Raw genomic sequence first — 72,089 nt, 5'->3', positions numbered from 1 at the left:
CTTCTCTTCTTGTCTTTGTTCTTCCAACATCAGTGCTGCCATTTCTTGTCTTTATTATCTAATTTCTTAATTGAAGAAACCTACCTAATCACCATATTTTATTATAAGAACTGCTATAAACAAAACATATATATACATATGTACTATTATATATATACATATGTATATATATATATATGTACTATTTTTGTAAAATATTCATTTTGAAAGAGTTATAGAGGCAGACGAACTCAGCAAGGCCTTGTGTCTGCTGGTTCACTCTCCAGATGGCCACAGTGGCTGCTGCTGGGCCAGGCCTCTAGCAGGTTCCCATCATTCCCTCTGAGTCTGTCATTTGGGTGGCAGGGCCTGAGCATTCATTCCATCTTCTTCTGCTTCTCCAGGTGCATTAGCAGAGAGTAGCTTGGAAGTGGAGCTGCCAGGACTGGAACTGGCACCCATAGGGGATGTTGGTGTCATGGTCTGTGGCTTCACCTGCAGGCCCCTTGAAGGCCCTCTTGATGCAAAGGTGTGTTTTTTGATCAGAGAGTTTCTTTAGTTGGTTTTTTCAGGAGCATGAGTTTCCTGAAGCAAGCAGTTAAGTTGTTTTGGTTTGATGGTAATAGGATTTAACACCAACACAGGAACTTTGCCAGCTGTTGCTGGGTAGCAGAAAGGGGAGAGCTTTGGGGAGGGAGGATCCATTCCACAAGGGGAAGGCATCCATATGGGATCCTGGAGAGGAGTTTAGCCACTAGGCTTCTTCAACGGAGCCCATGGGGATACCTAACTGGCTAGGTCTTGTGCTCACCCCAGCGTGCCTATACTGATGAAACTGAGCTACCCACATTCAAACAATTGACTACTCTAGGCCTGATAAGCTAAAGGCTACTACAAGACTGCAGCCTTCTGGGAACAGTGGGGCCACCACACCCACACAGGACACACAAGGACAGCACTGGCTTTGGGGGGAGTGGACTCAGCAAAGGCAGGGACACTCACAAGTTTGTCCAGACCTGACCCTGAGCTGACTCCAGTCTGGTTCTGAAGCTGCTGGGCAGTTGGGTGTGTTATTGGAAAGATGCTTTTGTGTAAATCAGAAATTCAAAATTTGACCTGTTCATGCTATAATATTTTGTTTCCTGTATCTCTTTCAATCTGAAGTTGAGCTTTCTTCTAACCAATATGAACTCTATTTTTCTTTTAATTAGAAAGGCAAATGACAAATGTCATAAAACCTAAAGTTACCTTCTAGTTACTCTTCTTCCCGGTCTGTCCCTTAAGATGAAATGTGGATGCCACACATCTGAAAGATGGATTACATTTTCGCAGGTGCCAGTGGCTTCCCAGAGAGCTATTTCCTTTTCCCAGGGTGTTGAAACTTCAATACATGTTCTACCTTATTCCATTAACCTAGGACTGTGACCATTCACCTGATTTTTACAAGGGAAGAAATTATACAGATGAGAAAACTGATGCTCATGGAGGGTGAGATTCCATTTGGTGAAGCCCATAACAACAGGAGCAAGACATAGAAGTCAGGCATTGAGGGATGAGTTTTCAAAGAAAGCAAACCTGGGCCCAGCAGCACAGTAGCCTAGCAGCTAAAGTCCTCGCTGTGTGCACCCCAGGATCCCATATGGGTGCTGGGTCTAATCCTGGAAGCACCGCTTCCCATCCAGCTCCGTGCTTGTGGCCTGGGAAGGCAATAGAGGACAACCCAAAGCCTTGGGAGCCTGCACCCACGTGGGAGACCCGGAAGAAGCTCCTGGTTCCTGACTTTGGATCAGCTCAGTTACGACCATTACAACCACCTGGGGGAGTGAATCATCAGAAGGAAGATCTTCCTCTCTGTCTCTCCTCCTCTCTGTATATCTGACTTTGCAAGAAAAGTAAGTAAATCTTAAAAAAAAAATAAAAAGAAAGCTAGTCATTTACCTTCTTTCCTTGGGTTTTGATCCAAGCTTTCCATCATCTCTAGTTTTTTAGTTTATTCTTAGGGGACATCTTTGCTCTGGCCAGAGAGGCTGGAGGAGTCACCCCTGCTGTTAGGGGAAGGGTGCCCTCCAAGCCCGGCAAGCTAAGGCAGCCACCCATTGGTGTCCTAGTTCTACAAATCCCATCTGGGTGAAAGGCAAAGAGGAATTTTGGCCTCATGCTACACTAGCTCTCCAGACCTGGGAAAGGGACAGGTGGGAGCCACAAGGAGGAAGTGATTAAAACCTGTGCCCCGTCAGCTCATGGTAGACTGTCACTGTCACACCCCTAGGATCTCATGTGGTGGCACCAGCCTTGGCTGCTTATTCTCCTGACTCATCTTCCTGCTTACGCACCTGAGAAAGCAGCAGAAGATGCCAGCAATACTTGGGTCCCTGCCACCCATGAGGGAGACCGGGATGCTGTTCCAGGTTCCTGGCTCTTCAGCCTGGCCAAGCCTAGGCAGTTGCAGCTACTTGGGGAGGGAACCAATGCAGCTACTTGGGGAGGGAATCAGTGGTTGGGAGTTCTCTGTCTGTCTGTGTCTTTGCCTTTCAAGTACACAATAAAAAAATTTAAATGAGTACAAGTTGACATTACCAGAGCCAAGAACCAATTGCAAGGCAAGTATTTCACAAAAGTGCCGTATGCCCAGGCCTGTTTTAGTCTGCCAGATGGAGCAGTGTAAAAAGAAAAATCCCAAATCCCTGTGTCCATAAAGCTCTATATCTTGGAGAAAAACAGACAATATAAATTAGTAGTAAAGTATATAGTGCTGCGATTACGGTGCTGGCTAAGCGCCTGCAGCCCATATTCCATCTGATGCCTGGTTCCAGCTCCTGATTTCAGTTATGCATCATAGCAGCAGGGGATGGCTCAAGCAGGGAGACAGAGTGAGCGTCCAGCACTGGCCTTGTGCAGCACTGGCCATTGCAGACACTTGGGAGTGTGGGGGAGATCTCTGTATCATGGTTTCAATTTGATATTGTGAGAAATCAAAGCACGGAAGGGGAACAGAGAATGCACGTGAGTGTGGTGGGGAGCAATGCGGCTAAAACTTAATGTGGATTGATTAGAGAAGACCTTGGGAACAAGAGGAGCCCAGGCGGGAAGAAATGAGGACTACCAGCATGGGCAGAGTGCCCTTGCCCTGAGGAGGCTGATGAAGCACAAGGAGGTGGCCAGAATGGAGATGAGAAACGGGTGGAGCTGTCAGCGAAGAGAGCGGAGTAATGGAAGTCAGTGATGGGAGTGGTGTGACTGACCACGTGGCCTCCTGGAGGGACCCTGCAGTGTATTCCTCAGGGCTGCACACGGAACCCACCCAGCCACCACAGGAATCTCCTAACGGCCTAGCACACGTGAATGTCATGGCAATGGATTACAACAGGTGGAAGCCCAGCTGGTTGCTGTGTACCTGGGGAGCCCTGGGGTGCTCCCCAGGTCAGTCCCATTGCCTTCTACCGTGAACTTAGCCAGGTGACACAGGTACTGTTACTACTGAGTGGGTCAAACCTTCCGCATTTTGCAAGTTCACAGCCTTACGTATTTCAAAGTAACAGTCGCAGCTACAGATCAGTATTTTGGTCATTTATCACCTCTGAACATACTAGAATTCCCCAAGTATTTGCTTTTGTTTTGCCTGTAGAGATTATAGTCCTATCTACTTTGAGTGAAGTTTGAATCTTCAATCTTGAAAGTACTCCAGGGCTACAACTGTGGACAGTACCTCATTCCTGACAGCCTTTTGGTTTCTCTGCGTGATCAGATGTGTCTGCATAAGCACCCAGTTATCAACTAGTTAGTCTGAGAAAATGGTCTTGTCTGTACTCAGGTCAGGGGCTCCTGGAAGCTGATGAATTTGTGGCTTGCCTGTGATAATGTGCCATGCCGCCGCGGGCTTCCAGTTCCCAGAAGAGGGCAGTCACGCTCCACGTTTCAGCTGCAGCCACCTCCAGAGCAGGCAAGCCTTCTCCCATTTTTATTGTAAACTTTCAAAAAGTCTTCACGTGAAGGGCGGAGAGACATACGGAAGCAGAGTTCTCACCTGTCGGTTCAGTCCCCAAGTGCCCACCACAGTGAGGGCCAGGGCTGAGACCGGGAGCTGAGAGTTCAGGTCTCCCCGCTAGGTTACCAGGACCCAACTCCTGCAGCCCTGATCTGCTGCCTCCTACGAAGTGCATCAGCAGGAATATGATTGGGAGTGGACCAAGCACTTAATATCCAAGCCTTCTGACATGGAATGCTGGAGTCTAAGCTGCTGCCTCAAATGTCTACCCCTGTGGTACTGACTCGTTGGCTAAGATGATGATGAGGAACATGGTCAGTTATCTCTGAGGAGGTTGACCAAGGCAGTGTGCACCTGGCCTGCCCCTGGACAGGACCAGCGCTCTCACTTATGAGACATGGGACTAGGGCCAATAGAAGAGGTCCGGCTGTGCCATTTGAAGGTGGCATCCCCAGTCACTTCACATTGGTCCTGGACTTGGGGCTCCTTGACAAGCACCCCAAATGTGGAGGCCATGTTCAGGGTACACATGGGCTCTCCCCACTCAGCTTCTTGCTTGGCTGGGGTAGTGCCTGGGGCCCAAGCTCCCTGCTGTTGGGATTGTTTCTACCTTGCTGTCAGTACAGCAGTCTTTATGCATAAGCCCTGACCTTGAATTATGCAGGGGCTCAACTTCTCAGTGGCCTCTGAGCAGTGTACCATGTCCTACAATATATGTGAAATTACTGTGAATGATCAAATATTAAGCACTGGGGAGTGAACCGGTAGATGGAAGATCTTTGTCTCTTCTTTCTATAAAATTTGACTTTCCAATGAAAATAAATCTTTTAAAAAAATGCCTTTTGAAAATCAGTAACTTTTTTTTTATTAATATTTAGCATTATGTGACAGTTTCATAGGCTTTGGGAATCCCCCTCCCCCTCCCCCTCCCCTCCCCCCTGGTGGATTCCTCCACCTTGATGCAGTATTACAATTCAAATTCAATCAAGATTCTTTCCTTGCAAACATATATTAAGCATGGAGTCCAGCTACTTATTGTCCAGATGGGTTGAACAGTTTCTTGGGGAGACCATTTCTGGTCCGAAGTCAGAGCTGGTATAATATCATCACAGTCAATTAAGAGTCCCAATATAACATCAACAGCAATTTGCAATATTATGGAATTGACATGGTTTTGAGTAACCAGTATGTTAAAAAAAACCCAAAAAACAAAAAACAAAAAACAAGAAAACAAAAAACAAGTCCTAACCACAACCTATGATTAGCTCATTGACATCTCAATTTTAGTTTATATACAGGACCAGACCGGCTGCTATATACCTTGAAAAGGCTATAGGGTACCATTCAGCTGTCGCATGTCTATTTCATTTTAGTATTTAGCCATTTGTTGTGTTGAAGTATAATTTTGTTGATCTTGGCAGATTTTGGGATAATCTAGACTGGCTTGTAACTCTAACAAGATATTTGTCAACATTTAAGGTGCAGAACATTTTTTTTTGGGGGGGTGTGCAGGAAAATCCTCAACACCATGGTGAGGAGTGACTAATCTTTGTGTCCCACCCAGCAAGGCATGAGCCAATCCACGCCAGCTCTTTCCTGTCAGATTTCAAGCTCTACTTTCTGTTGTTTGTCTATTTATTTTAGGGTTTTTTTTTTTTTTTTTTTTTTTTTTTAGTTTGTATGATTGTTTGTTTGCTATGAGGGGTTTTCTAAGCAATCCCGATGGTCACTGCGAGGGAGGGCGGGGGTCCAGAGGTGGAGCCAGGCTCGGACCAGAGAAAGCTCTCCTCCCTGGTCCCGAAGGACATTTATTGTTCTTCTGTGTCTGCTGACCGCTCAGGGCTTCTGGTTGTCTTTCCGATGACGTTGGTTTCTGCACGGTAGTGTTTGGACTTCTTCCATCCCCTGCGGAAGCTCCGGTTGGGGGTGGGTGACCTCAGAGTACTCAGCCTCCGAGGGCATCCAATTCCCTGTGGCCTCCTTGGCAATTGGGATATAGTCCTTGTTGCTCCTATTAGTAGTTTGTGGTGAAGGTCTGGGAGTCTTCGTGGTTGGGATCCAAGCTTCCTCCTTACCACCTGCTTCACTCTGGAGTGCCCCCCTGCTCCACGCACATGACCTCCTGTTAAGAGGTTGTCAGGATCGCACCCGATTCCCTCCTCATGCATTGGTATAGTAGTTTTATTGTTGTTTAGTGCCGCTTTGAGTCTGTTGTCTATGAATTACCAGATTTGACCTTGATAAGCTATATTGTACTTTTTTTCTCTCACTCTTTTTATGGTCCTGAAAGATTTCTCTGCACTCCCTCCCCATTACCGGTTAACATAGCATATTGAGGGTATAGTAGGTTTTACAGTTTTACGATGTAGATCTTAAATATTCTGACATTAATTGTTGGTTTATAGATTATATCACGTTATCTTATTGCATTGGATACAGGTTGTTAGAGATTGCACTAATATTACAATATACAGGTTCTATCTTTCAAGTTGTCATCTTTTCATCTCAGATTAAGGCGAACATGTGGTATTTAACCTTTTGGGATTGGTTCATTTCTCTTAGCATGATGGTTTCTAGTCGGGCCCATTTGATCACAAAGAACTGCATTTCGTTTTTTTTTAATAGCTGAGTAGTATTCCATAGAGTAGATGAACCATAGCTTTCTTATCCAGTCTTCTATTGATGGGCATTTTGGCTGCTTCCAGGTTTTTGCGATTGTAGATTGTGCTGCTATGAACATAGGCGTGCATGTTGGTTTCTTGTGTAGGAGATGTTTTGGATATATCCCTAGGAGTGCTATTGCTGGATCATATGGAATGTTGATTTTCAGTTGTTTGAGTATTCGCCAAACTGATTCCCATAGAGGCTGTACAAGTCTGCAGTCCCACCAGCAGTGGAGAAGGGTTCCCTTTTCCCCACAACCTCGCCAGCAAGTGTTGGTGGTATTATGTATGTGTGTCATCCTTACTGGAGTTAGGTGGTACCTCATTGTTGTCTTCATTTGGATTTCCCTTATTGCCAAGGAACTTGAGCATTTTTTCATATGCTTGTTTGCCATTTGGGTTTGTTCTTTTGTGAAATGTCTGCCCATTTCCCGTGCCCATTTCTTGAGCAGTTTGTTTGTTCTGGTTGTTTTGGTTTCTCGAAAATCAGTAACTTTTAAATTAACCCATTAAAGACAACTTATGAATGAATGGTTAAGTTAATTTCTTCCGACAAAGACATTGGAGTTCAAATCGAACTCGCCCGGGTCTGTTGAAGTGGCTGGAGATTGGCCACACGAGTTACACAGCTGCAGTATTGCCAGCCTCGCAGTGAAGAAAAGCAAATTTGTTCATCCAGGATCATTTTTGGGAAGCACACTGGCACATATTTAAATGATCTAATAATTATTGTAGCTCTATAAACACTGGCATTTTTAAAAATGTGTATGATGAAAAAAGATCCTCAATATCAGTTACTGAAAATGTCTTCAAACATTACAACAGTCAAGATATTTTGTAGCTTTTACTTTGTGCTTTGAAAACTGTTGCTAGCTTCCTCTGGGAAAAGCTCAAATAACTTTACATTGTAGAAAAACATAAAGTTTTTGCACACATTATTGACACAGATGCACACACATCAACATCAAAGAAAGGACAACCACACTTAGACAACTATTTTTAAATTTCCCAGTAACAACAACAAAGTTTTGCAGGGAAAGGTGTTTCCAGAGTCATTTGCTAAAGTGATGCTCTCACAACTACACAGGAGTGCCCCTTCTTGGTTGGCAACAAGAGTGAATCCTAGACATCTACGAACACAAACGTGTGTATCTATTTACATACACACCTATTGAGAGGGCAGCTACAGCCTCACACACGCACTCGGTCAGACATCCCAGGGACAATGCTCAGGCCCTGGTTAGCAAGCCTGTAGACTTTCCAGCATTCAGGGTAAGCAGAGAAGAAAAGCTGAGCATGACTGAGAGAGGCCCACTGCATACCCTTAACAGAAAATCGGACTAGAGGGTCAGGGGTGGCCTGTTAAAAAGATGCCTGTCTCAACCACATCTCTTGCTACTGAATGTAAGTACGACTGTAACTTTTTAAAGGAAATTCAACAGTTACACTGGCTGTTGACACACTGTGGTCACTCCTTGTTTTTTCTAAGTAGAGCAAAAACATTGTGGATTATTTAAAACTTAATTGGACTGGGATAAGCCTTACTGTTCCCAGCTCTAGGTGAAGCAAGGATAAAATATGCACTTATATGCCAAATGGGAATCCAACTGGATAAGCAGTTCTCCCAAGTGAACCGCCAGATTGGTCAGACAGACTGTCACAGCTCTTCCTCTGCCCAGATTAAATAATCAGTTGGGGATGACCCCTTGGGGAAGATGTGCAGTGGGAGAGGACAGACTACGTGGAATACCCAAGACTATTAAAGCATTGCCCAGTGTGGGATGCCTGGAGAACTGAAGATGGGAAAAGTCAGTAAGCAGTTTCTGTTTGGTTAACTCTTGTAGGTTTCTCATTGTACGCTAATGATGAATGCTTCTATTTAAGTATAGTCCAGTTATTGGTTGGTAAAAAATCTTTTTCAATACTCCCATCCCAGTTTTGAAGGCACACAAGGTTGCAAATATGGAGTTTATAATATCAAAACGATAATCATAATTTTGAGTTGTGATCGGGCGAGAGTGGAGCATTTGGGGTCAGGGTCTGCTGATACTGCTGTAATTCTCTTCCACTCCCACGGTTTTCCATTCTGTTAGATGGGTGTACAACAGAACTTAGCTCATATGCCTTTAATGGAATGAGGTCTATTTCATGCAGTTTTCTTTGGAAATTTTAATAATGGTGTTTTAAATCCAAATACACATGTAGGAGATGTGATAATTATTTGTTGCAACATAATTTCTAATGGAAGCATTCTTTTTTTTTAAGATTAATTTTATTTTTATCGCACAGATATACAGAGAGGAGGAGAGACAGAGAGGAAGATCTTCTGTCCGTTGATTCACTCCCTAAGCGGCCACAATGACCGGAGCTGCACCGATTCAAAGCCAGGAGCCAGGAGCTTCTTCTAGGTCTCCTATGTGGGTGCAGGCTCCCAAGGACCTGGGTTGTCCTCAGCTGCTTTCCCAGACCACATGCAGGGAGCTGGATGGGAAGCGGGGCTGCTGGGATTAGAACCGATGCCCATATGGGATCCTGAGGGCTCTCAAGGTGAGGATTTTAGCTGTTAGGCCACTGCACCTGACCTGGAAACATTGTTTAAAACAGCAGACTGTAGAACAGATAAAAACGGTGAAATTGTAGATAAGGTTGAAGCATAACTCAGAGTTGACTCAAGGCCCGAATGTCATCTAAAGGAGCTTGTGATGTATTCTATGCAACACACTTTCTTTTCTGAAATGCGTTTCACAGAGGTTGCTGATCTGTTTAGGGTAAGATCAGTTAAAGTAAGTGTAGGTTTAATAAAGGGTGGTCCTTAAATGTGCCAGTTTGAATTGTGATGTCTTGGGTATTGCTTTCCTATTTTTCTTGTTTTCTGTTTCTTTTGAAAAATGAGGACTGCTCCAACTTGGCACTTAGTAGGTCAGCCAATTCTAACATTCCAGGTACACGCGAGGTCACAGACATCCCTCGCTTTGCTACAGATGCATCTGACACACTTCGGGGCCCCATGAGCCCATGCAATGAGGAAAATATCCAAAGAGCCTTCACGTACAATATGGGAAACATCTGTGACATTCAAGGGCTTGAGGGGGAAAAGTCATCACAGAGCTGTTGTTTTTTTCTGATCAAGAACTTGCTGTCTTATTCAAATCAAACTACAATAGACCTGCACATGGAATAAATATATATAAGGGGCAAACGCAAGGACCAACATCTGCACAAACCGGGTGCTCACAGCTCATCTTTAGGGGATATCCTCCCCTGCCAAGCTTAGCTTTAAGTCATACTTTCCTGTTTTCTCTGGATATTCTTTTCTGTGGCCAATAATACACACATTCATTAATAATCCTAGCTCATTTACATTCGCATTACTTTCTCTCTGGATCACTTCCAATTTTTACCCAACTGATAATTACAGAGCCATTCTTGGCATCTAGAATTGGAGGCAAATAGAAAAACAAATCGGAAATTGAAATGAACTCTGTCCTGCAGAGGTTGGTGTGGTGAGAAAGGAGGACCAGGGACCGGCGTGGTAGCCCAGAGGCTAAAATCCTTGCCTATGCATGTGTCAGGATCCCATATGGGTGCCAGTTCTAATCCCAGCAGCCCTGCTTCCCATCCAGCTCCCTGCTTTTGACCTGGGAAAGCAGTTGAGGATGGCCTAAAGCCTTGGGAGCCTGCACTCACATGGGAGACCTGGAAGAGCTCCTGGCTCCTGGCTTTGAATCAGTGCAGCTCCGGCCATTGTGGCCGCTTAGGGAGTGAATCAACGGACAGATCTTCCTCTCTGTCTCTCCTCTGTATATCTGACTTTCCAAAAGATTTATTTATTTTCAATTGAAAGGGAGATTTTCACTTGAAAGAGAGAAGGAGAGAAGGAGAGACAGAAAAATATCTTCCATCTACTGATGTGACATGCTGTGAGGTGTTTGTGTAGATAGCTTTCTGGCTAGTGTGACATGCTGTGGTCACTTTTGCCCTGTGGTAACAAGGAAACATTAATGGCTTCAACATACCAAGGCATGCCTGCCACCATCCCTGCAATTTGAAGGCATCCTATGGTGTTGCTAATGTGCTTTCCCCCAAATCATTTGTCTACTTACACGGAGTTCCTTTGGCAGGCCAGCGAGGCATCAGTAAGCCAGCAAAACTTGTTATATGAAAGAGAATCTTCCATCAGGTCTGGGATCATCTCAGATGAAGTTTCTTTGGAGATCCCTCCAACTGAACTGCTGATCTTAGAACCCCAACCATGAAGGGACTGTCAGCCAGTGGACTCTGAATATGTTTCATTGTGATTGGAACTGCGAGATTGGCAGCAATCCAGAACCGATGAACTAACAAAACTGAGCAGGACCCTCGGAGCGTGCCTCCCATTGGGGATCTGGGATGGCTGGGAGGTTGGGTGGGACTTTTCCCTTTGTTACTCCCCTAACCCCAGATACAGGGAAAAATTATAATATTAGTGTGGAAACAATGGTATTACCCTCTTTCACCCTGTAGCCCTTGACCCTTTATACCCTAATCAACTAAGTAAGATTATTAAAAAATAATTAAAAAAAAAAAGAAAAAAAAAGAAAGAGAATCTTCATCTACTGGTGCACTCTCCAAATGCTTTCAATAACCAGAGTGGGGTCAAGCTAAAGCCAGGAGTTAGGAACTCCATCCAGGTCTCCGATGTGGGCTGTTAGGGTCCAAGGACTTGAGCTGTCAATCACTGCTTTTGAAGGTGTGCGTTAACACCTGGGTCAGAGGTGGAGATGGCCTCACCTCCAACATGGAGTGCAGGCACTGCAGAAAAACATCTGCCCCACAAAGGTTATTAAAGACACCCTATAACCCCCACGCCCTCCCCTCTTGCCTCAGCAGTGGCACTCTCAGTTGATGCCAGTAAGTGAAAGGGAAAGAACCAGAAAGATACTGGTTGGTCCAGGGTTAACAATGAGATTTTTGAGTTATTTTAAACAGACAAGTAACCTCTACAACCAAGCGGTAAAACTAAGTGGCCACACATCAATTATCTACATTTATATGTGTTTGTGACTCATACTTCCTTTTGAGGACAATTCTAAAGACAAGTGGGGTTTTTTTAAAGGATCAAGAAATTTATGTCTGTTTTGCTCTTTTGTGGTTTTCTTCTAAATCCAAAGGCAACAGGAAAATAATGAGTGTTTTTCACACACACACACCCCAAAGATTTTCCCAAAGAGGTTATCAACTGTTAGTATTTGTATACAAAATAATGTCTGAATGCATAGAATTCTTGTGTTCACCATGTGAAAACAATAAATCACGATTTTATCTACTGCTGACTCCAAAAGAATAAAAATATTTCTCCCCCAAGAAGTACTCCAGATAACCCTTTTTACACAGTGGAGTGTATGTGTATAAAGAGTTTGTTCACATGGGCTTGTTTAAAACCTATGCCAGTATAGTGCAATAAACTGAGTTCCACAAAATGAGCTGTAAGTGGTAGGCTCCTACTAGCAAGAGATGATTGTTGGAAGAAATCTAGGGGCAATGCTGGGATTACAGAATTGATGACAACAGCTCTAAATAGGAAATGTTCATTTATAACCATGTGGCTGTCAGGGTCTCCTTGTAACACTTTTAACTCTAATTTTTTTTTCTTTTGTCAAGAATATCAGGCAGGTTTTGGTGGTTAGTGTTCAATCTTAAGACAAGGAAGAGACACTAAATTAATGTTTAATTTATACCCAGTGTGTATATCTGTTTCCACTATTCCCCTAATAAAACATGTGCATCAAACAATATAAATTGTCTCCTTATCACTGGATGACCATATCCATCAAACTCCAATGATGCGATCTTAATTTGAAGCCCAAACAGAATTACAGACATCAATAATTATCAGTCACATTTTTGAAAAGAATCAACGTTTCTTCAAAAGCAGCATTGTTATTTTAATAATACAATCACTGAGGGAAGGAAACTTCGAAACAAATGAAATCCATTACTGATTTAGTGGCAACATTAAAATAAAAATTCTTTTCTTCTGGGATCTCTGGTCCATAAAATGGCTTTGGTCATATGTTAATTTTCTCCTCTCTAAAGGTTCTGTTTGTGACCACATGCATGGGTTAGCTCACTTTCAGATAGGCACAGGGACTATACAATACCAATTCATTCATTTTTCTAAAAGGGGGCAGAAATTCTACCTTTAGTCAATTTGAAGGGGAAGTTGATTTTGGATACATTTCTAATATCAGGAGCACTCAATAAAATAAAGTGCCAGATTATTTTTAGAAATCCACGCAGGCCCAGTCATACTGACGTAAGTTCACTAGTTAACACAGGAAATAATTTTAACTTTCTTGTCTCTCTGCAGCCTTACTTCTATGAAGGCTTAAAAAAAGCAGCAAAGTCCTGGACACAAAATAGTTCATCCTAAGTTCAACATCCATCGGCCCAGTGGGACAAGCACACCGGTCATTTGCACAGGGGTCGTCTGCACTAACAGCAAGAAAACACCCCTGTTCTCTATAAAAACACTACTGTAAAGGCATATTTACCACCAAAGTCTTTTAAAAGTCAATACATAATACTGAAAAGCCATATTAAGGTAATCTAACCAGCATTTCATTTTGAAGTGAATGTTCTTTTGCTTCATTAGGTTTTTGATACTGACGCCGTGCTTCAGCTCACGTGCTGTGTCCAGTATTTTAGATGCCAGGCTCTATGCTCTCCGCAAATATTATTCAAAAGAGGATCAATTCACAGTCCCTTACAGACCAAAGTATAAACTGGTTAGAAAATAAAAGTGCTGCAAACTCAGGAAACCACAGTAAACCTGATGGAGAAAGGCCGGTTCGGCATCTTTTGAAGGAGTTGCCTGCAAGGCTGCAGTCAGTCCCAGCTTCCCTTCTTTTCGGCGATGATGCACCAGTTGCCGTGGTCATTCCCAGAGCTGAGAATGCGCAGCTCCGACACATGCTCCGTCAGCAGGCTGCAGAGCTCACCCTCGCGGAACACGTGGTAGTAGCGCATGAAGGCTTTGGGATCCGAAGGCTGCTGTTCCGGGAGGGAAATCGTGTCCTCCGAGTTAGAATCTGCAGAACCCAGTGCAGGAATCCTGCTCAGTAGTGTACTGGCAGGAGGGTCACCTTCCTCTAAATCAGCTGCGTGCGAACAACTGTCCCCGGAGTTAGTGCTCTCCAGAAAATCCCCGCCTCCATGTCGCCTCCCACCTCGATGAGGGCCTCCATCCAGATGCTTCAACGAGCCTGGTACTCCCAGCCACTCCAGAGGCTTCTGAGAAGACACGTCCTCAAACACGTCCTCCTCGAGGTTTTGCTCCACTGTGAAAAATGGCTCTTGGGGTTCGAAGTCGCAGCTGGAGAGCCTGGAGGGTTGGACGGACACGGTGCCGTTGGCCCATTCTTCCGTGTTCCTCAAGGGTTTCACTCTCTCGGTTTGCTTCCTCAGAGTGGATTCATCCAAAGATCTGGATGAAAACCAGGAACGGAACGACTTGCCTAGCGTGTTATAGAACCCATTGTCCTCCTTAGAAACAGGCGCACAGCAGCTTGCCGCCATGACAGGTGCGTAGTCCATGCTGTGGGACCGCCTTGATGTACATGGCTTCTTGAAACAAACGGAGCAGCCGCAGTTGGAGCAGGGAGAGTTGTGGGGCCGGCTTGTCTCCCCGTGTCCACACAGCCTCCTTCTGCCCCACTGGCCGCACTCTGAGAGGGGCTGGGAGCACAAGGTCCTGTCCCAAGGAATGAGCACATCTTGCTTCTCGAAGTGTCGGTTCTTCTGTTCCATTGCCCAGACATAGATCATCAGCCGGCCACCCGGGGCCAAGACCCGGGCCAGCTCTTTTATTGCTCTGATTCTCCTCTGTTTTGTGGAAAAGTGATGTATGACTGAAAAAAAGAAGAAACTGTATCTCAATATGTATACATACATCAACATCCATACTTGTAAATTTATGCTTTCAATATAACAATAAGGACACAGGGACACAGAGTATAATCTGATTTCCTGGAAGGCCAGGTGGTAGTAGAGACAGCATGGGCCTGGCAGTAGCAGATCGCTTCTCCTGGACTCATTGGTCTCCTGATCTTGAGAAGTTTTTCAGGTTCTATAGGTTTTAAGCATCTTTGTCTTTAACAAGAAGGCTAGGTATAAATTATCCACAAGGTCTCTTTTAGTGTAACTTCCGTTAATGAGCAGGGTGACCCAAAAGGGACATTACGTTGGGCAAATGTTCCCTGAAAGAACTCTTTGACACAATTCATTGCTTAAATGAATACTGACACTTCTAAAACCATGACGGGTGAACATCACTAATCAGCGTTAATAAAATTAATCCAGCCCACAGAAAATGTTTCAGATTATTTTTCTGAAATGACTGCTTAAAATTTACTAAAATGTTCATATTATCTTAATTGTGTCTCTCTCTCAAAAAAAATCGATGGTAGGCCATCCTTTTACTGCTAGACATGCATGAGATTCAAGCAAGACCACCTGTATGCAATCATGTGTCCTAGGTATATTCTTGTGCAACTATGTAGAGAAAAGTACTGGCCTGTTAGTTCCTGGGGAGTTGGAGCACAGTGTTCTGCAGACAATAGCAAATGGTTTTCCTACACACAGGCCTACCACATATCCCAGGGAAAAATGCAGCCCCAAGCAAAGAGGGGGGACCTCCTCCTCTGACGGAAATGGGAGGGCAGAGATGGAGCAGGCTGACAATGCACCTCTAATGCTCATCACACCTCCTCTATTGGTGGTGATTTTCAGCAAATTAATCTCAGTTGGTTACCTGCCTCTAGGACACATTCACTATCTAAAGTGAGATTCTCTACGGATAAAAGGGCCGGAGGAGGATCAGTCAACAGGCACCCCTCTATTGTTTTTCCATCAGTTGCAGCAGCAGGCTCCACTGTGCAGCAGCGTGAGACAGCTTCAGGTGTGAGCATAAGGTGAGTTTGGAGGCTAAGACCTCATGTCCCTCCTCGTAATCCATCAGAAAAGAGCCAATGATTTCTGACCAGTCCTTGCCTTGCTAAGCCTCACAACACTCCCCAGAGAAGAAGCCTTTATCATGATTCACAGGAAGGCATATATTTCTAGAAATAATGTCTTGGGCAGTGAGCTAAAAGGAAGCTTAGCATTCAGGACTGAGAAAAACTCTACAAATCTCTCATGTTCACATCCACACACGTCGCCATGGTGTTGCTGTATGTTCAATGACTTGCATCTCATTCACTCCAGAACTTTTATAAATGTAGTGTATTTTAATTGTGAATTGTGTATTTGCCAATATGCCCATTTACTATAATTTATCTAATTCCCCAAAGTTAATACTCCCAAGATTTTGTGGTCATTCAATTACTTGGTGGCTATTTACACATCCCAGCGCTTGTGTTCTCAGCTGAGATTTGGAATAATCTCTACTTTCTTTTCATTCAAATACAGTTAACAAGTGTTCTCTTCATGGACTATTTTTAGTGCTCTGCTTTCTGCACCTTGGCACTTTTTGGTGACAATTTTACTAACTGAAAAATGACTGGAACAGAGTGGGATGTGCTATCTGGTGTCCTAACAAGAAAGAACCCTCTTCTAGGCTTTGCAGAGGAAACACACGAGCCAGATAAGCTTTACTCAGTCCTGAGTTCCAGTGTTGTTGGCATGAGTTTGAAATGAATGTGTCCTTGACATAAAAACACACAGAGCAGGGTTAGGCGATAAGCAGTCAACAAAGATGCTAAGACCAGAGCCTTGCTCGCAGGGTCCTGAGACCCTGCCTTCCCTGAGTGCACTCACTCAGTGTCAGCAATGACAACTGATCATAAAGATGAGGAAATTGATACAGGACTGTTTCATTACAATTTTGAAAATATAGACTCATACACTATTGGGCTTCAAAGCATCCGTTTTTTTTTAAAGGAGGAAAGTCCCCACTCATTCGTTAATGAGTAAGGGGTCACTCATTTCCATTCATTTGAGAATACCATCATTTCAACCAAGGAATATCCCAATCTTTTGTAGCATACTTTATATTTAACAGAAATTAACACATAAAATGCATTTAAACATGCTATATTTTGCATGTAATAACTAACAATTTTGAGCCAAATGATTTTTTGGCAAAAGATGTTTACAAGTGAAGATTTTTAAATTACATGTAAAACGTGTTATATACACATATGCATTAATAAGAAACATTGTAAATAATTAAAAAAGGAATATAAAGATATGTTTATCTGAAATATCACTGTCAGGAAAGTCAATGAATTTTTTTAATTTTTAAAAGACAAAATTGTGGCATTTTGTGTCTAAAAAGCATAAATATAACTTGAAAGCAAAGGTAGCATTCAGTATATGCTTCCTATGGCAGCATGTTCTTATTGAAAATCCACAAAACAGATTGTAATTTATAATTGCCTTTCAGAATCAGACAGAAAGTTACAAAAGGTCACCTGTGAAATCCTGTTACCTCTTGGTGTTAAATGATTTATTGTTATTTACCTTTTTTAGTATATATATCTCCTCTGTAACTATAAACATTCAGGATTCTCGGGTTTACCATCAAGCAGGTCTTTCAACCTTAGCACTATTGACTTGTGGACCAGATCATTCTTTCTTGGGTGGACACTTGCCAGTGACATGAGCATACATGCATACACCCAGTGGTGAGAACTAAAAATCCCTCTGGGTGTTGTCAAATGTTTTTGAGAAGGGGAGCTGGGCAGAAAGCAACACAGGTCCCAACTAAGGACCCCAAACTAAAGCTGAAGTTGATTGACACTTATCTGATATGTTGCCAAATTTTCCTAGAATTTTCTTCAGAGTATTTTCTAATCTGTTGGTAAGACACTGAATGGGTAACTAGATGTGATGTGTCAATCTATTGCATTATTATTAAGGCATATAGAAAAGAAAAAAGTTTTTTTATGTTAAGATAAAGAAGAAGTGCTTACAGAAAATTCTAGACATTGCAGTAAACATGCATGAATAGAATGGAGCTAGTCTACTGAAGTTTCCCATAACATTGTTTGAAATATGAACCTGAACTGATGGTGATCACATTCTGTGAATTCATAGTTTCAGTTCATAGACTCCTATGCTATTTTTTCCACCTAAGGAGGTATTTTTAACTAGAATATGGGAACCAGGCTTCTCAGGCCGTTTTCTGCTGTTGCAACAGAACACAATAGACTGGGGAACTTATTACCAACAGAGCCTTGTTCTGTGCATGGTTCTGCAGGCTGGAAAGCTCAAGGTCAAGGGGCTGCTGACTGCTGGTGAGGGCTGGTTATGTACTGAATGCTTGTATCCTCCCAAGATACAACCCTCAGTGTGATGGGAAAGATGGAATGATTGGGAGGTAATCTAACTTAGATCAGGTTGTGACGCAGGGTGGGTGAGACTTGTGTGTGCCCTTATTGGAACAAACCAGAGAGATTTCACTCTCCCTTCCCCCCACACACCCTAGGATGGCCTCCTCCACGTGAAGGTGCAGTGAGAGAGAAGGCAGCCATCTGCCAGGAAGACAGCTGTCACTGGAATCCAGTCTTTGGGCTGGCACTGTGGTGCAGCATGCTAAGCCATCACTTGTGACACCTGCTTCCATATCAGAAGGCCAGTTCCAGTGCTGGTCACTCTGCTTCCAATCCAGCTCCCTGATAATACATCTGCAAAGGCAACAAAGATGGCCCAGCTACCTGGGTCCCTGCCATCCGTGTAGCAGACCAGAATGGAGTCGCTGGCTTCCAGCTTGCTGCAGCCTGGGTCAGACCTGGCTATTGCAGCCATCTAGTGAGTAAAGAGTGGATAGGACAGCCCTCTTCTCTGTGTTGCTCTGCCTTTCAAACAAAAATACATGAATTTCTAATAAGCTAAACATTCAAAAGCAAAGCAAACAAAAAACTAGAAGCAACCTGGTTCTGCTGGTACCCTGATCTAAGAAACTGTACCATAAACAGAGCCTATTCCAGCCACCGAGTCCAGGGGTGCTTGTTACAGTAGCCTGAGCTGCCTCACACACTCCCTTTAATGCTTACATCCACAATGGACTCAATCATTTCAAGTGCAAAAACATAAGACAATCATGGAACAGGTTCTCATGGTAAGTGTCTCCTGCTAGTCCTAACCTGGTCCAAGGTGACGGCACCCAGACCTACATCCTGTTATTGTGCAAAGAAAGTGCCCCAGCAAATACTGAATCAATCCTTGGCTATCTTAAGAGGAAGCAAGCAGTCTTTACTTGCATTTTGGTCATGAATGGCAGTTTTGCTTTGCTAACACTTTGCTTTGCTAAAACTAGCTGTGAACAAATAGAGTATTATTTCAAATTGTTTTGGAGCACTCTTAGGAATTACCTTGAAAAAGATTTTGTTTTTCTCAACTGCAAAACAGCTTGTCACAGGATTCCCTGATGTATCAACTTCTTTACCATACTTCAATAAGACATTCTTGGTATCAAGAACAGATGTATTAGCTAGCATGAGCCTACCTGTGTAGATTCCAGGCCTGTAGTTTTGTTTTGTTTTACATTATTTGGCATGTGTTTTTTCTGGGCTGGCTAGAGACAATGTGAGCAACAGGTTTCCTGGTCTCATAAACACTGTCTGGCAGGAAATGAGCGTAGAGGCCTTTGAGAAGCAAAGCAGTCTGGGAGCGCATGGGACCTATCGCCTCCAGGATCGTGAGCCCAGTGAGTGGCAGACCAAAGCAAGAGACATTCAGTACATCAGTCCCAGAATTTTGTTTAAAAAGGGATTTCTGTGGCCTGCAAAGGTTCTCTGACTCCTTGGAGGAACAAAGTAGTACTTTTACTGAGTAATATTCTGCTACTCCTTTTTTTAAGCTATAACTCAAAGAAACAAAAAGAAATCTTCAAAAAGAATACAATAACAGTTTAAAGGTGTACAACGTTGAAACAATCATATGTGCCTTCAGCACCCCTGAGCTCAGTAAAATAAGTCAAGAAGTTGAGTTATTTTTAAAAAATCGATGAAAGGAATGACATATAATTCTCTACAGAGAACAGATGTTGAGTCCTGAGTGCGGCCTCAACGTGTAAGCTATTCTCATGACAAAGAGGGAATGTGTGACCCGGCTGCCTTACCTCCTATGGAGATGATGGCATCGAAGCCCTGATCCTTAAAGGGGAGATTAAGGTTGTCACATACCATGACTTCACATCCTCTATTCCGGGCAATCTCTACCAATGGCCCGCAGTAGTCACAGCCCAGGGCATGCACCTGGCTGTTCACTTTAAGATACTTCCCAGTCCCACAACCTGCAAGAAAGAAATCTGGGTTACATGTGACCGGTTCACGTGTTTTATACCAAGGACTACAAAGAGTTCTATACCAACTGACCAAAACAGTATGTGCCCTGGTGGGAAGCTATTCACAAAAAGCAAAATTAAGAGCTTTTAGCAAGCACCCACATAGCATGTGATGGGAAAAAAAAAAAGGAATCTCATTTATGTATATTTATTGAGCCCATTTCCATGGGTTTCACAAACAAGCAATCCCAACAGGTGAGCTGGCCCATGACTGAGAATGACAAGATTGGTTCCAGCAACTCAGAGATGTATGGATAGCAGTCTCTTTACTCCCCATATAGGTTCTCTATGTATAAGTGCATATATGTGAAGACATTTATGCTTAAGATTTGTCATTTTGGGACTGGCACAGTGGCTCAATGGCTCAATCCTTGCTTTGTATACTCTGAGAACCCATATGGGCGCCGGTTCTAATCCCGGCAGCTCCACTTCCCATCCAGCTCCCTGCTTGTGGCCTGGGAAAGCAGTCGAGGACGGCCCAGAGCCTTGGGACTCTGCACCTGCATGGGAAGCCTGAAAGAAGCTCCTGACTCCCGGCTTTGGATCAGAGTGAATAGCATACAGAGATCTTTATTTCTATCTTTCCTTCTCTCTGTGAATCTGTCTTCCCAATAAAAATAAATCTTAAAAAAAAGAACCTGTCATTTCTCAAAGGATTCTTACCACTTGTAGGCTATGTACAACAAGGCACTACTGACAACTTTTCAGTGGCCATGAATAGAATAACTTATACAATAAAACATGCTATTCAAATTTTAAAACTCAGACTGTGAATGAAAAAATAATTTTTGACATCTATTTATCCAACCTGGGTCAGTGTGAGGTTACAAAGTATGTCAAGGCTGATTTAGATCTCCTATCAGTTCTTTTTTTTTTTTTGAAGATTTATTTATTTTTCTTGGAAAGACAGATGTACAGCGAGGAGGAGAGACAGAGAGGAAGATCTTCCATCCAATGATTCACTCCCCAAGTGACCGCAACGGCCGGTGCTGTGCCGATCTGAAGCCAGTAGCCAGGTCTCTTATGGGAGGTGGGGGTGCAGGCACTCCATTACATGAGCATCACCTGTTGCCTTTCAGAGTTGGCATCAGCATGAATCCAGACTCAGCAGCTGAAGCTGTGTATGGAACCCAGGTATCCAACATGGGACGCAAGCATTTCAACCACTAGCTTAAATGCCCACTCCTTCTTTCACATGTTATACATATTCTTGAAGCCACACATGAGGAAGTATTTGTTATTCTGTAAACACAGTGCTTGCCATATAATGTGTATTCTAATTTCTGCTTGCTTCAAGCAAAGAATGGCAAGAATGAATTCGCCAATCAGATTCGGCCAGTGAGAGTGTTTGGGGCTGCTACCATCCCGTGTGGGAAATCCAATAGGAAATGACTGACCTCAGAGTTCTCAGCCTCCGAGGGCATTCATATTCCCTGTGATCTTTTTAAAAAGTGTTTATTTTCATCTACTTGAAAAGCAGATGTATGAGAGAGAGGGGGAGAGAAGGACAGGAAGGGAGGGAGAGGAAGACACACACACACACACACACACACACACACACACACACAAATCTTCCATCTACTGGTTCATTCCTAAATGCCTGCAATAGCTACTTCTGGGCCAGGCCAAAACCAGGAGCTGGGACCTCCATCCAGGTCTTCCAGGGACTTTAGCCATCGTGTGCTACCTTTCAGAATACATTAGCAGGAAGCTAGAGAGGAGGCAGTGTAGCCAGGACATGAACTCTGATATGGCATGTGGGCATAGAAAACAGTAGTCTTATCTACTGTATCAGCATGCCTGTTCTTGCACTTCTTATTATGATTTCTTATTATTGTGTGTGTGTCATATTAGGAGAGGCTGGCCTTTTGCCTCTGTCATCTAGTCCTCTAATTCCATTGTTTAGCACTAAAATCTTGCTTCACTCAGAATGTATTTTGGTTTAAGGGATGGCAAAGTAGCTCTCTTATAATACATGTTGCTTGTCTCAAAGCCATATATCTTTTATTGTTTGTTTGTTTTAAATAGAAAGGCAGATCAGATTTACAGAGAGAAGGAGAGACAGAAAGAAAAATCTTCCATCTGCAGGTTCACTCCCCAAGTGGCTGCAACTGCGGGTGCTGAGCTGATCTAAAGCCAGGAGCCAGGAGCTCCATTCAGGTCCCCCACACGTGTGCAGGGTGCCGAGGTTTTGGGCCATCCTGTATTGCCTCCCAGGCCACAGGCAGAGAGCTGGATGGGAAGTGGAGCAGCTGGGACACGAGCTGGCACCCATATGGGATCCCAGTGCATGCAAAGCATGCTTTAGCCACTGAGACATCAGGCTGGGCCCCTGTCAAAGCCATTTATTACAAACTTCTTTTCCCACACACTGACTTTAAGCTCCTAGGTGAGAAAAATTCCAGACTCATTACACCTTCCGCCATTGGATTTATCTTTCAAAAACTGAAAGGATAGAGCTATTTTTCAAAGACTCTCACCTGTCATGAGCCCTCCCCACCCCCAATTCCACATTGCCCACACAACCTTTAATGATCCGGAAGCCCTAGACACAGGAGGAGTGTGTACAACATTCATGGAAATGACTATGATGAAAAGGAAAACAGGCATAGATTCCCAAATACTTTTTTTTAATCAAAATAAAAGGATCTTTTAGTTCTTTTTCCTTTCCTCCAACAGTCTGAAGCACTTGCCCATGTCTGCTTCTCCTACCAGTATTTACAGTGAATAGCAAACTCGATGGAATTTGTAATTGTAGACTTACCACAACCACTAAAAGTGATTTTAGATGGGCAAAGTGCAAGTGACAATGTAGCCACATCTTAAAATGTCACTCTTGGGATTCCTGGGCTGTGGTTTACCACGTCCCTGTTTAGAAAGATACTGAGCCAAGTCCCCCAGACAAATCAGTGCTTGTGAGACTATTATCTAATTAAACATATGCTGTAGTAATAAGATACTTATGAGATAATTAAGGGAAAGGAACTGTGAGATTACCAAGATGTAATAGGACCTCTTCCATAATCTCACAGTTTGGGCCCTGCTATCGAGGGAATTGGAGTACTCATGGGGTACCGCCAGCACGAAACAGAAATTACAAATGTACATGTCTTGAAACTGGTCAGTTTCACAAGTGGCCACATGTACCCCGGTTTATTTAACCCGTGTCAAGGCAATTTCAGCAGAGGATGTCGACAAAGGCCCTTCAAAGATGCCCTCTAGCCACCTGTTTATTTCTGCTCTGCAATGAATATTCTAAGTCCTGGCATGCCAAGGCCACCACATCAGGCTTTCTACTAAAAACCAAACAGTATCTGCAGAGGATGGATGTGATGGAAGAGACTTCACACAACATGGCCCGAGCCCGCATCACCTATGTCAGCGACGAGGCTGCCCGGTTGCTGCTCCTGGAGGAACTGGCGGACCCGGGGCCAGGCTTTGCTCTGCAGGTCGCTGAAGTATGGAGCAGTGCCCTCATACACAGCATGCACGTGCCGCTTCTCCAGCTGGCTGGCTTCCTGGTCCATGTCGGGGAAGACACGACCCACCTGGGGAAGAATACAGGTCAGAGGAAGCAGCAGGGACAGCCAAGGGAGGGCGTGTACAAGCGCCAAAATCATGTTGGCCTTACATGTTCCAAAAGCTACAAGGAAGCCTTCACTACATGCTCACCGCTGAGGCCTCAAGACCGGACCATGTATAATCAGTGTCTGTAGGATTTCTAAATGCACAATACGTTATCTGCAGGAAATAAGGGTCTAGGAGGGACAGAGTCAAGGTAATGAAAGACCAATTTCTAATTTTAGAAGCACAGCCAGAATTCTTACCAACTGGCTCACTTTGGATAAGATCCTTCTATCTAATAAGTAGTTTTTCAGTACCTGTGACTGGTAACTTAACACTCCACTTCAACCCTGAGGTCTTTCTAGTCCTGCTGTTTCAATGTGTTTGGGTACTGTCCATTTCTTTCCATCCCTATTGCTTCTGTTACAGCCAAGGTGTTCATTTCTTTCTTTTGGTTTTGGCCAAGCAACTTCAACAGTTTGCAGACAGGTTTTCTAGTTCAGTAGTTTTCCCTCTGGTGTGTGTCCTGTTTTTCTAAAACACAAATCGAATGGTGTTGCTTTCTCTTGTACACACTTCAAAGGCATTTCAGAGTTTGTGCCCTCAAGTTCATCTAGCCGAGAAGGGCATACAAGGCCCTTTCTGACTTTAATCATCATGAACTTGTTCACAGCTTCTAAAAAAAAAAAAAATCCTAGCATACTCCAAACCAAATTTAAATCTAATTTGCGAGATCTGACAAAACTTCCACCCAAACTGAAACAGCTTATATTGCACCCTCAACTAGAATGTTCAAAGTAAACATATGGCAGGCTTTAACTGTCCCCCACACAGGAAGACTAAACACTGTGTGTGTGTGTGTGTGCACGCGTGTGTGTGCATGCTTTGCTGTTAAATCATAAGCTCAGTGGCTGCAAGTCCATTTCACATGTTTCCCCTCAAGTAATCCATTGGCACCATGACTTAGAAAATCCCGCACATTTGCACTTGCAAAGGCTGTCACAGCTGACAGACTCTTGCAGTCTGTATTTAAGAAAAGGCTCTGAGTTCAACCTCAGAATTGCAGTAGCCAAACAACAACCACATTTATAGATTTTTCTCTAGGTCTGCAAGGCACTTCCGGAGAATTTAAAAGTTGACTGGCCTTCACCATTAACAAGAAACCTTAAAGACAGGTACTTGTAAGTATGTAAGAGGAATCCATTTGCTTCTGCTGTTTTATTTCTTTTTAAACAGTTGGGTTTCAATGCGGTGGAATAAAGAGTGTCCAATAAATAGCTAACTGTTAAGACTGGTCTGTAGAATTGGGGTACTCAATATGACATTTCTGAAACTCTGAATTTAAATTTCCTACAATATTTTGTAGATGCATTTCATGTATAGAAACACATTCCTTATGAATCTGGTAAGCATGCTTAAGTTAATTAGATTAGTGCAAACATAGGCGCATACAATCCCAGGTAAAGCAAGAGACATGGGTCTTGGTTTAGCCAGGCTTCCTAATCTCTGTGCTGGAATATTTTATGGATCTGGAGTTTTAGGGCTAAAACAAGGAATGTGATTGAGACTCAAGGTTAGGAAATGAAACACAGCAAAAAGAAAGGACTCTTGGAAAGGAGTGACCTAGAGTCCCTGCATGGACCCCGCACCCTCCCGCCACAGGGCCTACAGTGAGACAGCTACAGACCAGATCTGCCTTGGCCTCTGCCCCTCTGCCCTGCACAGCCTCCAGGAAGCATGAGTCTGCCCTCGCCCCTGCTTCTGCCCCATTTCTCACCATAGTTACAGTTATTTTGGAGTGCAATTTCTCTTGATTCACTCAATGGCTAAAAATGAATTGCTATCACAGACTGCTAGTAACCCCAGCCATACACCACAGCCATCTGCTGGTCAGGTCCCTCCGCTCCAATTCCCAGGACGTCAGCGGTTCCCAGGGACTCTGGCTGGGAGCTTCTGGCCCTCAGGCGGGGTGTCTGGCACTGGCTACGATGAGCAACACTGAGGCTTCTTCCTTTCTTTCCAGTTACAATACACCCAGCCTCATATGGTTAAGTCTCACAGGTCACATTAGAATTCAGACTACATAAAACATACTTCTCAGATAACAAGCTTCATGACAATGACAGGAATGAGGCGGGTTAAGAAGGGATGTTTTCCTGTTGTGGGGGATTTTGTTGAATGGGAAATTAGCAAGTTACCATTTTAGAACATTATTCCCTGGGAAAATAAGAGGCGTTTAAAACATGACAAGATAATTCTTCCCAGTAAGTTTGAGAAAGTAGAAAAATCCAATAGGGACACTTCTCTGTGAGTTTCTCAAAACGTGCAGGATGCTCGAGTGTGTTTCAGATCTCAAAAGGACACAGCATGAGCCTTGTGACTTGAATCCTTAAACATTCTTTACTTGAACTCATTTCTGCTTTTTACCACCATATGTGACAGGCAAACTGATTTCTAACCAAACAACATTTTGAAATGATTATTTTACATGACTAGCACTCAAGGATGCTGCCATATCATGTTGTCATATCTTAACTTCTCCCCATTGTGCAAGCACTCTGCAAAGTTTCCAATGTAATTTTGAAACAAAAAGCTACTGAATGCCAACAATCCAAAGCAATCATAAACATGATGACAAACACAGAAACAAAACCGAGTAGAGAAAGAGCGAATGATGACAACTCTGGGGGAGACACAGGAGAGACCCCTGGATGTGGAATCACGAGGCTGCCTCTCCCGTGCCCTTCCAATTCTGCCACCCTGGTGTGCATGTCGACACCCCGTCCCCTGGGTCACAGCATGTCGTCTGCAAATCCTTCCCATTTAGACTCCAAAAAGTCTCATTTGGGGCTCAGTTCTATTCTCTCACTGCTATTGCCAACATCTGCTCACTCTAGTTCAAGTTCTTTTCCGTTTGTGCCCCTGAATAATTTTCTGAAAGATTTTCTTCTGATTATCTGAGTAAATTCAGGAAGGACTTGATGAACTCAGTTCTGCTGAGCGCTTGCAGGGCTGGAGGCTATGGAGTGAACTGACTGCAGCAGGGCACAGGGGAGCCTTCTAGGGTGATGCAATATTCTAGGTCTTGAAGGTGGTGCAGGTTTTCACAGGACTGCTAGGGCCCTTCATCAAAAGTCAACCAACTGTGCACCTGAAAAGGATGAACTGTATACCTCTGCTAGGGACCACCAAAGGCCTGAGGTTTTTATCCTGCTTGCAAGCTGCCACAGTTCCATGCTGTCTGAGACTCTCAAGTCAGGGGCAAGGAATTCTATTACAGCACAGCAGGCAGCACTAGCAGCCAAATGTTGGTCCCATTGGCCCCAAGTGTCGCAGAGATGACATAGAGGAGGCCCAGGTGGATGGAGAACCTGCAAAGTGTGGGTTTGCATCACACCAGAGAAATCTTAAATGCAGGGCACATACAATCCTGCAAAAGTGCTCTTGGGGCCCAGTGCGGTATCCTAGCGGTTAAGGTCCTCACCTTGCATGCGCCGGGAACCCACATGGACCCGGGTTCTAATCCTGACAGCCTCGTTTCCCTTCCAGCTCCCCACTTGTGGCCTGGGAAAGCAGTCAAGAATGGCCCAAAGCCTTGGGACCCTGCAACTGCTTGGGAGACCTGGAAGAGGCTCTGGGCTCCTGGCTTCAGATTGGTTCAGCTCCAGCCATTGTGGTGGCTTGGGGAGTGAATCAACAGATGTAAGTTCTTCCTCTCTGTCTCTCCTCCTCTCTGTATATCTGACTTTGCAATAAATAATAATAATCATAATAAAAATAAAGGTATTCTCAGCCATACTGCCACATGGCTGTGCTGGAGAGAGCAAACGTATTATCCCCCTCTGGGGGATCTCTACTTTCTCCATCTTTCAAGGCCTTTGTGATAAAAGCATCCTTAGACAGTCTAGGACAAAGGCTGATACACACAGGCAGAAACGGGAACAAAACATGGCCAAAACAAGAGACCTGGTATGCATGAGAGAGACACAGAGGTCAAAGAAAGACCAAAAGCCAGGCACGCGAAGATGAGAAGGAAGAGGGAATATATACACATGCCCTGAGGCTGTAACATGCCTGATGACTGACATGCCTAGTAGCAATATCTTATTAGTGAGTTAGGAGAAGTAATCCGAAAAAGCAGAAGGAAGGCTTAGAAAGTTACGTGCTGAAAATCAAAGGAACTACTTTCAGATTTCAGGTGCAACAAGAAGTGGTTTAAGGTTGTATGTTTGCGTGTGTGCACATTCAAGGGCCACCTGATCCGGTTTACAGCTCTAAAAGACCCCTCTAAGCCCAGGTAACTCCGGTAACTCCAGGTATATGGTAATAACTATGGTTGTCGCTTCCCAACCAAGTTGATCTGATCATCCCCCTTCTGATAATTTCTAGGAAGGACATGTAACCCAGGCATGGCTGGGCGTGGTATCCCATGGACAGTGACCCTGGACAGACTCAGTGATATGCAGGGGATGGGACAGGAGCCCACAGTTGTCCTGAGACAATTCAGTGCTAAGCTAAGCAAGAAGGGGCTCTGCCTGGCCTCACTGGTCAGGCTGTCGCTTGCCATTGTGTCTACCACATGGAAAAGGGCTATCTGTGGATAGAAGGGAGGAAGTGGTAGCAGTCATTGTGGCACAGTTCACAGGATGCCTAGATCTCATCTCGGGGTGCTGGTTCAATTCCCACCTACTAGCTTCTCAGTGCAGCCCTCTGCTAACGCATCCGGGAAACAGTAAAGAACAGCTCAAGTGTTGGGGCCCCTGCCATCCACCTGCGAGACCCAGAAGAAGTTCTTGGCTTCTGACTTTGCCCAGGTCCAATCTCATTTGCTGTGGACATTTGGAAAGAAAACCAGCAGATGGAAGATCTCTCCTCTCTTCCTCCTTCCTTCCCTCTCAGTCCTCTGTCCTCTCTCCATATTCTCTCTCTCTCTCTCATCACTCTGAGATCAACAGGGGAAAGATTCATGGCACTATGGGGTTCTGGTCCAGGCAATGAGGTTTTGGTTCCTGCTGTCCTGTGGACACAACACCCAATTTCCTTCTCAACTCAGGCTTGGTAACTTCCCCTAACTCTGAGCTTGCTGGGTTTCTGACTTTCCCACCCCAAGAGTCCTCTCTAATTCCAAAATACTGCTTACCCTCAGTGCTTGGGTCTCTGTTTCCTTTTATTTCTGGCCTTCATTTCTCAAAGGACAGAAAAGAGGACAGAATTAGGAAAACACCGGGAATTCTTATGAACAGACATCCCAGACATCATCACAAATGTTTGTTTTTCCTGTTCTGGATTTGAAGACAAAGCGATGCAACTTATTGGTCATTAAACACGATCGGAGGGTGTTGTGAGCCAGTGTGCAGCCTGCTGAGTCCCTTTTCCTCGTCTCTGCAGGGAAGCAGCCCTTGGCATGGAAGCGTCAGCCTGCCACCCCGAGCACTCGTGTACAGAGGCAGCAGGGTGTCTAGGCATCCCCCAGAGACAGGATACACGGCTCAGTGCAGCACAAAAATATTGGGTTTGTGGATAACCGGAAAGGAAAAACCCTCCTTCCTCTTAGCTGATCAACAAACAACTTGTTACTATGCAAGTGTCTCCTACCTTTTTTCCTAGCTAAATATTATGATTTTTCTTTTTGCTGATATAAAAATTGAGAGAAAACTGGGTATACTTTTATAAAATTACAGTTTTAAATGTGTTTATTTATTTGTCTATTTAGGTGAGGAGAGAAAGAGAGAGAGAGAGAGAGAACCATCTATTGGTGAATCCCCCAAATGCCTGAAGTGGATAGGATTGGGCCAGGTCACAGCTGGCCACCGGGAACACAATCCAGGTCTCCCCGTGGGTAGCAGCAACTCAGTGACTTGAGTCATTGCTGCTGCCTTCCAGGGTCCCTTCAGGAGAAAGCTGCAGCCAGGAACTGAGCCCCCGCATTGAGGCGTGGGACACACGGGCTTAACTGCCAGTCTCAACAACTACTCTGTTAAACAATACTGTGAGCCAAATAGCAACATTGATCTGAGCTCTTCTTCAATCTATGCGGTCCTAACGTATAAACTCTGTGGGACTTGAAATACTTCATGTTCTGCAAACTATTAAGCTATTGGGCCCGGCGGCGTGGCCTAGCGGCTAGAGTCCTCGCCTTGAACGCCCCGGGATCCCATATGGGCACCGGTTCTAATCCCAGCAGCTCCACTTCCCATCCAGCTCCCTGCTTGTAGCCTGGGAAGGCAGTGGAGGACAGCCCGAAGCTTTGGGACACTGCACCCGCGTGGGAGACCCGGAAGAGGTTCCTGGTTCCCAGCATCGGATTGGCGCGCATCGGCCCGTTGCGGCTCACTTGGGGAGTGAAACATCGGATGGAGGATCTTCCTCTCTGTCTCTCCTCCTCTCTGTATATCCGGCTTTCCAATAATAATACAATCTTAAAAAAAAAAAAACTATTAAGCTATTAAGTACTTCATCCTGAACAATTTTGCAATCGTTGTAAACATCTGGCAACCACTTAATGCTTGGACAGTTAATCTCTGGAGACACACATTTCTAACATAAGAGACAGTGTTCTCAGAAAACAAGACACAGGGGTGAAAACTATGTCCCACTGAAGTTCCTTTAAAATGTCTTACTTATTTGAGAGGCAGAGTGACAAAGAGAGTGGAACAGAGAGAGAGAGAGAGTGAGAGAGAGAATCTTTCATTTACTGGTTCGTTCCCTAACGGGCCAAGCCAAAGCCAGGAGAACTAAACATCTAAGTCTCCCACAGTGATGGCAGGGGTCCAGTTACCTTGGGTGTCTTTCACTGATTTCCCACATCAACGAGAGAGCTGGATTGGAAGCACAGGAGTCGGGACTTGAACTGGATCTCCTACATGGGATGCCGACAACGCTAACATGCTGGCTCCCAATGTTGGTCCCTTAAAAAATGTATCAATTAAGACAGAATGACATGGACCCAGTGCAGCAGCCTAGTGGCTAAGGTTCTTGCCTTGTACCCGATGGGACCCCATGTGGACGTGGTTCATATCCTGGCTGCCCCACCTTCTTTCCAGCTCCCTGCTTGTGGTCTGGGAAAGCAGTTGAGGATGGGCCAAAACCGTGGGACCCTGCACTCATGTGGGAGACCTGGAAGAGTCTCCGGGCTCCTGGCTTCGGTGGTGCAGCTCTGGCCATTGCGGTCTCTTGGGGAGTGAACCAATGAATGGATCTTCCTCTTGCTCCTCCCCTCTGTATATCTGACTTTCCAATAAAATAAAATAAATCTTTACAGAAAAAGGTAGAATGACAAAAAAGGAGTGAAGAATGAGAAAAGAGAAAACATAAGCAAAGGAGAAGTAAATACATATACACTGAGTGATTATCACATACTTCCTATACATTTGTGCAAAAGAAGCAAGCAAAGGGGAATGAGCAGAAGACAAAGACTTAAGAGCAACTATTCATTCATTCATTCATTCATTCATTCATTCAGGGGAGCGCGAACGCAGTCCCCAACTGCCACACATTATGCAGCCGAGTTTCCCACATTTGGGGAAATCGCAGGGGTCAGCACATCCCAAGTGCAATGGATGAGCCTCGCCCTGGGAAAACCACCTGCGTGATCATGGCATCTCCCTGCCAGGCAAGTATAAGAGCAATGATTTAATAGAGATAAAGAATAAAGAGAAAGGGAAAAGAGATAAAATGTATACTTTTATGTTGGTTATTAATTTTAAAAAGATTCTTTGTGGGGGGGGAGGCAGAGTTAGAGACAGAATGAGAAAGAGAGGGAGGGAGGGAAGGAGAGAGAGAAAAATATATTTTTCATCCGTTGGTTCACTCCTTAAGTGGCTGTAATGACCAGGGCTGGTCCAGTGTGAAGTCAGGGACCAAGAACTTCATCTGAGTCTCCCACATGGTACAGGGACCCAAGGACTTGTGCTGTTTTCCACTGCTTTCCCAGGCACATTAGCAGGGAGCTGAGGAGGTGCAGCAGCTAGGACTCGAACTATCACCCATATGGAATGCTGGCACCATAGGCAGCAGCTTTATTCACTATGCCACAGTGCTGGCCCTTGTTTATTAACTTTGTATCTATTCTGATCAGAGTTCAAACCTGTATGTATGCATTCTAAAATCAATTGTTCATATAATTTACTATTCCTTAGTCAGTTGATTTCAACAAGTTCTAATTTCTGCTAGAACAACAAATGGAGTTAAAATTCAAAATAATAAAGTTAAGAAGGTTAAAATCTCTTGCTCTAGAAGTCTAGAATTATATGAATGTCATAATGTCATATACTAGGCAATGGAAAATTATTTAAAAGGAAAATTTCAGACAGCTCTACTTGTATGTAAAACATATGTTAAAAATCAAGGCATGAGAAATTGAAAATTTCACCAGAGAGTTGGGCTCAGAAGCAGACATTTGAAAAGTGTTCTCTGGCACTTAGGAGAACCATGTCCACTGGGGTTTGGTTTTAGCAGTTGTTTATACTCTGTCCACTGCTCACAATGCTGCCAACCAATCCCTTTTTCCTGTCTTAGGAAGAGCTAATTTTGTTGTCTGCTGCCAAAGGACTTTGATTATTCCAGACTCGCGTGGTTCTTCATGACCTCAGTGTGCACCTCAGGGAAGCACTGGAGCCACCAGAAGTCCCAAGGGGGCTCACCACACATGGACTGCAGAACCTCTTGCTGGAGCCGCTGTGGAATTATGCTGGGCTGGCAACACCACACTAAAACCCAGGCTAGCCCACGAGATCAGAACTGTAATAGGGCAGTCATCTTTACGCTCATGAAGCCACAGTCTAGTATGTGAGCAATTACCACAACTTCTCCCTGGACTCAGTCTCCCCTGCCTTGTTCCCATCGCCACATCCTACTCCCTGTAACACAGCCACAAGTCAGTGAGCCAGCAGCGTCCCCTTCTGGAGGCAACAGCAGGCTCTGCAGTAAAAGACGTTTGTGTCATTCCTGCCTGGTGGGCTATAGTTGTTTTTCCCCTAGGAGCTAAAGAACAGCAAATTAGAATTCCAATGCTGGATTAACTTTCTTCTAATATCTCTTTGATGATATTCCCTCCATGATTAAAAATAAATGCAAAAATAAACAACAACAACAACAAAAATCCCCACAAAACCACATCCTTCCAGGGACTTCCACAAGAAAAGCTAGCAGTTCTTGGTCTCTCGCCGAAGCCCTCCATAACGCAGTCCCGTCTTACATGCAGTGGTCACCACAGCTCAACTCCAATCCTCAGCTTCCCCTAAAACAATACACTCACTCTTTCCACGTGGGTCTTGCGTATAGTTCCTTATTCAGGTCTTTAATGTCTGTCATTGAAGTGTTCTACCGCCTTTTCCTTCCAAACTCTTGGCCAGGTTCAAAGTCTAATGTAGCTGCTTCCCTCTCCATGGCAGTTTCCTGGATAGCTACAGAAAGAAAAAAAAATCTGTCCCAGTATCTCTGCAGTCCTCAAATATTATGATCTCTACCATACATAGGGCCTTTGTCCTGCTACCATCTTGAACTCGCAAGTGTGAAAATTCCCAACTGGATTATATACTCGGAAGGTAATGGCTGAAATTCAATCTTTCTTTATATGTAGATAGTCCCTCAATGAGGAAGACTTACAATTTTTCAACTTTTTGATGTGCAAAGTGAGTTGCCTTCAGTGGGAACCGTATTTGGAGTTTTGATCTTTCCCCAGGCCACCACCACATGGTGCACTCATCTCCTGTGACACAGGGCATGTGACAGTGAATGAATGTACTTCTGGTCAGACCCATGATCACAAGGGAAAGCAGTCACCCTATAGAGTATCCTCCATTGCTGAGCTGGGATCTTCGATAGGTTAGGTGAATTCAACGTATGTTTTAAAGAATATATTTACTTATTTGGAAATCAGAGTTACACAGAGAGGAAGAAAGAAGCAGAGAGAGAGAGAGAGAGAGAGAGAGAGAGAGAGAGAGAATGTGCCATCTGCTGATTCACTTTCTAGATGGTCACAATGGCTAACACTAGCTGAGGCTAAAGGCAGCAGCCAAGAGCATCATCTGGTCTCCCATGTGGGTAGCAGAACTCAAACACCTGGATCATATTCTTCTATTTATTTATTTTTTTTTCAAGCCATCAGCAGTGAGCTGCATTGTAAGTAGAGCAGCTGGGATAAAAACTAGTGCCCATATGGAATGCCAGTGTTGCAGGGAGTGGCTTTACTTGCAGAAGGCCAGGCACTCAGCACATGATTGGCTTATGCTGTTTTCAATTTACAATAATCTTACGGGGATGCAATTGCACTGTGAGTCAAGAAGTATCTGTATATGTGCCAGTGCTGGGGTAGGGTTGAGCCTGGAGCATCTTTCAGTAACTAATTATAGAACAAATGAATCAATGAGCACCCTCTGCAAGCTAATTCTCTGTTCCAGACAGGCTGGCCCTCTACTCCCTGGGCTTAAATCCTCAGTGCTTCACTGGGGGTGGGGAGGGGCTTTTAAGCACTTGGAGGGGAGCAGAGCTAACAGAGACTCCCCCAGCCTCATTTTGTGTTTTACGAATTCCTGCTCCAGGAGAAGCCTGGTTTATCGATACATCCAACGGGACACTCAATGGTCACATGTTTATAATGAAAAAACTATAAATGTTACACATTATTTCCTATACCTAAGAAACAGTATACAAAAAAAGAAACAACTGCCTGAAATTTTGAAGACATCCTCAGACTATAATTCTAAATGGAAGCACAAGTTAAACAGGACAGCTAAAAGGCTTATAAAAATTACTTAATTATAGAATACGTAGCGTTTTAAGACCTTCTCATGAATACCACTATGTGATTTTCAGGAACAAGTTACCCTGCAAACTATCACTTAAGTACATATTTTAGTCACAGCAAAACAGTAAAAACATTTTGATACAGTGTTTACTCATCCTGTACAACTATTTTCAAGCACTGCTTTCCCACAGAGTGCGAAAAGAAACTCTCATTTTATATCATCACAGATTTAAAAGGAATCAGTTAGGTTTACTAAGGTGCACTTTGCCAAAATGCCTCATATTCTTCGCCTTACAGTAACAGCAGAAAACCACCAACCTGACTCATCTGGAGACTCCAGGGATGCTTCTGGGCTTTGTGAACCATGGGGGTCGCCACCCTCAGAGAGTGACAGCTGTTCCTTGGGACAATGTTCCTCGTGTAATGGAAATGAAAACCAGTAGGAGTGACATCAAATAGCAATGTCCCTCACACGACCAACCCCTGTGTGAGTCTCTGAAGGGAATCCAGGCCCTGTCAGGAAGGAAACAAACATGTCATTGCCTATGATCCATATCACCAGCCAGCCACAGCCCAAGTGGTCCCCTGGACCTACGCACACATTCCCCACAGAGGAACACATGGAATATGCCTAGTACTATAAGAGCAGTTCATAAATCAATTGTAAGTTTCCTTTAAAATAATGGTACTTTTCTCCCAAATTAAATGGAATAAATTCAAATTACTCCTGAGAAAATTAGAAACATGGAAAGCCAACTTTGAGTTGAGTGGTTTAATCAAAGGTGTACTGACACTTTTGGACAATATTCTCCAAATGAATGAAATAATCCCCACATGATTGGAATGCTCAATATTTTATTGTTCACATTTTTCTTCTTTTTAAGATAATGATTTGATTTACTTAAAAGGTATAATTACAGAGAAAAAGAGAGATAGAGATCTTCCACCTGCTGGTTCACCCACAAAATGAGTACAATGGCTGAGACTGGGCAAGGCCGTAGCCAGGAGTCAGGACTTTCATTCAAGTGTCCCCTGTGGATGCAGGGAACCAAGAATTTGTGCCATCTTGCATCGATTTCTCAGGCCCAGGGAGCTGGATCGGACATGGAGCAACCAGGACTGGAACCGGAGTCCGAAGAGGATGTCAGCACTGCATGTAACAGCTTAATGTGCTATGCTACCCAAGTTTCTCATGTTTCTTTTCTTCATAGAAGAGTTTGTCATAACTCGCACAAAGTCTCTTAAAGAAAAAGCAGCTGTCATAGAGAGGTATTCATATGTGAGTGAGAGAAATCGGTCGTGGTGGAAAAAGTCCATCCTTCAATGCCTCAGACCTTATATGCTTGCCTGAAAAAAAGGTACTGAACAGGGACCATAACTCAAAGTTACCTCCCTGGTGTCTGTATATCATGTGCCTCTCAGCACCTGCAGTGACACTGGGGATAGCAGGGAAGGATGCATGTGACCTCTGGAACATTCCACCTGCACCTGGGATTGAGCACTATTTAAGAGTCACGCATTTCTCTGGGCTTTAGAAACTGACACACACACTTCAAATTTTTTTTGAAAGGTACATTTGCAGAGAGAAGAAGAGACAGAGAGAGATCTTTCACCCACTGACTCACTCCTCAAATGGCTGCAACAGCTGGAACTTAGCTAAATCTGAAGCCAAGATCCAGGAGCTTCTCTGGTGCAGGGGCCCAAGGACTTGGAGCATCTTGCTTTCCCAGGCCATAAACAAGGAGCTGGATTAAAAATAGAGCAAATAGGATATGAACCAGCGCTCATATAGGTACCCGTATGTAGTGCCCTATTGAGCTACTGTGCTAGCCCCTCATCACACACATTTGACCCCAAGGCATCTCTTCATCCCAGGAGGTATAGGATCTGTGCTAGTGGGAGCCACAGAGGCTACTTTTCTTTTTCTTTTTATTTTTTTATAATTTTTAAATTTATTTTTTATTCATTAATTACATTGTATTATGTGACACAGTTTCATAGGTACTTGGATTCTCCCCACCCCTCCCCAAACCGTCTCACCATGGTGGATTCCTCCACCTTGTTGCATAACCACAGTTCAAGTTCAGTTGAAATTCCCCCATTGCAAGCATATACCAAACATAGAGTCCAGCATCTTATTGTCCAGTCAAGTTCAACGGCTTCTTAGGTATACCCCACAGAGGCTACTTTTCACAAAGTGTATTAAAGAAAGATGCTGAAAGAACCATCAGAGTGGCTCATCTTTTCTCATGCAGTTAGAGTCCACTTTAATTACAAAACAGATGGTCTCTGTTTACTGAACCTTGTGCCAAGCCAGCCACTAAAGGTGTTCCACTTGGATTTACCGTCCAGGTCTTTACCTGGCCCAGTGGCTGTCTATACACCTTCCCTGCAGGCATGAGTGCCTAAAGCATTTTCCCTCTCAGCTACTGGGGCCAAGTTTTCAAAACCCCAGTAACAACAGCTAAGGAAGGCAATGGCAGACGGTGTAAAAAGCATGTGTGGGTCACACGGTTGTTGGGGTGGAGGTGGCAGGCTTTTCTGCATGCTTAAATCCTGCTCTTAAACACCAACACATGTGAGCATCCTCCCTTAGGTTTCCTAAATTGCCTCTGTCTAAAATATCTGAATCTCATACATCGGTGAGAGCAGATAAAACAGGGAGGCATCTATCTACCAACAGATGAATGCTAAGGAGTTCTTCTATTATATGAGTAGTCAGTGTTGAAAGGAATGCCTTCTTTTTTCCTTCTTTTTGTTCTCCCCAAAGATTTATTATATTTATGTAACAGAAAGAAGAGGAGAGAAAGGGAGAGAAATCTTTTATGGTGGGACACATACCAAATGGCCGTAGGAGCCAGGTCTGGGTCAGACAGACAGGCAAACACACACACACACACACACACACACACACACACACACACTCTAATATGGGCCAGGCCCTGTTGCAAGCATTTAATGCACACTAACTCACTGAATCTGTATGATGTAAAGACTACAGCTTCTCCCTGCTTATAGGTACTGAGTACCTGAGAGGCATTCAAGCCCAAGGTTACATGGCTAGCAAGTGGCAGTCATGATTTGATCCCAGAATGTTTGACCCCAGAATTCAGTCTTTTCTTTGGAAAGATTTATTTATTTTGATTGGAAAGGCAAAATTGACAGAGAGAAGAAGAGATATCTTTTATCTGCCAGCTTACTCCCCAAGTGGCCAGGATGGCCAGAGCTGTGCCAGGCCAAAAGCAGGATCCAGGAACTTCTTTCTGGGTCTCCCATGAGGGAATACTGGGTCCCAAGGATGTAGGCCATGTTCTGCTGTCTTCCCAGGTACATTTGCAGAGCCTTGGATTAGAAGTGGACAGCTGGATCTTGAACTGGTGGCCATATGGGATGCCAGCGCCATAGCTGGAGGCTTAGAACTACTATTCCATGATTCTGGCCCCGCAGAATTCACATTCTTTCTTCTTCTTTTTTTTAAGATTTATTTGTTTTTATTGAAAAGTCAGATATACAGGGCCTGGCGCGATAGCATAGTGGTTAAGGTACTCGCCTTGCATGTGCCAGGATCCCATATGGTCGCCGGTTCTAATCCTGGCAGTCCTGCTTCCCATCCAGGAAATGTACAGGGAGACAAAGAGGCTGGAGTTACCAAAACTGAAAGGGACAAGGATGGATTTTCCTTCAGGGCCTGTGGAGGGAGCACAACCCTGCTAACAACCTAAGCAGCTAGAAGTAAATTTCAATTGTTGGAGACCACCTGGTTTGTGAACATTATTACAGTAACCCTAGGAAAGAAACAGAGATGGTTTGGCCATATGACCTGGATGCAGCCAGTCAGGAATATGCATCCTGACCTCTGAACCCAAAGTAAGTCATTTCAAAGGCAAACTATGAGGGTGTGCAGGAACAAAGATGACTCTGCAAACTCAGGGTCCTCCTTCTTAGATGATCTTGGCTCCTACCTATCTGGCAGCCTCACTTGATGCCACACAGTTCCCCCACCCCAGTAGAGTCCAGAAAAATGCCTTTCTGCTTATGACATCCAGAGTTAGCTTCTGTCCATTACAATTCAAAATTTGATTAAATTAAAAATACTGGCAGCCGTTGCAGTCTAATGTGATCAGAGAAATATGACGATTCTGGAAAGCATCATTAATATTCCAGAAAGGGAATCTGGCAGTCAGTGGCATGCAGTGGTAAAAAGCTAATGTAATGAATGACCAGTGGTTGCAGGAATTAGATATCCACTCAGGGCAAGGGTTTGGGTCACTGTGCTTCAAAGTATGAAGGGCATGAGGAATTCAAGAAGGTGATAAGGCACTTGAATAGTGCAAGAAAGAGAAAAATACACTCAACACATTTCATTCTATTTTTTAAAGACTTATTTTATTTTTATTGGAAAGTAAGATATACAGAGAGGAGGAGAGGCAGAGAGGGAGATTTGTCTATTGATTCACTCCCCAAGCGGCCACAACGGCCGGAGCTGAGCCGATCCGAAGCCAGGATCCAAGAGCTTTTTACGCGTCTTTCATATGGGTGCAGGGTCTCAAAGCTTTGGGCCATCCTTGACTGCTTTCCCAGGCCACAAGCAGGGAGCTGGAAGGGAAACAGGGCCACCAGAACACAAACCTGCACCCATATTGGATCCCAGCAGATACAAGGGAAAGATTCAGCCACTAGGCTATTGTGATCAGTCCCAAAGCATTTCATTCCCAACTCACAAACTTGAATCTCTTATCTCTTAAAGCAGCTGTAAAGACGCTCCTAGAGCACACACACCATGACATCCGCTCTGCCTCCTACTGTCCCCAAATTTATAGTAAGTCATTTTTCTGCATGCTCCAGAAAGACAATTAGGAAGCAAACCCAAAAGGCTTAGACACCCAAATTATAATTATAGTTGTTGAATTTAGAAAGCAATGATCTGGGCTAAGCATCCACACATACGGATGCTTATGGTGACTCACAGAGAAATGTAATTTTAGATTGCATGGAGTTGATCAATATGGGTGCACTTACCAAGATACCGGATTCACAGTGGCAACCTAGGTAAATGAAGACAGTTTTAGAAGCTTGCTTATCTGGCATATGCAAACCTGGACTCCGCGGCTGTCTGAGCTGGGGCAAGCTGTCACAAAATTCTTGGTCAAGGACCAGCTAAGGTATGGCAGGATGGCCTGTTTTGTGCCATGTATTGGGTACCAGAGGGGGTGGTTATGGAACAGAAATAATCTGGGGAAGTGTCCTATTGATAGAGCTCTCAGAATTGCTCACAATGGCTAAGCTGACTTTCTTCCTCAACTCTCCAGGGCTTGTCCCTTTGGGAGCAGGAACACAGCGACTATGTTGGCAAGGATGAAGGCTGCCCATGTGTCAGTAACCCAGTTCTCTCCCGTCCAGGGTGGTCTTATTCTCTCTGCGGCTCAGGGCTCAGTCGACCAGCAGCAGTAACAAACCCCGGGACCGTACACAGTGCACCAAGAGCACTGCTACTTGTCTGAGAGCAGGTTGATGATCTGGGGAAGCGACCGCTAGAAGGTAAGGCAATGGAGTAGATGCTCCTCTGAATTTCCATTTTCTTTATTGGCCTATCATTTTTCTAATAGTAACACCATCTGCTAGCAACACTGCCAGGAGGCTCTGTAAGGAATCTGCCCAGCCTTGCAGCTTCCCTCAAGGTGTGGCCAATGAGAGGGATAAGCAGGAAAAGGAGGTCAAGTTACTTACCTCTTCAGCTTTCCCTAGGGGCCCTAGCTAAACAATGGCTTTGCTCAGCACTTGCAGATTACAGCTCCTGTTGGGCAGCCCTCCCTAACAGCCTTCCTCCTTTCCCCTTCAGGTTTAGCTAGGGACATGGCTTCCTGTCATCATCCAACCAGGATGCTTCACCTTCCCTTGTGACTTTCTCTTAACCTTGCCAACACTCAGTAAGCAGGCCTTTCACAAGACTCCGCAGTAACACCTTCAGAGTGCACCACTTCCTGCAGGAACCTGCTCTCAATAAACTAATAGATAGCATCTTACACAACATTGCTTCTGCCTGAGAAATTCACTTCTTGGTGAAAAAAAGTGAAGTTGCAAGAAGGCCCTATCTCTGGCCATTCTATGCACAACCATCTGCAGATGTGTGGTGTTTAACAGTGCGTACACCCTCGCCACATGACCTTTGCTGCAGCTAATGAAAGTGAGCCTGAGATCCTTCATTCATAAACACTCTCATTTTTGAAAATTTCCCATCATCAAATTAAGGTTCCAAATTTCATTCTCATTGAAAGTTTACCCCCAGTTTGGGCCTAGCTGCCATCAGCAAACTTGCAGTGGGGTCGTTGGAGCCAGGAGGTCTCTTCTCTGGGCGTTCCTTGCACCTCAACTCCAGTTTGTTCTTACATAGCCCTTTTCAGGTCTAATGTGATGGAGGCTGGCAAGGAGGGACCAGAAAGAGCTGACAGCATTGCTTTCTGGGCAGGAAATACTTTTAATGGTTCTTCTGGGATGTTCCATTGCTTCTCTGCAGACCCTCATGGCTGAAGACTTCTCCTGGACTGTTTCTTGCTAGGATGACAGACAGCTGTACTGACTGTTTATGCCAGCAGAGACAGTTCCCTCGGCAGCTGCTGATTCAGCCATACACCTCCAATGTTTTTCACCTGCAGACTGCATGAAGCATACCTGAGCCAGTATCACCTGTCCTGTGTGGCCTGCATCTCATCCAAGGAAACTTGCACTGGGCTCCATCTTCGATGAAAGTTCCAATATTTACCAAGCAGTAACTGTCTGCAACCATGGGTTGCTTCTATGAGCTTTTAGATTTTTCAGGTGTACCCTTGACCGTGGAACACTATATCCTCTCAATCACAGAAGGCACATTCCCAGCTTTCTGTGTGGTCTTCTTCAAGGTCTTGCTATTTGCCAAAAGGATGGGGGATAACACCTCCCTCCCTTTTCCCACGATGTCACGTGTGTCGTGGCAAAGGAATGGGGCATCCATGGCATGTCCTTCAAGCCTCCCCCAAATAAATCCACTTTCCAGGGTCAAAGTCTTTCATCAGGAGTGTTGGGGTAAGAGTCATGAAGTCAGACATCTAAGTATTCAGCTGTGAAAGGGAATGAAATTCTGACACAAGCTACAAACGTGGATAAATCTGAAAGATGCTATGTGAGGTGAAATAAGCCAGGCACAAAGGGACAAACACGTGAGTCATCTTATGTGAGGTTCCCATAGCAAGTCAAACTCATAGGCAGGGATTGGAAGGAAGGTTGCTGGGAGCGGGAGTGGGTGGTGGGGAATGTGCTGCTTAGTTTTTATAATGAAATACCCGAGGAAGGCTAATAGGTTTATTGGTCTGGCCTGTGAAGAGGCCAGGGCATCATGTGGCAGGAGATGGAGTGTGTGCCTGTTCATGTCAAAGTGTTCTCTTCCAAAGCCACTGGGATTCATTCATTGGAACTGTATCAAATGATCCAATCTGTCTCAGTCCCCTCTCAGTCTCCTGACCTCTAAGTACCATCCATCCCCCTCTGAGAACCATCAACTCCAGATGATGGGGCTCAAAACCCTGTGTTCAGGAAGAATCATATGCTATGGCAGAGCAATGAACTTGAGTTTGCTGGGCCAGTGTTTCATCTTGAAAAGTTCTGATGACCGATGTGTTACTGGCTACACAACACCATGAACATGCCTAATGCCATCCAGTGTACATTTAAGGGTCAAAATGGTCAGTTCTATGGTGTACACGTTTTATCTCAATTTAAAAGAAATATTTTTAGATGCTTCTCCAAGTTTGGCTCAGGACAGACCATGAGAGCAACCAGCACATCATGCACAGGAGACTGTGCCTGTGAGCAGGTCCCTGGCTCCCCTCTCCCAACTCTCCCTTCTGCTTTGTGTTAGGGGGCAGGGCTCTACAAACAACACTGCTGCTTTGCCCAGTGGCTCTGCTCTCAGGGGAGACCACAGGGAACCCGGCAGGCCAGAGGAGGGGGGAAGGGGACTGCTCCTCTCTGTTTACTTCCTGTTCCTGCCAGTTGCCCAACAACAGCCCTTCCCTGGCAGCAGCCTTCCTTTCCAGTAGCAGAAGGTTCTAGTCCAGCTTTTTCGCTCTCCCTGAACCATACTTTCTGCACACCCCCAAGAGACACCGTGTCAGCCAAGCAAAGCTTTTTCTAAGACACCTGTGTCTTAAGTTCTCAGGACCCCGCCATTTTCCAGGTTTTTCCCACCTCCAATTCTGGAGGTCTAAGTTCATCTCTAAGGTGCCTCCTCCAAGTTTCTGGGTTCCCATAGGCCCCTGTGTTCCTCAACCATAGCAGGGCAACTGCTTCCTGCAGTGGCTTTTGCTGTGTGCATTGCCTCATTTGCCTCTTTCTGCAATGTCAGTCCTCTCACGTGTGTGAGACCAACACCTTACACTAAATTCTCTGTTGATCAAGCTAGTGTGCATTCTGTACTTCTACATTCAGGACCCTGACTAATGCAACTGTATTTTTGCACCACCATGGAACAAATGAAAACAAAAAAAGGTTTCCATTTCAGAATCCTGTTCCAGTTACTTATTGTCTATCCTGCCCCAATAGTTTGCAAGCATCATGAAATTGATATACTTTTTTTTTTTGGCTCACTGATAGATAGCCATAATTTGGAACACAACCTGGCTCACAACAGTTATCTAATCCTATTCATTGGATAAAGATAGAAGAAATATTTCACTTAAGCCTAAAATACACAATAATTTTGTTTATAAAATATGCTTAAAACATATAAAAGTTATAATCACATGCAGATAGGAAGATAAGTAGTTGAAATTCACAAAATTCTCTTTGTACCAAATTTTTTAGCAGTGTTCATTTTCTCCACCCACCTCTTTACTCATTTTTTTGGTTGGTGGAATTTCTCCATATTTTTCCTGAACACTAGAACCTGTTATCCATAAGGTAATCGTTAAGTCAATAAAACACTTTATAATATCAAGTATACCCTGGATGTTATACTAAGATGCTATAACGACAAGTTCTTTTTAGGATTTTTCTTCATTTTGACAAGTCCATTTTATTTTTTTCTCCATTTTGATAAGTCTGTTTTAAATGCAACTCATAAAAGTTCAAAGCATTGAAACGGCAATATAATACAAAACTTCACACCTCATAACTCTTCAACATTAGGGCTCACAACATTAGGCTCTGATGAGAAAATACTGGGAAAAGAGGACCTACATTGCATGACAAGGTCTGCTTTTTCTGGCAACATGACCTTGGATGAGACAGTGAGTTTCTCCAGGTTCCTATATTTCTCTATTTCTAAGACAAATAAAGGAAATTTCTAGAGAACACTTCTTCTTTTTATGTATTTGAGAGACACAGAGAGATTGTCCATCTGCTAGTTCTCTTCCCCAATAGCTACAACCAGGCCAGGTTAAAGCCAAGAGCCCAGAACTTCATCTGTGTGTTCTACATCTACATCCACACGTATGGCAGGGACCTAACTACTTGGTTCACCTTCTGCTGTCCTCCAGGGACTGCACTAGTAGGAAGCAGGAATCAGGAGCAGGAGCCTGAATGAGGACTTCAACTGAGGCACATAGATATGGGACACAGTTGTCAAAACCGATAGTTTAACCATTTGGCCAACACTAACCCATGTTCCTCTTTTGTTGTTTTTGTTTTTAAATTAAAGTTTTTTTAAAAAAACCTATTTGAAAGAATTACACACAGAGGGAGAGGAAAGGAGAGAAAGAGATCTATGTTCTGGTTCATTCCCCAAATAGCCACAACAGCTAGGGGCCAGAAGCTTCATCCAGATCTCCTGTATAGATGGAAGGGACCAAAAGACTTGGGCCACCTTTCATTAATTTCCCAGGTGCCTAAGCAGACAGCTGCATCAGAAGTGGAGCAACCGGGACTTGACCCAGTACCCATATGGGATGCTGGCATCACAGGGGAAAGCTCTATCTGTTATACCACAACCCTGGCTCCCTAGTTCCTCTTTCAAGACCCATATTCCTAATATAAATATGTGCTTCAACATCACCAAACCACAACAGAACTTTCAAGCATTGACAGCCAATATGTGGACTTAAATTCCTTCTAATCTCAGTTCCCAAACACTTTACCCTTTGGAAACTGAGGCAAGGTGTGAGGCGACCGACAGTTTGTGAGCAGCCTAACAGCAGCCTTTTGTGCCAAGTCCAACTTGCCTTTCCAAATGAAGTCATACATTTCTATGGTAATACTTGTTAAACTTGGTTGGATGTCTTTAAAACTCTACTCTGTGAAATAACATTAACATTGATACCGGCATTAACCATCTAACCATTGTAATATTTTGTACATCTGAAGTTCAAGGAAGTCAGCTCCTTTCTTTCACTAACATGTACAGGTGCAAGACAGCCCAGAAAACACCTGTTTGAGATCTGAAGATGGAGCAGAGGAAACCTGGCTCCCATCACTGGGCCAGTCTGTGAACTGGGATCTTGGTGCAACGGAAAGTGGACTTCAAGTGCCACCCACACTTCCTCTTCATTGTTAGGCTGTCAGGTGGCCTAACAGCCTAGAAACAAAGGGAGAGAACACAAGAAATACAAGTGTGCATGAAGCAATGGACCTCAGAACCTAAAGTTTAAAGGCAGTGAAAGAACATGCTGGTATGTTTAATCACAGCAGATGTCTACAAAAGTTGACAGCAGATTTTCCTATCTTTTCCCCTGAAGTTTGTTCACAGAAGTAAAATATAATTTGCATATACCTGGAAGAAACCCAAGTACACTTGGATCTATTACCAGGAAAGGCTCAAAGGGGAGCAAAGCTCAGCCTCAGTGGGGAAGACTGAGAGGGTCTCCTGTGTGTGTGTGTTGTTTATATAAATAAACACAAAAGCAGCAACATGGACTCACCAGCCTATGTCAGCCTAATAGTAGACAGCACTTTCTGTGCCATTCATTGAAGTTCATGTTGTGTATCTGTCTCCATTGGCTCCTCTACTTTGTGATTTGTTGCACTTTGCTTAAAATCAATCAGGCAGCTGAGTCTGTTGGAAGCCTATCTAAGCTCTGAAGAACACTTTCAGGCCTCCCTGTACTGAGCACGCAGAGGCTGTCCTGGCTTCAGACTGTAATCTGGATGCTGGGGAGGGCTGGCTGCCCCTTATCTCCTAATACGTCCCTGGGTCCTTGAACCCAGCACAGCAGCCTTCTCTTTCGGCCTGAGTTCCCTGACAGTGCTCCTGGGTGTTCATTGCCGGGTTAGTTCTGTTTCATTTTACTGAGCCCCTGAGTCTCTTGGAGTTGTCTGTACGGCTAAGCAAGTCATACCTGCTTAACATCCGTGACAACTAGTGCAGGGGTGTGGTCTGGATCTGTGTATTACTTAGGTAATATACAGTTCTAAGTAAGTGGCACAATTAGGAAAACTGAGCAGAAGTAGGAAATACGTTGGTTAAAAGAAGGAAGGTATCCTGTGCAGGCGGCTTGCATTGTATTTTAGAATAAAGTCTGCTTGACATTTTAAGCTTTCCTGTGGCAGCAAACTGTACTCCTCTTAGCAGCAGGAGTTATTAAGTCTGTGCCCAGAATAATCCAGACTGCTCTGGAAAGTTACATTTTCTTTTGTTTTCATATTCCATTTTATCACTGTGTTTGCTTCTTCAGGGTAAGTCTGTGTGTAAAGATACAAAGTCTATTATTTCAGACTTGAAGTTACAAACACAGTTTTTAACCTTCAAGGCATTTCATCACAATCGACTTTAAAAACAAACCAAAAAAAGAAAATGAGCAATAATACAGAGTTCTGATTTTAAATTAAAAAAGAAATAAGACCAGACATTCAGCCTGAAGTTCCTGCGGCAAGACAGAACTATTTCTTGTGAATGACTACACAACACTTAATGGAAGCTAGGATGCCATTAATTTGGTCACATACAGTTATTTTACCTATTGCTAATAAAGTTGAGGATAGGCCATTGTTTGTACCAGCAATGTCAGGACACAAACAACAGAATGATGGACTTATGACTGCTTCTGAATGACTATATTAATGTAATGATATGGGGGAAATAAGTTGAAGAGAGAGAAACTGGGGAGGGTGTAAGAGAAATCCCAGAAACTATGGAATTGGACCATAACAGTAAAAATAAAATAGGGGGAAAATAAATTATATTTATAATATCAAAAGCAAGAAAATATTTTAGAATAAATACTGTAAAACAAAATAAAAAGAATTAATTAATTTTTTAAATCGCAAAGTCAGATTTACAGAGAGAAGGAGAGACAGGAAAATCTTCCATCCACTGGATAGAACAGACAGAGCTAAGCTGATCCAAAGCCAGGAGCCAGGGACTTCTTCCAGGTCTCCCACATGGGTGCAGGTTCCCAATGCTCTGTGTCTGCCTCTACTGCTTTCCTGGGCCACAAGTAGGGAGCTGGAAGGGAAGTGGAGCAGCCAGGGTAGGAACTGGGGCCCATATGGAATCCTGGTGCATGCAAGGCAAGGACTTTAGCATTCAGTAAGATATAGAAATGTTTTAGTGATGATTACTTGCATGTAATAGAAAAATGTTTCAAATAAACAGTTTTCCCTTCACTTGGAAAGTAGTCAGTTATTTCTCAATCTCCCATCCTAATGGATGGATGAAAATACGCATAACACTAGGACAATTTTCAAACCCCAAAATAATGTGGTGAAAAGTTAACAATTTGCCAACTGAGGTGACAAGATGCGCCTGGCCTGCAACACACACAGACTTGGTTGCAGCTGATTTGCTTGTAGCTTACAAGTGGTGGGATTTCTGGTACCTGCTGCCCTTCGGGGATCACTCACGCTATCGCAGCATGCTATTCACAGAGCTACCTGTGGATGCCAGACAGAATATATGATCTTAATGAGAATGAAAAGCTTCCGTGCGCACATACTGCCATCACATTTCAGAAGGTCTATGTCTATTTTAACAAGTAAAGACCATGGCCATATGAGCAGATAAGATATCATCTAGTACTTTGAAAAAATAAATATATATTTTGCTCCACATTCTGCCTGTGAGCCCTACATATGCTGCACACAGTTGAACGCATCTAAATGGCTTTATTTTAGGGGCATAATGTATGGTCTAGTCCCGTTTGCCCAAAGTGATGCAGTAACCATATTCCTTGCTGGAAAAACAAGAAGAGTTTCGGCTGCTTTTCTGCCACTTTGATGCAAAAAGAAAGGTCAGGCTGGAAGCTGCAGCTATGATGGGTGGCTGGAGAAAGCCACGGTGCCAGTCAGAAAGACTTCCTCAGGGATGGATATGCCTTGCCATTTTCGCTGGCTTCAGGTATTTTGGTAGATTCTGTGAGCTCTGAGCCAAGACTTTTTTTTTTTTTTTAAGATTTATTTATTTTTATTGGAAAGGCAGATCTACAGAGATAAGGAAAGACACAGAGAAAGATCTTTTGTCCACTGCTTCACTCCCCAAGTGGATGCAATGGCTGGAGCTAAGCTGATCCAAAGCTAGGAGCCAGGAGCCAGGAACCAGCTCCAGGTCTATCACATGGGTGCAGGGTGCCAAGGCTTTGAGCTTTTCTCCACTGCTTTGCCATGCCACAAGCAGGGAGCTGGATGGGAAGTGGAGCAGCTGGCATACGAAGCGGCGTCCATATGGGACCCTGGTGCATCCAAGGCAAGGATTTAGCCACTAGAGCATCACTCCAGGCTTTGAGCCAAGTGTTTAACCAGATGGTAATCAAGAAAGTTGTGTGCTCATAAATCCAACTGGGTGCATCTGCTGTCCCTGCTAAGAGCATGGGTAGAATTTCCACACTTCAGGTGCAGCGTCTCTGATCTCATGTTTCTGCTGGGATTCGTGCCATAAGAATTGCCCTTTTTTGAATCATGGAGCTGCGTTCTGTATCACTTGACTCAGCATCACCCAGCCCTTTAAGCTAACAGCAGTCCCTGTGCCAGGTTTGTGGTGCACAGGGTTAAGTCACCACCTGCAATGCTGGCATTCCATTGGCACGCCAAATCTAGTCCTGGCTTTTTCACTTTCAGCTCCCTGCAATGTGCCTGCGAAAGCTGCAGAGGGATGGCTCAGTGGTTGGCCCTCTGTCACCCACATGGGAGAGGAAGATGGAGTTCCAGGCTCTAGGTATTGTAGCCACTTGGGGAATGAACCAGACTGGAAGATCCTTCTCTGCCATCCTGTCTTTTAAATACATAAAAAACACTGTTTTAAAGGTATATCCTGAAGTTAAAACATTTTACACCTTCTACTTTAGCACCAAGTTCCTGTTAATTTTCTAAAATATCCATATTTCATACAATTTTTTAATTTATTTATTATTTTTTTTCATTAATTACATTGTATTATGTGACACAGTTTCATAGCTACTTGGATTCTCCCCACCCCTCCCCAAACCCTCCCACTTTCATACAATTTTAAAATAGCATGTTGCATTGGCATGATACTTCAGTTACATCCATTGAACCAATACTGATGTAGTATTAACCAACGTTCATAGCCTATGTTAGGATTCATGCTTTGTATTGTATTGTTCTTTTGCCAAATGCTCCATGCACCAGCCAACACATTAGCATGCAGAACAATTTCACCACCCTGAACAAGCCATGTACCCAATCCCCTAGCAGCCACTGATCTTTTCTTCCTTTCTTTTTTTTTTTTTTTTTAACTCATCTCCACAGTTTTGTATTTTCTGGAATGTCAGAGTAGAAATTACAGTCTATAACCTTCTTTTAGCTGACATGGGTATTTAAGGTTCTCACTTTTTCCCCACAGGTTAATGTTAAAAAACAAACAAAGCTTTATTTGAAAGGGGGAGGGAGAGAGAAAGAGAGAGAAAGAGAGAGAGAGAGAGATCTTTCATCTACTTCAAAATGGTTACAATGGCCAGTATTGGGCCAAGATGAAGCCAAGAAAGAAGATCTTCATCTAGAACTCCCACATGGGTAGCAAGCACGTGGGCCATCTTCCACTGCTTTCTCAGGAACACTCACAGGAAGCCTGATCAGAAGTGACGCACCCTGTGACAGGAACTGGAGCTCATACAGGATGTCAGCATCGTAGGTGGTGGTTTAACTCGCTGTGTCACAATGCTGTGTCCTCTTTCCCTCCCTCCCTATCACTTGAAAATATCCCACTGCATGTCTCCACTACTTTGTTTTCATTCACCAATTAAAGGACACCTTGAGTTTTTCCAATTTGGGGCACTTATAAGTAAAACTATTACCAACATCCTTGTGCATGTTTGTGTATGAACTTACCCTTAAGTTTTCAGTCTTGGCTGAAATGGGTATGGTCCAAAGCGAGCATACTTGAGGAAACTGTTGACACAGGGCTGTAAGATAACTCACTTAGCATCATTTTTCTGAACACTCTTTACCTGTTTGGCCATCAGCTTCTGCAGATGTCTCTTCTGGAGATAGTGAATACTGATGACCAATAGTTGACCAATTTCCTTCTGGATGAATGAGTTTCTTTTGTGGATTCGAGAGAGCTGACGCTATCATAGTGACTGAAAGAAGGGGAAGGATTTATTCCGGTAAGCAGGGTATGTCCTTATCTGTTCTAGACATGTCAGGCTTACTTGAGAGGACTAGAAACTGTGGAGGTGAGCTTACTTTAAGTGGAGAGTTTGCTGCCTCTACTCTTCCATAAAGGGTTTTTCTAGGTTGAGATCAGACACTCTGGAGTTCTTGACATTGACATTCTAGCATCTACTCTCCTAGCCCAGGCTGGAATGTTTTCCTCTGTACCTGGAAGATTCACATTGCACTGTTGCCTGTGTCCTTTATTTTCAGTTTCCAGAACAACAGGTGGCTATTGGTTCTGTTCCAGTAAAAACAAGTTCATGGCACCCTGCGTTCCAGAGATGATTCTGGTCCCACGGAGGATTCTGTTGTTCAACCCCATGCTCGTGGCTCTCCGGTTCATTATGTAGCTCAAGGAGATTGGCTTGGCTCAGATGATCAGATTCTCGATGTTAGTCCTTTCCACCCAGAATATTGGTAGCCAATGCATCACAGTAGTTGTAACAGAAAACCAAGCCTCCTATCTTAAGTGTGGATGAAATGTGAGTCTTTGGGGGTGATTTTTTTTTCTGTAGCAGCAGTTTCTTAGATAAAGCGCAACAATTGCATGTTCTAATGAATTCTACAGAATTCTGAACTCCAATCTGATGCAGTACTGTGCCACAAAAATACCATCAGAAAGAGCCTAACACAGGGAAAGAATGTTTTCTGCTCTCTACTCTTATTCTTGTCATTTAAGTTAATATTGAGTTATAAAACCACAGGAGTTTGCTAAAGCAGGGACACAAAGACATACTTGTATACTCACGCTCAATGTGGATTTTGCAGGATATCTAACAGTACCCTAAATGTCTAAGTATGCGTGGCATGTGTGTAAAATGAAAAACTATTCAGCCTTAAAAAGGAATATAATTATGACACATGCTACAACATGTATGAACCTTGAAGACATTAGGGTAAATGAAATGAGCCACACACAAAAGAACAAATATTGCATGGTCACTCTTGCCAGCTCCTGGAACAATCAAGCTCATATGGGTATAGTAGCTGTTGGCAGGGATTGCAAGGACAGAGGACTTACAGAGTTGTTCAATGGACACAGCATTTCATTCTGGAGGTAGATGGTGAAAGTGCATACACAGCAGTGCAAATGAAGCTAATGCCCCTGACCTGAACACGCAAAACTGGATATGATGGGGAATGTCATGTTATATATTTTTCCTACAAATATATTTTTTTAAAATCCATACTTAATCTTGGGAGAACATAAATCCTTGTTAAGGCTGTTCTTTTCTCAGCATTCCCTTCACCTGAAAAGTGACCTAGTTTGGACACCAAGTCACATGACCACCCTAAATCGTGGAGTTGTCATCTTTGCTTGCAAATGCCCTAGCTTTCAGAATGTATCAGCAGTTCCTTGAATTATTCTAATCATATTTTTTGAGAGGTGGGAGTCTTGCTGATGCTAAAATATAACATGCAATTTTTCCTTCACTTTAATTTAATCATTCAGCAGAGAGAAAGAGAGGGAGAGAGCAAGGGAGGAGAGAGAGAGAGAGAGAGAGAGAGAGAGAGGTGCTCCTAGCCATTGACTCACCCCTACCCCCAGAGTCTGCAACAGCCTGGCTTGGGCTGGGCTGAAGCTGAGAACTGTGAACTCAATCCAGGTTTCCCAACCAGGTGGCAGAAACCCACTCAAGTCATCATTGTTACCTCCCAAGATCTGCATTATCGAAAAACCAGAGTCTGTGACTACTGGTGAGTATCAAATCCATGTACTCTAATGATGCAATTAGATTAAATACCTATGTCCCACATGGGTTCTTGATGTCCACTTCTTGTGTCAGCAAATAAGGCATTCAATAATGTTAAAATACTATTCTTAACTGGCTATCTTCAATTTTTACATTAAAAAATACACAAAGACTCCATGCTTTCTCTACGCATCTTCAACTTGTTGTATCAATCAACATTCACATTTGTATGTTCTGCTTTATAAGATACATATATAATCAAAAGGTCAGTTTGGTTTTTAATCCACAAATGGAGTTTCGTCCTACAATGGTACATTCAACTAAGTGCCATATATTTGGAGAAGACAAATACTGGCAAAATTTAAAATCCACAGGGAGGGAAATTCAAGTTTTTTTCTCCAATGTTTACTCAAATCTGAATGAAAGAGGAAAAGGGAGGTGGGAGAAGAAGTAAAAACTGGAGCAGGGAGGTCATTAATGTATACTGTAACATGGCAAGATCCATATGATTTACGTTTGCTTATGATCAGTCAAATAATAGTACAATGTTAGATTCAAACAGTAATGCATGAGATTATGCTAATGGTTGGATTTAGGGACAACAGCCTGTTGAAGGTTAGACTAAAAGATTTGTCCAATCTGCCCTGACAGAGCAAGATTTATTTTGATTTGATTTTTTTTTTCTTGGTAGCTTGGAGTATAGTGGCTAAACTTTTGGTGTCACCACTGAATTCAAACAAATATGTTCCTATTGTACTATTATTTACCCCCGGTAACATTTGTAATTCCTCATCTAAATACTTCAATCATCCAATAGAAAGGTATATGAATGGCTCTTATATTTAGCCTTCAAAAATCAACTGAGAAATCTATGCAACGGACTGACAAATTCACAAAGTAACTGCATTTGCTTCAGCTAAGCCCCCATTTTACAACTCCAAATATCAAAGACAATTATGTGCTGATTTCATTCAATGATCAAGACTATTTTTGGGATGTACTAATGTAATTTCTGAGTGCAAATAGGCAGATAACTCATTATTTGACAGTAAGAGATCCAATCATCCCTGCTTTATTAGCTTGCAGATCAGGTAATCTGACAAGCACAAAGCTGACAAATCAAGCATACTCTTTTTTCTTTCTCCAATCAACAGGTCCCTTCTATCATCAAAGTTACAGAGGAAAGGAAGATACAGAAAAAACCCAAGTATGTAGAGACTAAATTAATGAAAGAATCAGTCAGGAGCCATTACTTTTGATAGGACAGACCCTTCTTTCTTTGTGCTGTGGTTCATTAAATGGTGGCCTACCTGGGACTGCGGTGGAAAGAATCATTTTATAAATTATTTTCTTAATAGCTTACTCATAGAACCAAATCAAAGGAATATTATTTTATAGCCAAATTATGCCCCAAGCACAGAGGCAAGTGCTGGGCAATTTTTAAAAACTTATTTATTTTCTTCTGCTTTTCTAGCAATTTCAAGGGTAGAACTACAATAACCATCTGTTTGAAAAGGGGTTTTGTTAGTAACTAGAGCCTTTTCTGATTTTTAGAGCATCATCCTTCATATCCAAAGTCAGTCTCTGTTCTGAATGTAAACATCTGAGCCAACACTTTGATGAAATATATTTCTGATATATGTTAGGATGGAGTTTTACTCAAATTTCATTCCTATCTCCCTCAAGTGTCCAATCTAGAAACCTATGAAAAAATATTTTTCAGAGTCCCTTGCTGCTAAGGCCTAGGCACCAATTAGGTGAGAAGAGCTGGAAGATCAAGAGGGTGGAGGGTACTGAGAATGGTGTCTGCTGGCTTGTTTTCATTGTCCATAGCAATGTGTACCTGCTAGCTCCTGGGGCAGAGGGGCACTATTTTCAGCTCCTGTGAACCCTGGGACACAGGCCAAACTACATACCCTTCTTGCCTGCAGCTCTGGTGGTGGCGCTGACTCCCAGCTTTCACGTGGCAACAAAGGCAGCAACCCAGGTGCCAGCTGGGCCCTAGTAGGGCTCATTCTGGACTCTTACCTCATCCTCCAACCCTCCTGAGAACACCTAATTTCCATGTTATGCCCCCTTCTGCCTGAAGTAGTTAGGATAGTTCAGCTAGCTGTAATCTGACCAATACCAAAAATAGCAGAGACAATCAAGAGCATTCAACAAGTCATGATAGCAGGGGATGGCTGCAGAGAGCTGAGCCCAGCTGTGAGGCAGGGTTAGACACTGAAGAGCAAGACCAGCCAGGCCTGCCCAAAGCAGGGCAATCTCTCAGGGCCTATGCTCCGAGGCCAGGAGAGAATGCTAAAGGCAGGGAGATGATCACAGGGACCCCTGGAAAGAACAGGAGAAAATTAAGAGAATCATCTAACCATGCATAAGGTGAACAGCCACAATCCACCAATGTGACACTGCTTCCTGCTGTCACTCTGCAGAGCTGAGCTCAGGGTTCCAAAGGCAGACTCAGGAACTCAACCAAGGGAAGGAAGATCACACCAGTCAGTCCTACAGCCCCTAGCAGGTGCCCTGACCCTAACTAGCGCCATAGAGAGATGGCCAGACAGCTGGATCCCAGTGCATGTGTGTACAGCTTCCGCAACCAGAAATTCTCACAGTATGCATTTTAAACAAAAATATTTAACTTTAAAAAGGAAATTTTTAATTAATCTGCATGGTTGTGAAGTTAAGACAGTTAATGCAAAGAGCTGGAAAACGAGCCATCTGGGCCTGGCGGCGTGGCCTAGCAGCTAAAGTCCTCGCCTTGAAAGCCCTGGGATCCCATATGGGTGCCGGTTCTAATCCCGGCAGCTCCACTTCCCATCTAGCTCCCTGCTTGTGGCCTGGGAAGCAGTTGAGGACGGCCCAAAGCCTTGGGAGCCTGCACCCGCGTGGGAGACCCGGAGGAGGTTCCTGGTTCCCGGCTTCGAATCGGCACGCATCGGCCCGTTGCGGCTCACTTGGGGAGTGAAACATCGGACGGAGGATCTTCCTCTCTGTCTCTCCTCCTCTGTGTATATCTGGCTGTAGTAAAATGAATGAATCTTTAAAAAAAAAAAAAAGAAAACGAGCCATCTATGGCAAAGGTTTTAGTTTCTATAATGTTCTACCGAGGCTCTAAGCCTTCTATCAAAGAAAAATACTCCATCTCCCACACCCCAAACCTACTGCTGCTGCAGCATTCGGACAGCATCGCATCCTTCTTCACACACGTTTCCCCCTACAGTTCTCCTTCCCCACTCTCCCACCTGCACAGTGCACACGCTCACACACGCAGGCATACATGGTCTCTGTAGGTGCTGTTCACGCTGCATCATCTGCTCCTCCTTCCTCTCACTTCCTTATCCAGGCAGGCCTGACCTCTTTCATTCACAAGTCAAACCCCATTTCTGCCTGTCTAATCCACTCTGGTGCCATAACTTAGTTTTGCAGACTGGGTAATTTACAGAGAGTGAGGTTTATGTATCTGAAAGAGGTTGGCAGTCAATTCCGGAGCAATGGTAGTGGCACCTGTTCCATTGCAGGGAAAAACCTTCTTGTGAATAGAGAGACCCAAGAAGGAAAAGCGCATTGCAGGCAGGACAGGGCAAGCTTGCTAACTTAGAGGTCACCAGCTGTTAAGGCAATCAGGAGGGTTACACCTTATGATCTCATTCAATGCCAATTATCTCCCACAGGCTTCACCTCCAGATGCCATTAACATATAACTCTGGAGAATGAGCTTCAACATGAGTTTCAGAGAGAGCTCACCCCCAGATCGTAGCACTGATCTTGACATTTGCCCTGTCCACACTTAGCCTAGATTTCCCTTATTATTAAGAGTGCTTGGACAACTCTGCAAGGACAGGAGTCCCGTGTTTTCTGGCTATTAGTGCCTTAAGTGGGAATGTTGAATGAGTAAAAACTCTGGATGAAAGGTATTACTGCTTCATCCCCCAAATTCAAATACTTTTTTTTTAAGTTGCTATTTATGGGGCCCAGCATGATGACTTTGTGGCTAAATCCTCGTCTTGCAAGTGCCGGGATCCCAAATAGGGACTAGTTATTGTCTTGGCTTCCTCACTTCCCATCCAGCTCCCTGCTTGTGGTGTGGAAAGCAGTCTAGGAAGGAACAAAGCCTTGGAACCCTGCACATACATGGGAGACCCGGAGAAGGCTGCTGGATTCGGATCAGCTCAGTTCTGGCCATTGTGTCCACTTGGGGAGTGAACCAGCAGATGCAAGATCTTTCTGCATGTCCTTTCTCTCTATACATATGCCTTTTCAATAAAAAACAAAATCATTTTTAAAAAGATGCTATTTATTTTGTTTGAAATCCAGACTTACAGAGAAAAGAAGAGACAAAGATCTTCTATCTGCCAGTTCACTCCTCCAAATGATCGCAACAGAGCTGAGCCAATTGAAGACCAGGAGCCAAAAGCTTCTTCTGGTTCTCCCCTGTGGTGCACCCCATTTCTAAGTCATGACCAATTTTCTCTATCTCTTCTAACTATCCATGAGAAAACTAGGAATTACTATTGTCCGATGAAGGCCATACTTGTCAAGGCATGAGTTAACAAAACGTTTAACATTTATGTTAGAATTTCAACTGGTCATCTTCTCATTCCTCCTTCCTCATTAGCGTCAAAAAATAAAAGTGATGCTTTTTTCCTAGGTATCCTAGGATCTGTAAGAGGGAAGGTGCAGTATGACAGTGTTGGCCTCCAGCTCCCAAAGGTCAATGACTGCAAAGGATATAGCACACTTTTATGTGACAACCAGCCCTCCACATCCATGAGCTCCCCAGGCACTGATTCTGCATCTACTGAGTCAACAAATGAAATAAAACATAATTGAAACAAAATTATGTTTGTATTGAGCATATGTAGACTTTTTTTCTTGTTGTAATTCCATGCAGTATTCATACAGTGTAGCACTCCTATTATATTAGACATTATATATAGAGAAAAATATTCAGGAGACGGTGTACAGGTTGTATGCAAACACCATGCATTTGGTATGAGGAATTAGCACTCATCTCCCATGGATACCAGGATAACTGGTGACAATATGCTAGGGGGATTCGGTGTTATGATTCAGTGGGTTAAGCCACCCATTCTGTGATGATGGCATTCCACATGATTGTTGGTTCTTGTCCTGGCGGCTCTACTTGTGATCCTGCTCCCTGCCAATGCACCTGCGAAAAGCAGCGAAAGATGGCCTGAATGTTTAAGTCCCTGCCACTCATGGGGGAGAACTAGACGAAATTCTAGTTCTACCATTCTGGCCGAGCCCTGGCTACTGTGGCCATTTAGACAGTGAAGTTAACAGATCTCTCACTTTCCAACTCCACCTTACAAATAAAAACACCTGAAAATTTTAAAAGCACACTAAGTATACCAGTATGAAGAACAATTCAGTCACCCAAGTATCCAATTCTGCAACCAGCTATGCAGTCGCTCCCTGCCACACCCAGGAGATATTAAGTCAATGTATATCCACTTCTTGTTACAATCACTCCTCATGACTGTTCACAATGCACCCACAGTGAGCTCCACATTTCATGCCTTGCCTTCCATTTTCTCCTCATACCCACCTGAGGAAGTCTCATTACCCCCATTTTACACACACAAGAGATCTGTTAGAGCTGGCCTGCACTCTGGGTGCTCTTGTTCAGACTTGTAAAGTGCCTGCTCTCATCCACCGGAAGTTTCTCCAAGTGCTCCAAGTAAAAGACCTTGACTCTTTCTGGCCACCGTGGCACAGGGGATGCCATGCAGTGCACACGGGGGTTCCATTCAGTGTACACAAATGCGTTCCTCCTAAGGGATCAGAAATACAGCATCCGAAGGGCCTGCAACCTGTCCTATAGCATCAGTGTCTTCTCAGCCTTGCCAGGGACCTTCAGTTCCTTTAAACAACTACACCAGTTTTCTAAATACTCTCATACCAATCGCCTCAGAAGACATCCTGTTATATCTGTGAGTGAAAACCTAAGGTTGCACAGGTAAGTGCCCACAGCCTAGGTCCAGCATGGCCTTGTATCCCAGGCAAAGCTGTAACGGCAGCTTGCAGTCACTTCCTACTTCAAAATAAACATCAGAACATCAAGAAGTAAACAGAAGGGCTGGGTTGAATTTTTCTCCCAACATTAAGATCCTATATACAGCCAAGCATGCCTGGCTTGTGCTTTATTGAAAGCAAGGGACAGAGCAGAGCCTTCTACACAAGATGTTTCAAATTTTACATTGGTTACATTTGGAGCATATACTAGTGAAAGGCGTTTAATGATCATTCAGCCACCTAATTGCCAGTGAATACTGCTGCTACACAGTCCCATTAAACTCAGGTAAGGACTGGCTTCAGAATACAGACACACACATAAACCACTGGGAGACCCCCTCCCTCTCATTCTGCCCAACACAGACATCCTATTGGGACCCCCACTCCATTTCAAGGCCAAGTTCACTGCAGACAAAGCCTTTTCAATTTAACATTCCTCTGGTAAGTAACATTACATGTATGTATGTATATATATATATACCCTATCAGCCACCTCTGAGCTTTTGCAATCATAAGACACACACACTGAAGGACAAATGATTCCCAGAGATGACAGTGACTGAATCTGTCCAGAAGGAGGACTTTCTTGTTAAAGCGGACCCAATGCATTAGAAGGCGGCAGTTCTCTGGAGCAGTTTCCTTAGTGACCACTCTCCAGCTCTGTCAAGGTCTCCTTGAAGTTGCAGGCCATCAACTGCCCTCCGACGGAAGAACCACTTCCATCCTCCTCTTGTCATTGTCTCCAGTCTCTGACGCCACTCACCAACACTGGGAGCGCTGGGCATCAGGGACACAAACTCCTACAACCCGCTCAGCCCCAAACTTCACAGCACAGGCACCGGTCCTCCAGGTCCTATTTACCACCAAGTTACACGCAGGGGAGTATTTTCAGCAGCGAAACAAAGGCTTAGTGTCTACATTACCTGTAATATGACCAAGAACCTTAACCTCAAAAGACGACATCTACTCACTCTAGCTTTCCAGTCACAAAGATACATTTACACACACACACATCCCAACATAAATCTTTGTATGTAAACACGTATCCATTTCTACAGAGGACACAAAGAGCCCAGGTAACACATATCAGATGATATTATGCAGAGTGTACCATCTCCCTTCTGTGAGCTGCATTTTCCTTGTTAGCTCTGTAAACTTTCTGGTGGTGTTATCTTAGCTCGTTGCCGCCTACTAGTTGCAAAATCCATTTCCAAGCGACAGCTTCCTCAGAAAAAGATACGCGCACACTCCATGTTCCCCTTTCAGTCACTAAACACGGCTTCCCCTTCGGCTCTGAGCTCTCATTTTCAAGCTGTCCAACACCGGAAGCCCAGCTGGCAGTCCCGAACCGCAAGCCTTAGTTTGCAAGGTAAACAGGTCACTCCCCGCAACGGCCACCAAAGAGAACTCACCTAGGCGAGCCGACCCCGGGGGCGGTCGCCGCGGGCAGGCGACCGGTCGCGCCCCCTTCGACCTTTGGCGGGCTAGGAGAGAGCAAAGGAGGCTGGTCGCAGCTTTTCTCTGCAGACCGCTGTCGGAGCCTGGGTCGCAGGCGCTTCCCTCACGCTTGGCGGGGCGGGAAGCTCGACCCGGCCCGATAGTTAGGAGGCTCTCCTGGAGCAAAGCGGTGGCGGGAGCTGCTTTTGCATCACAGCCGAAGAGGGCTGGGCCAGGTATTAACTTCCATCCACCTCCCCATGACCTATTTGAAAGTGCGAGAATCAAAGCACGATGGAGTGGGGGAAGGCTGAGGGGGAAGCAAAATAGACAAGGGAGGGCATGGGAGCGCGCAGGGCAGCGGCGGGAGAGCGCGCGTGCGTGCGCGCGCGCCGGGGCTTCGGTGGAGAGAAGTTGGGGAGCGCGGTCCCCGGAGGCCTTGGGCGCCCAGGCTCGCTCAGGCGCGCCCCGGCGCCAGCTCCTCCTCCCGCCGCGCCCGTGGGTGCAGGCTGCGCCGCCCTTCTCACCGCGCTCCTGGCGCAGGAAGCGCGGCTCTCGGGGGTCCGGGACCGTCGGGCGTCCCGGAGAAGGCAGCCTTGGGGGCGGTGGGGAGGAGAGGACCGTCTACGTCCCTGCCCCGGACCGCCACCCTCGCCTCCTCCGGGCTGCCCTCACCTCTCCGGAGGCGGCGCTAAGGCTCTGACTGTCCGGGAACCGAGGCCTGAGGCGCCGGGGCGGCTGCGAGGCCAGGCAGACGCGGGAGGCGCCGGGGGAGTGTCGCCTCCCTCCCCGGTCCCCAGCGGACGCCCCGCCCAAACGCCCGGCTGGGAGGAGGAGGTGACCTTCCTGCCTCTTCTCCCTCCGTTCTTCTCTACCAGTGTGGCCCGGCTCCCCGTAGAAGCAGATGCGGAGGCTTGTACACCTGGTCTATCCAAAGTGCAGCAACGCAGCACCTAGGATGACGGCCACGTGACGCTGAGCGCGTCTTTTTCTCATTTGCTCCTCGCAACCTCCTACTTCCATGGAAGTGACCCCGGGACGGAGCTGGGATGTCTGACCTCAGGGCTAAGACCAAGGTGCCCCTGCATAGACGCCAAAGGGCTGGATCTGAAGAAACGGGATGCAGGTTCAGAAGTTTGAGCCCCAAACTTGAAGCAACTTACATCCCCACCCCTGCAACCTCTCGTATTTCGTCTGTAATAGTCGTTTTATCCCCCCGTGTAGAAGAATGTGTACTCATTTTGAACGGTTGTTATTGAACAACTCAGTTATCATCAGGATAACTATTTACAATGTATGTTTTGTGTGGTTATTGTTGAAGATCTCTCTTACCTCACTCGTGTCCTCCATCCCAGAGCCTGGGGTTCAATTCCTGGTTCAGGCTCCCCATCTCAGGTTCTTGGGATACAGCAGGTGAACGGTTCAAGTAGTTGGGTCCGTATCATTACGTGTCACCCTCATGTTGAGTTCCTGGCATTGTGAAGGGTAAGCCTGCTAAAAGTGATTCCTGGCTCCTGGCTCCTGGCTTCGGATCAGTGCAGTTCTTGATGTTGCAAGCGCTTGAGGAGTGAATCAACAGAGGGAAGATCTTCCTCTCTTTCTCTCCTCTTCTCTGTATATTCTGACTTTCCAATAAAAGTAAAACAAATCTTTAAAAAAAAATGCTGCAGGAAAGGACCTGTGTGTGGCACAGTGTGTTAACTCACCACCTGTCATGCCAGCATCCCATCCAAAAGCTCTAGACCAGGATGGAGTTCTGGGCGCTCAGCTTCAGCCTGGACCAGTGCTAGTAATTGCAGCTATATGGGAACTGAACCAGTGAATAGATGATCTCGTTGTCTTTTCTTTCTGCATTACTCTGATTTTCAGGCAAATAGCATTTAAAAAATAAAAGTCACAGGAAAATGTGAGAGAAATCAATTACGGATGAGGGGGTCAGAGGATACCCTTACAAAGGATGACGGGTGTGGATTTTTATAACTAATTGGTTGGGGAATGCTTTCAAGGTATGGTAGAGGCATATGTTCTTATTCTTTTAAGCATATTTTTAAAAGATTTGTTTATTAATTTGAGAGGATGAGGAGGAAACAAAGAAAGACCTTGCATCCTCTGGCTCAGTCCACAAATGATCACAGTGGCTGGCCCTGCTCCAGGCAGCAGCCAGGATGCAGGAGCCTGGAGATCTAGCTGAGTCTCTCACATGAGTGGCAGAGGCCCAGGTGTTTGGGCCATCCTCCCACTGCCTTCCTAGGTGCATTAACAGGGAGCTGGCTCAGAAGAACAGATGGGTCTGGAACCAGCTCTAAAATGGGATGCCAAGGTTGCAGGTTTAGCTCAAGTGGTTGCACCACATGGCCTGCCTTGGATCTTATTCACTTGTAGCTTATAGGCCTCTGTGAACATGCGATAGAAGTTTTGATGTTCTCCTTTATAATCAAATGTAAACATATCTACACACATTTTGTATGAGTTCATAGAAGAGGATTCACTGGTGTGCTGTGGATCTGAGCTACCAATTCCTTGCTTGGAGCATGAAGACAAGCAAATTATTCTAGTTGAGTCTGTTACAAGAAGCATTTTTATTTCCCTGGTCATCAGAAGAAAGAGGGAAAGAAAAAGAGGCCTGCAAAGAACATTTGTGCACTAGAGAAATGAATCCGGACTTTTAGCAGTGTATACCCCTTATGGATTTTTATTTTCATGTCACAGCAAAACTGGAAAGAGATACAATATGATTATCAAGCCATTGATAATTGCTGATGCTGGGTAGATAACATGGTATATGATTAGCTCGTTATATTTGTGGTGCGTGACCATTTCCTTAATAAAAATTTCCAGAAATTTTTACTCATGGGAAATCATAGTAAATCTTGTGAAATTTTTCTAATTTATTCAAGTGAAAATTTTACATGTTAAGAAAGAAAAGAAAAGAAAAAAATAATAAGTCAATGATATGACACATAATTGGTTGCTATTGAGTAGAATCTATAAAAACATTAGCTCTTAAAGTAAAATTTATTAATGCTACAGTTTGACTATTAGCCTGAATTTTTGAGAAGATTTATTTATTTTTATTGGAAAGGCAGACCTACAGAGAGGAGAGAGAGTGAGAAAGATTCCCCATCCTCTGGTTCACTCCCCAAATGACTGCAATGGCTGAACCTGAGCTGACCCAAAGTCAGAGGTCAGGAGGTTCTTCCGAACCTCCTGCATGGGTGCAGGGGCCAAGGACCTGGGCCATTCTATGCTGCTTCCCCAGCCGGGGTGCTGAATGGCCCCTAAAGGTTGAACTCCAGAATATTGTGCTAGTGGGGCTAAGAGGGTGGGAATTTAATGATGGCGTTGGCAAGTGATTTAACTGTGTTAGGTTATGAGGCTGGATTGTCCTGATGGTGAGACACATGGTTTCTCTTGTTCTGTGATGCTCTGCGTTGCCTCAGCAACAAGCAGGATATTATCCCCCAGATGCCCAGCCAGTGGGGCTACCTGATCTTGAACTAGGAACCTCTGAAACCATGAGCCAAAACATACATTTCTTCTTGTAAAGTCAGCTGCTCTCAGGTCTTCCATTCTAGCCACTAAAAGCTGATTAATAGAGTTGGCTGTAGTCTCAACAGGAATCAAACAAATAAATATTCCACTTCTCTCTAAAATTGCACTATACTACATTTAATATTGCTTAATTAGCTAAGTTCCCTTATCATTATACTATTTTATAGTAATATATTGATGCCTATTGCATAAATATGCACATATCATGTATGTTGTATGATCATGTTTTGTATCCATAACAGTATTATTCTGTTTATTTAACTCAGTTTATTTATTTGTTGACCCTTTAGGACTGGCAGCTATGATCTTCTATTGTTTTGTTCACTGTCCGTTCCAAGAAAGGCAACCATAGTGGCTTCTTACCCATGTGCTGGCATCCTGTCTGTCATAGGATTAATTCAGCCAGGAGTGAGGGTCACTCAAAGAAACTGCCTGGTTTTTCCTGTGGCAACAATGGCATTCCAGGAGGTATGTTGCCAGACAGGTATGAAGTGATATATTGGATACAGGGCTGACTCTTATCTTTCTCCTGGATGTCATAGAACCCACAAAAAGGGCACCAGAGCCTGAGTTGTCAGCCACTCATCACCGCAGGAAAAGCAGGGATGGAACTAAACTGAGTCACACAGTAGTGAGCAACAGGTGCCTCAACACAGAGAACTTCCCCCTACAGTAGTTTCTGGAACACCGGGTTTCCTCATAGATGGAACTTTCTGAGTTGTGTGGGACCTTGGGAGCTTCTGCTTGTTCTTTCTTTCTTGTCATGTAGCTTCATAACAAAAGGATGTCTGTGCAGACAGCCTGGAAAAACTGGGTAATCAACTCTCTGCTTAGTAGAGTGTCAGAGGAAGTTGAGCTCTACCTGATGTTTCTGTGGCTTTCTGCTACTTTACAGGCTTTCTTTCCTGCAAGTAAAAACAGAAACCAGCTTCTTAAAGAAGCCACTGGAGATTAAACAAGTCAAGTCACATTTGACAACTAACCTTTCGTTTAGTAACGGAAACATTTTCCCACGAAACTAACAGGTTTTTTTCTGAAATGTTTGATATATATTTTCATGACATATCCAGAACTCAGAAGCTATTATTTTATTTTATTTTTTATTACATTTGATTTTATGACACAGTTTCATAGGCTCTGGGATTCCCCCAACCCCTCCCAGTACCCTCTCCCCATGGTCAGTTCCTCTACCTTATTGCAGTATTGCAGTTCAAATCCAGTCATAATTCTTTCATTGCAAGCATGTACTTTGCATAGTGTCCAGCATCTTATTATCCAGATAAATTCAACAGTTTCTTGGAGAGACCATCTTGTGGTCTGAAGACAGAGCTGGCAGAATATCGTCCCAACCAATTAAAAGCACAACATAACATCAACAACGATTTACAACCTTATGGAGTTAATTGACATGGTATTGAGTGACCAATACGATTAGAAAATGCAAGTTCTTAACCACATTCTGTGATTACTTCATTGACATATCAATTTTAGTATATACACAACTGGCTGCTATACACCTTAAAATGGCTATAGGGTACTATTCAGCTGTCTTGTGTCTATTTTCATTTTTGTATTTAGTAGTTTGTAGTGTTGAAGCATGGATTTTTACTGAACTTGGTGGATTTTGGGATAATCCATGCTGGCTTTTAATTCTAACAAGGTATTTGTCAGCAGTTGAGGTGCAGAACAGTTTTAGGAGGGGTGTGCAGAAAAGTCTTCAATACCTTAGTGAGGAGTGACTTATCTTTGTGTCCTACCTAGTAAGGTATATGTGAGTCCAGGTTAACCGTTTGCTGTCTGGTACTGAGCTTTCCTTGTTGATCTCTGTCTATGTAATCTAACTTTTTTGTGGGGGAGGGGCTCTGGAGCGACCCTGATGGTCATTGCAGGAGAGGGTGGGGATCCAAAGTTGGAACTAATAAGGACCAGAGAAAGTTCCTCTCCCGATTCCTGAAGGAAGTTTACTGTTTTTCTGTTTCTGCAGGCCACTTAGGGTTCCTGGCTGTTGTTCTGATGACATTGGCTCCTGCAAGGCAGGATTTGGGCTTCTTCCATCCCATGTGGGAGATCCAAGCAGGAGTGGATGACCTCAGAGTTCTCGGGCTCCAAAGGCACTCCAATTCCCCATGGTCTCCTTGTTAGTTGGGATATGGTCCTTGGTGCCCATACTGATTGATGGTCCTTGGTGAGGATCTGGAGTCTCCAGGGTTGGGATACAAGCCTCCTGCTGTCCACTTGCTCCAATCTGGGGTTTCCCCTAGAAGCTATTATTTTGAAATTATTTATCTAAAGGAAGTCTATGGAATAAAAACATGATAATAAACATGAAAACCAAATTATCTCATGGCCCTTTGCTTGAGGTTCATTGCCACCTTTTCATGGTTTAAGAGATTCCACAAATCCCATAGAGTGGGATATGGCATCTTTCACAGCCTGGATCACACCTGCTGCTCAGGGTCCATGGATCAGCAAGGGATGTCCCAGCTCAGGCAGCTGTATATTCCACACTTGAATTTCCAACATTTGTGAGAGCAGTTCAGGCTTTGACTGTTTCCCAGAGGCTTTGATCATTGTTCTCATTTTCTATTGTCTTGTTCTCATTTTCCATCACAGTTTCAGTATTTAGAACTGAATTAATGAATTTGCATTTATATTATCATCATTTTCGAGATGTGCTGCAGGAGGCTGATGGTATTTATTCATTTTTTTAAAAGATTTATTTTTATTACAAAGTCAGATATACAGAGAGGAGGAGAGACAGAGAGGAAGATCTTCCGTCAGATGATTCACTCCCCAAGTGAGCCACAACAGGCCGATGCGCGCCGATCCGAAGCCAGGAGCCAGGAACCTCTTCCAGGTCTTCCAGGTCTCCCACGCGGGTGCAGGGTCCCAATGCATTGGGCCGTCCTCAGCTGCTTTCCCAGGCCACAAGCAGGGAGCTGGATGGGAAGTGGAGCTGCTGGGATTAGAACCGGCGCCCATATGGGATCCCGGGGCGTTCAAGGCGAGGACTTTAGCCACTAGGCCACGCTGCCGGGCCCGGTATTTATTCATTTTGACTCTGTCTGCCTTTGATGTTCCAGACCCTGAACTAAGAATTAGCCACTGTGGGTGTTTCTTTATTTCTGGACTCACTGGAGACTTATAAAACTTGCCATGCGTCTATGCGCATTTCTCTTCTTGCAGTGTCATCCCATATTTTTAAGTGGTTTCAGCTATGTTAGCATAACAACACCTTGATGCATGAGCAGGTGGGACCTCTCTTCAGATGGAAAGTTAGACCAGGTAATTTCGGCTTCGGGAAGGAATAATGAGGTTTTCCAGCTTTGCCAAGAGAGGAGTATAACAGTGCAACACAAGGAGACAGCTAAATCTTCATGGCCTCATTGGTTTTATTTCTTTTTTTAAAGATTGATTAATTTTCATTAGAAAGGCAGGTTTACAGAGAAAGAGGCAGAAAGAAAGATCTTCCATCCATTGGTTCACTCCCCAAATGGCCACAACAGCCAAACCCAAGCCGATCTGATGCCAGGAGCCTCTCCCAGATCTCTCAGATGGGTGCAGGGTTCTATGGCTTGGGCTATCCTCTACTGCTTTCTCAGGCCACAAGCAGGGAACTGGATGGGAAGTGGAGTATCCAGGAGATGGACTAGCGCCCGCAAGGGTGCTGAGCCATCGCACTGGTCCCTCCTTTTTGGTTCAGAGGATTACCTGTAACAAACCTGTCAGGCTACTTTGGGTATCTAATATCTGAAAGCTATTTATAATGGCAAACATTGCAATTTAGGAAGATGTGTGCTAACTGTTGCTGAACAACATCCCAAACTGGATGGAGGCATAGCTGTAGAACCCCTAAACTGGGTTTGCTTGCCCAATGCTTAGAAAGCCAATCATTGAGATTGGGATGGTGGATGAAAGTAGATATTTATTACAAAGTACAGAACAAGGAACCAGGCAGTTATTGCTTAATTCCTGGGCTCCCTGAGGAGTCAGTGGTGAAGGTTCTTTTCATTGGATTTATTGCTAAGAGGTGCGTGATTAGCTTGTGTCCAAGTTTCTGGATGGTCTGTGGAGCTCATGACCTTCATTTGATTGGTCCACGATGCCGTGTTCTTTAAGGAATTTGTGATGGTAGGGTAGGCTCCAGTTGGTCTGGGGGTTACAGGAATGGAGCAGTTACATTTTCCCCTGACCTAGAATGAATTCCCCTACCAGAATCATTCCAGCCATTGAAGTTCTTTTCTATTGGAGAAGCATGTGACTCCTTGAGTCTGGAGATTATAAGCTTATTAGGCCTGCTGTAAGTCAGTGAATTGCTTTGATCAAGAATGGGCAAGGAAACCTTTGAGCTAAAAGAGACCGAAAGGAGGCTGGGTTCTGCTTTCACATTTTGGGGTTTCGGTTTCATAATTAAGTCCTGATGTTTGGGGGTATACATGTGCTAGATCCCAGTATGCTGTCTACAGAAGACCCACACCCTTCACTTCACCCAGAGTCTGGAGCCACTGACTTCACCCAAGGAACAGGTGTTCTCCAAAAATGGTGAACCCTGAAGGCCTCCTGGAAGTGCAGTTCCCAACGTCTGGCTCAGAGTGGTGTCTTACCTGATAAGGTTTTACTGGTCAAGAAGACAAACTGGCTACTTCCTCTCTGCTTTCCTGAACTAGGTAAAAATAGTTTTTGTGAAATCTCAGCGTTTCTTTTTTTAAATTTTAATTTCTGATGATTTTTACATAGTTGATTAGGGGGATTAGGGTCAAGGGCTACAGGAAGATGGGTGAGATCACAATTTCCACATTCTCTTTTTTTCCATCCAGTATATGGGGAAAAGGGGAGGACAAGGAAAGAAGCCACACCCAGCCTCCCAAATGCCTTTGCACCTGGGAATGGAGGGCAGCCACCCTATACCACCCCAAAGTCCCCGATGTGGGGCATGCTCTGAGAGTCCTGCTCATGAGATTTCCAAGTTCAGCAGTTCTGAATTACTACGGATCTCACCACTCCAAGCACAATGAAATCTCTCCAGAATCCACTGGTTGATACAGTCCACCTTAGAGTCTCTGTTTGCTCAGGAGATGCACTGCCAACACTTGATTGGGTAGTTGATCAATTTCTTCTGCCCTCCATCCTTTGCCATGGTACCAGGTGTCCTCCGCAGACTCCAAGGTACTGTCATATCCTCCATGTGCACCTGGATATGCTGTCCACTGCTCCATCTAAGCCACTGAGGAGGCCCAGCTCTGACCCATGCACTCCACAGTCAGACTATGGAACCTGCAATTCTCTTCACGGTTGGGGTTCTGAGTCCAGCAATTCAGTTGGGAGAATCCCCAAAGAAACTTCATCTGAAGTGAAGACCAGACCTGGTTCTTGTGTGTGCTCACCGATACATGGTCCAGCACCGATCAGTTTATACTCTTGTTGGTAGTTGCAACTGCTGGGTCAGTTCTGCCTCCAGCCCTGTCTTTTACACAAACTAATAGGTGTTGCAGCTCAGTCTGATCCTGCCCACCACACACTCAGCCTTCATGGACGCTAGTGGGAGCTGCAGCCTAGTTGGAGTAACCCACAATAATCCCCACTAGGCCTGCCTCCTGCCCTGGTTCCCATGCTTGCCAGTATACAACAGACTGGTCTAGTCTGTCCCACATCCCATTCGTATCTCATACATGTCAATGGGCATTGATTGAAGCATAGTTCAACCCAACCAACCCCCCCCCCATCCAGTCCATACTTGTGCCAGCAGGTGCCACTCTCTATCTGGCCATGCCTGCCTTTGTCCTGGTTGTTATGCTCACCAGTCAGAATGGCAACCCAAAAGGGAGGTGCCCACTGTTTCCCTACTGGGCCCACTCCTACTCCTGGATCTTACATGCTTCATGTTATTCTGCAGTTTAACTTGGCAAAGTTTTCCCCCAGTGCCAGCATCTGCCAGTTGATGCTGTGGCAAATCCCAACCCTGAATTATTATCCCAACTCTGAATTATGCATGCACCAGAAGAAACAGTCAAGCCAGTCTGACTTTTCCCTGATCCAGTCCACAAGAGGCCAACAGTTGTTGTAGCCCTGCCCAGCCCGGTCTGCCCTCATCCCAACTCACATTCTCCAGTGTGAGTGGTGCTCCAGAATGGGAGCTCTTCACATTCCCCCTAATGGCTTTGCCCCTTCCCTCCCTCCCTTGGGCCTCATATGTGCTGACTTAGTGCTGTGGCCCAGTCTGGCATAGCCTGCCTCTCCTTAACATTTGCCAGTGGGTGTTGTTTTCTGGCTGGGCCTGGCCCACCCCCAGTTCCAACTCATGCTGGTGGGGCCTACAGCCCAGTCCTAGCCCTCATGTGGACTGGGTTGTGCTGCAATCCAACCTGGCTCGACCCACACTCTATTCTGGCGCGCAGATTCGTCAGTGGGTGATATGAACTGGCCCAGCTTGGTTTGCCCCTAACCTGCACCAAATGTATGCTGGTGGGTATGATTCCCCGGCCTGGTCTGGGCTGCTCCCTATCATGGTTCTTGCGTTCACCTGCAGGGACTGTGTCCCAACAGAGGAGCTTCCCAAGCTCCTCCATCAGAACCTCTCCTAATGCCAGATCTTGCACACACCAGTGAGTCATGTACCAGCCCTAGTTAGTCTACCTCCTGTCCTAGCAGGAACAGTGCCTTTCCTGACTGGCCTTCACCCATTCTGGTTTTCACTGTTGGGTGCTTCAGCCCAGCCGAGCCTGGTCCACACCTGGACACAGTTTACACATGGCTCAGTAGGGGCAGAGACCTAGCCTAGCCCGTCCTACACCTACCCTGGTTCTCATGAGCACCAGTGAGTGCTAGAATCTAGCCCAGTCTTGCACACCCCAGACCCAGCCCACAGTTGTGCCAAGGGGCACTGCAGCCATGCCCAGACTAGACAGCAGCCTCCACTCTGGCCTTTGCATTCACCAGTGGAAACCACAACCCAGCGAAGTCATCCCCTTTGCTCCCCAGCCACAGATCACATGCATACCAGTGGTTGCTCTGATCTGATCTGATCTGGCCTGGCATAGACCCTCACTTGTGTTAGCCTTGGCCTTAGATGCTATAGCTTGGCCTGACTGGGCCTGCTCCCAGTCCCAACTTTCACTGGTGGGTGTTGCAACCTGGCCCTGCTCAGTCTGCTTTCATCCCTGGCTTATGAAAACTGGTGGGTGTGATAATCTAGCCCAGCATGACCTGCATTTCAGCCTGGTTTCTGCACTTGCTGGTAAGCTAAGGCTTGCTTGGCCCTGTCTGGTCTGCCCCCTTCCAGGACTAACCGACACATTTGCCAACAACTGGAGTTTCCTTGCCAAGCCTGTCTGACTCCCAGGCCTGGACCATGTGCTCATCAGCAGGAGCTCTGACCCGTTAATGGAGTTGTCTAGGTTCCTCCACTCAGGCTACTCCCAGACCCAGATCTCACATGCACTAGCAGGTACTAGGCCCTTACCTGGCATAGTCTGCTCCTCCATCTTGGTCTAGTATGAGTTGGTGAATGTTGCAGCCCAGTTCGCCCCACACCCTGTTTTAGGATGCACATTTGGGAGCTTCAGCCTGGACCTGCCCAGACTATTCTTGGTCTCCGTACCCATGAGTATTGGCAGGTTCCATTGTCACACTTAGCTCAGCCCATCACCACCCCAACTCTTAAGCTAACCAGAGAGAACTGCATTTCCACAGGGTTTGGCAAACATATCTCCCATAGAATCTACCCCTGGACCTGGTTATCTCATATGCTTGTTAGTGTCATGGCCCTGCCAAATGTGACCCATCCCCTGTTCCAACATTAAGTCAAGTACTGGGATCTAGTCCTGCTAGACAGGCCCCCAGCCTTGGCTCTCACATGGACAAGTGTATAGTGGTCAGACATGTTCCATCCTAACAAGCCCAAATCTGGATTCTTATGTGGGTTGGTGCATGAGTCTGACCATACAGATCTTCCAGTCTCTCCTCTTCAAACCATCAGGACTTAGTACAGTGGCTCTGCTGTTGAGTGTTGCTCCAGATTTATTCCTCACCTTCGTGTTCTGTGACCTTATCCATGGATGTCCTTAGGCAGTATTTCCAGACCCCCAAAACCCCAAGACCCTAGAGCTTGCCGGTGGGTGGCCAGTGGGCAAAGCCCAGCTCTGTTGTCACTCTGGCTGCCAGCAAGCTCATCATTCACCCACCACTTGGCAGTGATGGATGGGGAGCTAGGAGCCCCAGCAGGAAGCCTGGCCTGGCATGAGTTGTCCCAATCATAGCTTCATGGCTGGGAGATACAAAAACCTACACCTCTGAGCAGACTTACCTGGACTCCACCCAACACCATAGTGGCAATGGGCAGAGCCATGATCCTGAGTATGCTCAGAGCTGTCCTCGAGATCGGCCTGCAGCATGTTCACTGTGGATGGAGGAAATTCTCAGACCTTGGACTTGGACAAGCTCAGGATTCACCCACTGCTTGGCAGCAGTGGACAGGGAGCTAAGAGGCCCCAGCAGGAAGCCTGGCCTGGTATGAGTTCTTGCAGCCACAGCCACATGGCTGGGAGATTCAAACACCTGCACTTCTGAGTAGGCTTACCTGGACTTGAAATCTCAGCATTTCTCAAACACCTGTTGTTGGTTCCCTGCTTTTCTCTCACCAATATGTTGCCCTGGACCACCTGCTTCACTTTCCAACTACAAGGAGTAAAATGATAGAGATGCCTCAAAGCATCTGTATCTTTCAATTTTACTTCCCACAATCTTTCAGACCCACCAGGCCCACATCTTGTGTGACATTTTCATTGTGCTAGAAACCAAGGTCCTATGCTCATCGTGGTGCAGTCCACCGGCCTTTTCCCTCTCTCAACCACTGTCCTCCCAGTCAGCTGGTGGGCTCCTCACCAATCATACCCCTTGGAAGCCACTGTCCGTCAATTTCATCTCTGAAGCACTCAGTTCATCCACTTCTTTGTCTCCTCCTCCTCCTCCTTTTTTTTTTCTTTTTAAAGATTTACTTATTTTTATTGGAAAGGCAGATTTACAGAGAGAAAAGAGAGAGAGAGAGAGAGAGAGAGAAAGATCTTCCATCCACTGGCTCATTCCTAAGTGGCCATAATGGCCAGAGCTGAGCAGCCTCAAAGCCAGGAGCGAGGAGCTTCTTCAGGGTTGCCTACACGGGTGCAGGGTCCCCAAGGCTTTGGCCGATCCTCTACTGTTTTCCCAGGTCACAAGCAGGAAGCTGAGAGGAACTGGAACAGCCAGCACTCAAACCGGCGCTCATATGGTATCAGGGCATGGTGAGGACTTTAGCCACTAGGCTGTCAGTCCAGGACCCTCTGCCTTCTTAATGTTTCGACCCTGGTTATTTATTTACCTTACATAACTCTTTGTCTATGTGAATGTGTTTATGTTTAATCTGATTTTGTGACTTTCAAGGCCAGCTTTCCCATAGAATCTATTTGTTTTGTTTTTCTGGAATTAATCTCTCTATCCAGGGAATTTGGTAGTCCTTTATCTATATTTCTCTTATAAAACTTATCACCAGCCTTTATAA

General features: G+C 44.7%; 1 protein-coding gene and 1 non-coding gene across 5 annotated transcripts; both read right to left on the bottom strand.

Moving 5' to 3' along the window:
• Positions 1 to 12,746: 12,746 nt before the first annotated feature.
• On the bottom strand, positions 12,747 to 59,890 carry TRMT9B (tRNA methyltransferase 9B (putative)). 4 transcript variants are annotated; one of them, XM_058669858.1, is made up of 6 exons: positions 59,681 to 59,890; positions 58,981 to 59,270; positions 34,584 to 34,778; positions 23,328 to 23,502; positions 19,730 to 19,903; positions 12,747 to 14,516 (listed from the first exon to the last, which is right to left on the bottom strand). In XM_058669858.1, the coding sequence occupies exons 3-6, from the start codon at positions 34,629 to 34,631 to the stop codon at positions 13,495 to 13,497; spliced, it is 1,419 nt and encodes a 472-aa protein (XP_058525841.1). In that variant the 5' UTR covers positions 34,632 to 34,778; positions 58,981 to 59,270; positions 59,681 to 59,890; the 3' UTR covers positions 12,747 to 13,494. The 4 variants fall into 4 exon arrangements, with proteins under 4 accessions (XP_058525841.1, XP_058525840.1, XP_058525842.1 ...); XM_058669857.1 differs by lacking the exon at positions 58,981 to 59,270; XM_058669859.1 differs by lacking the exons at positions 58,981 to 59,270; positions 59,681 to 59,890 and adding an exon at positions 32,775 to 32,914 and having other exon boundaries at positions 34,584 to 34,670.
• On the bottom strand, positions 30,977 to 31,138 carry LOC118760077 (U1 spliceosomal RNA). The gene has a single exon (XR_004996567.2). It is a non-coding gene; the product is annotated as a U1 spliceosomal RNA (small nuclear RNA).
• Positions 59,891 to 72,089: the final 12,199 nt, after the last annotated feature.

The sequence above is a fragment of the Ochotona princeps genome, chromosome 11 (assembly GCF_030435755.1).
Source record: "Ochotona princeps isolate mOchPri1 chromosome 11, mOchPri1.hap1, whole genome shotgun sequence".
Lineage (NCBI taxonomy): Eukaryota > Metazoa > Chordata > Mammalia > Lagomorpha > Ochotonidae > Ochotona > Ochotona princeps.
The sequence above is the reverse complement of the archived record's forward strand: the minus strand, read 5'-3'. Positions and strand labels throughout refer to the sequence as shown.

What these genes read in the sequence shown, in the direction of transcription:
- TRMT9B (XM_058669858.1), bottom strand. Translation starts at nt 34,631, where the DNA reads ATGGTTCACAAAGCCCAGAAGCATCCCTGGAGTCTCCAGATGAGTCAG. An exon ending in CAGCCTCGTCGCTGACATAG is followed by an intron (nt 19,904 to 23,327) that starts GTGATGCGGGCT and finishes TCTTTCTTGCAG; the next exon opens with GTTGTGGGACTGGGAAGTAT. An exon ending in TGCCATCATCTCCATAGGAG is followed by an intron (nt 14,517 to 19,729) that starts GTAAGGCAGCCG and finishes TCTTTTTTTCAG; the next exon opens with TCATACATCACTTTTCCACA.